The 68345-nt window shown below is 53.1% G+C and overlaps 4 protein-coding genes, 1 long non-coding RNA gene and 1 other non-coding gene across 7 annotated transcripts in view; 3 read left to right on the forward strand and 3 right to left on the reverse strand.

Moving 5' to 3' along the window:
- Nucleotides 1-370: 370 nt before the first annotated feature.
- PRCD (photoreceptor disc component) lies at nt 371-9233 on the forward strand. Its single transcript, XM_045986046.1, has 5 exons — nt 371-444; nt 756-824; nt 2994-3074; nt 3460-3552; nt 8011-9233. Exons 1-3 carry the CDS (start codon nt 371-373, stop codon nt 3013-3015), a joined length of 165 nt encoding a protein of 54 aa, XP_045842002.1. The 3' UTR covers nt 3016-3074; nt 3460-3552; nt 8011-9233.
- Nucleotides 9234-14986: 5753 nt separating this feature from the next.
- LOC123929914 lies at nt 14987-20414 on the forward strand. The gene is made up of 4 exons (XR_006815985.1): nt 14987-15084; nt 15586-15666; nt 18546-18644; nt 20011-20414. It is a non-coding gene; the product is annotated as an uncharacterized LOC123929914 (long non-coding RNA).
- Nucleotides 18354-18435, forward strand: LOC123930353. Its single transcript, XR_006816066.1, has one exon. It is a non-coding gene; the product is annotated as a small nucleolar RNA R38 (small nucleolar RNA).
- ST6GALNAC2 (ST6 N-acetylgalactosaminide alpha-2,6-sialyltransferase 2) lies at nt 20011-36852 on the reverse strand. The gene is made up of 9 exons (XM_045986065.1): nt 36436-36852; nt 31615-31675; nt 29035-29209; nt 28290-28458; nt 27749-27887; nt 26521-26624; nt 24720-24803; nt 23591-23690; nt 20011-22547 (listed from the first exon to the last, which is right to left on the reverse strand). The coding sequence occupies exons 1-9, from the start codon at nt 36558-36560 to the stop codon at nt 22380-22382; spliced, it is 1125 nt and encodes a 374-aa protein (XP_045842021.1). The 5' UTR covers nt 36561-36852; the 3' UTR covers nt 20011-22379.
- LOC123929912 (leucine-rich repeat extensin-like protein 5) lies at nt 24804-26507 on the reverse strand. The gene has a single exon (XM_045986066.1). It carries the CDS (start codon nt 25671-25673, stop codon nt 24804-24806), a length of 870 nt encoding a protein of 289 aa, XP_045842022.1. The 5' UTR covers nt 25674-26507.
- A 25052-nt stretch (nt 36853-61904) lies between the features above and the next one.
- ST6GALNAC1 (ST6 N-acetylgalactosaminide alpha-2,6-sialyltransferase 1) overlaps nt 61905-68345 on the reverse strand; it is a 20674-nt gene continuing 14233 nt past the window's right edge. For both annotated transcript variants that reach the window (XM_045983921.1, XM_045983922.1), the window contains 8 exons: nt 65606-66236; nt 64633-64801; nt 64294-64465; nt 63944-64082; nt 63592-63692; nt 63333-63422; nt 63138-63237; nt 61905-62878 (listed from right to left, as the gene is read on the reverse strand). In XM_045983921.1, the coding sequence (XP_045839877.1) occupies nt 62687-62878; nt 63138-63237; nt 63333-63422; nt 63592-63692; nt 63944-64082; nt 64294-64465; nt 64633-64801; nt 65606-66236 (1594 nt within the window). In that variant the 3' untranslated portion in view covers nt 61905-62686. The remainder of the gene's footprint in view (nt 62879-63137; nt 63238-63332; nt 63423-63591; nt 63693-63943; nt 64083-64293; nt 64466-64632; nt 64802-65605; nt 66237-68345) is intronic.

The following is a 68345-nucleotide window of genomic DNA, read 5'->3' on the forward strand; positions in this document are numbered from 1 at the left end:
CTGGGCGTTCCCTAAGGCTTGTAGCGCCCAAAGGGCTCTGCCCTCCATCACCTACATCTCTCTATTGTGGTCATTTATGTAACTGGCCAGGGCGTGTGTCTAAACTGGAAGTCCCTTGAGGGTCCGACCCAGGTCTGTCACATCGACATCCCGAAGGGACAGCTTGATTTACCCTGCCACCGTGGGCGACAACCTGGTCCCAGCGAGGTTAATCAGTCTGCACAAGGTCGGGTCTGCTGACCCCACTAAGCAGCTTGAGCCTCCTAATCCTGGAACCTCAGGACAGACGGCAGTGGCTCGCGGAAGGTGACAGGGCCATCTTGGCCTTCTTCTGCGGACCCTGTCGGGGAGGGGATGGGGCAGCTGAGTCATGTGCACCACTCTCTTCGTGCTCAGCACCTTGGCCATGCTCTGGCGCCGCCGATTCTCCAACCGGGTCCAACCGTGAGAAACTGCCTGGGCGATGGGCTTGGGTGGGTGGGGCGGGGAGAAACTACTGTGGGGGGCCAGAGCCAAGCTGAAGTTGGGTCCCAGGCTACCTGGACCTTCTGGGAGGGCGGTGGAGGGTGGGGTGCGGATTTGCAGGGAGTCCCGGAGAGGCTTCCTCTCAGAGCAGGGGGAGTTCGCAGCTCTTCAAAAACTCTGGCTGAAGCTCCCCAGGTTCCCCAGGCCAGGGTGGCTGGGTCCTGCAGGAGAGAGGGTTCTGGGCCTGGGTGCTGCCCACAGCTCCTCTTGCCTGGTCCTGCCACCCACAGAGAGCCCAGCGGAGCAGAGGGGGCAGTAATGGGCAGCAGATCAGAAACAGACCTCCAGTCCTCAGGCAGGTAAGGCAGAAGAGATTCAGGGGTGGAGGAGGGAGGGTGTGTCCAAGGAAGCTGCCGCTCTCCCTGTCCCTGTCCGTACCTGGGGGGCCGGGGTGGGGGGGGCGGTGTACGTGAGTGTGTGAGTGCGTGTGCGTGCACGCTGGAGGCTGGCCCCTCGCCCCAGCCACCCTGCTGCCTGTGTGCCCGGTGGGCAGGCTGAACGTTTTCTCCAGTTGGCAGTGGGAGCCCCAGCCTGTCCTCTGGACCACAGCTGCTCTGTCTTGTTTGTCCGAATGTGGGGTGGTCCCCAGGGTCCTATCGGAAGGCGCAGGGGGACTGGAGAGAGGGATGGGGCAGAAGCAGCTCCGCTGGCTGGGCTCGCCTTCCCTTCCCCCTCTCCGGCTGCCCCCGCTCAGCCTCGGCGGCTCCTCTGCCCGAGCCGGGAGCCCCATTCGCCGGCCGGTGCCCAATAGGAGGCGCAGGAGGAGCATGACATCATCATCACGGAGTGCCATTGGCTGGGCAGCTCCTGCGGGCAGGACGCTGTCTCCAGTGGCCAGAAAGTTAACTCTTCCCTAGGCTGAAACCATGTGGCCTTTACAAGGGGTGAAGTTTTGGGAACTTCTGGAATGTTCCTTCCCTGGAAGGAGCCCTTTGATGATCAGGGAAGAGCAGGGCCCTTTGATGATCAGGGCTCCTGTGCCCAACAAAACACGGAAAAATCGACAAATATTTATTAAGAACGTACTATTTGGCACGTTCTGTTGTGCCTGGGTCCACCTCGCGCAAGAGAGAGGACATTCTCTCCTGCAAATTCTTCTAGCCTTCCCTCGCTCCTAGTGAAACAAAGAACATGATGCCCTCAGGCTCCGGGGCCCCTGGCTGGAGGCTGGAGGGAGTCTCCCCAGAGGGCTCAGAAGGCGGAGCCAGGCAGCACACCTGCCTGCCGGCGCACCCCAGTGTCTCCTCCTTGGGGTGTGGGACCCGCCTGTGGTGGCCCTCAGCCACACGGATTCTGGCAACCCATGAGAACGGGAGTCTCTGTCCGTGTGCAGCGCCTAATTCCTCCTTGGTGCTGGGATTCCTCCAGGCTCTGAATGTCAGAAGACCCACTGGGCAGCCCTGGGCATGTGCCAGAAACAGGCATTTCTTCGATGCCCTTCCTTGGCATCTAGGCCAGCTGAGATGGCCACAGAGTGCCCAAGTAGTCCTCCTGGTGAAATCCGCTGACCTAGGTGAAATGGTGAGCCCCGGGCCTCACACAGCGGGCCTCACACAGAGCAGAACCCTGCTTACCCAGAGAAGGAACATTCCAGAAGTTCCCAAAACTTCATCCCTTGTAAAGGCCTCATGGTTTCAGCCTAGGGAAGAGTTAACTTTCTGGCCACTGGAGACTGGTCCTCCAGGCTGAGTTTGGGTCTGGAAGTGTGTAGCCAGAGTCCATGTCCTGACTCCTCTTACTGACTAAAACTCGGAGAAAGCGACCTTTTTATTTGTATATAAACTGAGATTAATAACAGTATAGCGTGGGGTGTTTGTGAGGTTCAAATACAGATCATCGTAAACCACTTGGCACAAAGCAGCTGTTTATAAATGCTGGTTGTTCTCCTGGGTCCCCTGGTTCTTGGTCAGTGTTTAGTCTTCCCCTGTATTAACTCACTTGGGGGTTGTAACAGTCCCAGACGGTTGGCAAGACAAGCGTTTCTATCTCTCATGAATGGTGGAGGAAACTGAGGGACTGGGAGGTGTAAGTTACTTGCTCAAGGTCATCCCTCTGATTTGTGGCCGACGGGGACAGACAGGTCCCTGACTTCAGGCAGTCCGTCTCTGCCACATGAAATGGGCCTGGACCCCTTCTCAGGAGGAGAGAGTGGAATCTGAACTATCAGGCCTGGTCTTGTGTGATCAAACCAGAAGGAAACATTTTCCTGTCAACTCCTCAGGACCTAACGCCCAACACCTCCAGCCTTCAAGGACCAGCCTGGGTGAAATTTCTGCTCGCCGATTACCGGGTCACAAATTCTAGCTGCTTTCCCAGCCGCTCCTACCCTTCCTCCATAGTGGGGTGACTCGCTAGGCCTGGGGCAGAAGGAAGTGAAAGTCTGGACGCATGGGAAGGACACCACCCTCAATCCTCTGACTCCCATCCTTACCCCCTCAATCCTCTGACTCCCATCCTTTTCTGTTTAGGGAGAAAGAGTCTCTGAAGTAAGTTCTCACGTCTTCAGGAGGAGTTCAGCCCCAGGGACTGAGATCAACCGGCAGAGACAGGTAGGGCCAGGCTGCGAGGCTTGGAGGTGAGAGGGTTAGGCTGGGGGCCAGGGAGGAAGACTGCACAAGGCCTGGCCATGTGGGAATAGGCCACCTGCAGCTCTGTGCTCCTCGGTCATAAGGGGGAGCGTGGACTCTTCTCAGCTCCTACCTTGAGCCTGTCATGGCTCAATGGCACAGGGCAAGGGCTAGTTTTAAGGGAATGATGTGTGATCTCAACGGCATTCTCTAAGCTCGGAGATGAGGCGGTGGTCATGTGGGGCCATGAGGGTAGTCCCGGTGGACTTCTAAGGGGGAGGAGGAGCTCTGGAATATCCGTTCTGGAATGCAAGCTTCTGCCTTGGCATGGGAGGAAGTGCTAGTTTGGTCTGGTTTTCTGTTTCAGCTCAAGTCCCTGCTTGCCCCCCACCTACAAAGGATGCTGTGGCAGAAGGAGCAGCAGCACGCTGGAGAGTGGGAAAAAGCAGCCATCGAAAAGGTAGACCCCTCCCCTTGAGGTCCTGGACCTGCTTGTCCTCATTTTGTCCCCTGGCGCTGGTGGCTGGCAGGAGGGGCAGAGACGCTCGTTGCCCTGGGACGGGCTCCCTTTGTCTGAGGTCTTGAGGATCGTCTGGGGCAGGCCCAGAGAGGGACTCGGTGGGGTCTGCTCTGGGGCACCCCAGCAGCCCAGGATAGAGGAGCAGCAGGTCAGGAGCTAAGGGACCGTGGATAGGGCTTCTCACTCATTCCTTAACTTCATCCTTGAAATAACCCAAGGAGCCTGGGCATATTATTATCCACATTTTGGAAATGAGGAAACACAGAGAGGCTAACAAATTTGTCTGGTGCCATGTAGCTCGTTAACGGGGGACCTCCGCCTCCCCGAGCCTCACACGGACACTGCAGAGCTGCCCCACGCTCTTAACCACCAGCACCTAGTCGTCTCTGGAACCCCACGGCAGTTGGCAGCTGCTCTGTGAAAAAAGGGGTTCCCTTGGCCCGGCAGCCCCCAAACTTTTGGACCAAGGCTGTGTGGCATCAGTGTCCCAGAGTGGCACGCACTTCCTGTGGCCCTTGCCTCTCCCGGGTCCCCAGCACTCTCCCCGCCACGGGCCGCTTGGCTCAAATCGTGAGCAAGAAGTGCCCGTTGGATCTGTGACATGTCTGCCTGCAGCTGGAGCAAAGCTTCTCTCAGCCTGGGCTCCGAGTGTGTCTTCTGGGCGCGCGCGTGTGCATGCGTGCACGGGCTCCAAAGGGGCAGTAGCGTGTGGGAAGGGAAAAAGCATGACACTTGGTTTTGTTAGTCCGCTGACTGCTCAGCACCGCAGCGGCCTCCTTTGCCCCCAGCGGCTCTGCCATTTCTCTCTTCGCCATCCTGCCCGACCCAGAGCAGAGATCAAAGCAGATTTCCGCTTCTGCTCCCTGGGATCCAGGCACAGACCTGCAGGCAGCTGCTCCTGACTGTCTGGAAGCCATTCATCTTGCAAAGCAGCACCCCCCCCCCCCCGCCGCCCCCTCCTGCACGTGCACCCCCCTCCCCCTTCCTCACCATCCAGCCCCCAGGCAGGCTGACAGGCGGGGAAGTCTCCGCCTGGCTGGCCCCTGCCATCGGGAGGCAGGAGATGGGGAGTTCTCTAGACAGCAGTCCCTTTGCCGCCGCCGCCGCGTGTGACTCCACAGATGAAGGAGGGGAGGAAAGGGTGAGATGCCATAGACTGTGGGGACCCACACGGAAGCCCTGGGGGAGGGGCTGTTGATCCTGCATGGAGCCTGGCAGGGCTGTGGAAGCCTCTAGAAGTAGGGCGGGGCAGAGACAGGGGAAGGGTCCCACCGGTGAAGGAGCTCTGGGCTGGAGTCCCGGCAGAGCCCCACTGCCCACCTGACCCAGGCCAAGAGTTCGTGACCCCCGTCTCAGCTCCTGCCAGCCTGTCTTTCCGCTGCGAGGCAGGCAGTGGCTTTCCTGGTGACAGGGCTGTCAGGCTGAGGGCCAGAGGACACCGTTCCTGGGGCCCCAGTCTGTGTCCCCGAGCCCGACCTGTGTATTCATTCTCTAATCTATTTGCCATGTTCCTGTCACTTCAGCCTCGGCTCTGCACTCTGCCGTTTCCAGGTGGCCTGTCTCCTTGCACGAGTCTGAGGAATTGTCAGGCCAAGGTCACCTGGCAGGACAGGGGCTGGCTGGAGGCCCAGACACACCTCCACAAAGCTTCGCCCCTTCGCAGCACTGTTCCAGGAGCCTTCTCAGGGGCTGGCGGCTCCTTCAGGCATCGGTCCCAGATGAAGGGAGGGAGGGCGAGGGGACGGGGGGTTTGGGGGAAAAGTGTGTTGGCTGGCCTTGGCGGCTGCCTGGACCCTGGCAGCTGGGGTGCCATGTGGGCTGGGCGGGAGGGGCCCCCTCCCCCAGGGAGCGGCTGGCTTCGGTGGGAGCAGATTGTGTTTACACCTTCCCCGCACACCCAGCCCACGCTCCCTCTTATTCCCCGGGGCTCTCCCACCCCTGGGCTCTCTGCACAACGTGCACATTTGCAGCCCCTCTCCTGCTGCAGGAAGTGGCCACCCTCAGCCGATGCTGGGCCCCAAGCGCTCCTGCCTCAGCCCACTGTCGCAGGGGGTGGACCCAGTGTCCCCGAGAGGCTGCCTCCGTTCCCCCGCCCCCTGCCCCAGCCCTATTTCCTTGGAAAGAGCTGCTGCTTGGGAATGAGAGCAGGAAAGCCCAGGGGCTTGGCAGACGGACCATAATAGGAGGGAAGGGATTAAGGGCAACCAGAGAGACAGCGCAGAGACTGAGAGCTGGGGCTCCCCTGGCCCCCGGGGGTGCTGGCTCATGAAATATCAATGCAGAATCTGAGAGTGAGGAGTCCGGGCTCAGAGCACCGGATACGAGTCCAGACTCCACCATCATTTCCCAGTTCTGTGGCCTTGGATGGGTTACTGAACGTCCCCACCTGGGGTTTCTCCTACGAGGAGGATCATGGTGAACCTGTCTCTGAGTGGTCGTCAGGGTTAAATTAGATAACGTGTCTAAAGTGCTCGGCTAACTCAGCAAGCCTTGGATATATCTGAGCCCAGGAGACAGTGTTAACTACTGAACAACAGGTCACTTTGCAACAACGGTAGGTTCAGAACAGCTAGTTCTTCGCCTCCTCGCCCTTCCTGCCCTGTCTTTCCATATACGCAACAGCAGGGCGATGGGCAGTTCTGAAACAAGTCAGAGCCCAGCCCAGCCCAGCCCTGGGGCACCTGGGAAGACCCAGCAACCAGGCAGACTGGACCAGGGCGCATCGCTGCTGCCTCTGTGTGCCTGGAGCCCTGTCCCAACCTCCGGCGGGAGGCCTGGCCCGGACACCCTCCCTCCCACGGGCTTTTCTTCCCTGCATGGATCTTAGCTCCTAAGGAAGACAGGAGGTGATGGCCTTGATGCTTTTCCATTCTCCGTCTGAATGCTAATCTCTCTGCCGGTTGGAGCCTGAGTGGCAGGGGAAAGGCTGCTCTGAGCTGTAAGGTGGCCCGGGCGGCAGCCTGGAGCAGGGAGGCGCTGTTGTCTGCTACTTTTGTGGCTGCTGCCAGTCTCTCCTGGAGATTGGAACACGACTGGAGAGCTAATGAGGTGGCGGAGGAGGGTGGGGAGCAGGGGAAGCAGACACAGCAGCTGTATGAGCCACTGATGTCCTGTGTCACCCTAGGGGACAGATGCTGCCACAGGGAGAACCCTGCCCTTCCCAAACCCAAACACGCGGTTGTGCAGGCGGGTCCTGGGCGAGGGCGCCCAGCAGAGGCCCTAGTTCAAGATGAAGCAGGCGCGATGGCACTGTCCCACAGTTTCCTAGGGATGCTTTACGGGACGCTCAGTTAGGAAGAAACCCAAGACCTTGAGCTAGAGGGAAGTCATGCTTCTTCGTGAGCCTCGAAAGAAGAGAAATGGCCAAGGTTTACAGTAAGATGATGATACTAATATTAATAATGGTTAATGTGTCTCAAACACTTCTGTGGCGCTGTGCCAAGCGCTTTATTTATATGCATTGTCTCATTTATGGGGCAGGGACTGTTGTCATCCTCATTGACCCATAAGGAAAGTGAAGTTCGTGGAGCTTGCTCAAGGTCACGGACAGCGAGTAGTGAAGCCAGGAAGTGCGCCCTGAGCAATGTGATGCCAAAGCCTGGGGAGGTGTTGGAGCACAGAGGACTCGAGTCTCCAGCTGGGGCTTGAGGACATCCTGGGTATGACCTGCCCACCAGGGCAAGGAGAATGAGAGCTGTGGACCCCGCCCCGTGACATTCCCACGCTTCCTCTGCAGGAATGCATCATTCGAGGCTGGATTTGACTCTGGGCCCCCGAAAGGGTGGTCCTGAGTTGCCGACTGAGGGGAGTGAGGAGAGCTGCCTTTCAAGGATCCGTCACGCCCCTCAGGGAGGAAGCAGTGGCCCCCAGCCGCGATGACAGCGGTCATGGAGCTTGTCACTCATTGTCACTGATGTTCTGCTAGCGGCCTCCTTCAACCAGGGGCGGAACCCTGGGGGTAAGAGGGCAGCCAGCAGTCCAGCCGGAGAGCAAGAGCAGGGAGACTGAGGAGGAAGGCTTTGTTGTGTTTTTACAGGGGGAGGGTGCAGGGTGTGAAGGAGCTGACTTCAAGAGGGACCCGGTGACTTCGGCTGGAAACCGATCCTGTATCTAGGGACATCGAACCCTCTCTGTGGGCTACACATGCCCCCTAGTGGGGACTAAGATGAGAGGGTGGCTGAGAAAATTAAAACCAAAAAAAAAAAAAAAAAAAAAAAGATTTCCTGATAGATTGGGGCACCTGAGGCTGGACAGGAATGGCCGGTCCTGTGTCCGTGCGAATGCACGCGCCTGCATGCACACACATGGGCACACACACGTGTAATACCATTTGCAGAAGCCGGGCCCACGGAACGTTCAAAGGAATGATTTCGCTTCTTCCTTGGTCATTTATTTAAGACGCTCATATCGCTGTGACATACACACCCTGTGGCAGGAGCCGGAGTGAGACGGCGACGAAAGGGACAGTGCCCGACGCGCCAGTGAGGACAACAGGAAGAGCCTGGCCGAGCCTAGTCACTTGACCTTTCCTTCTCTGGACCGCAGTCTCCCCTCTTAACAAGCAGTGTGGAACCCGGGTGGGCTGGTGCTGAGCATGAGAGGGACCCCCGACTCCCCTCAGAAGAACGGTCTGTTCAGATGAAGGGGATGGACCATTTCCCGGTTCTCCCAGTCCAGACAGGCCATGATGGACCGTGTTTGGAGGCGCTGACGATGACTGGCTCCTTCGGCAAGTGTGGATGGAGCCCGTGTGCCAGGTCCCACGGGTGCAGAAATGAGGTGAGACTTCCTGCCACAAAGAACCAGAAAACCGGGCAAAGTAGAAGCAACTAGTACTTGGCAGCAGGTGCCGCCCAGAATGGTGACCCCGTGGCTGCCTCAGCGTCTGCCTCACACAAGTCCCTGCCTGTAGCGTGGGGAGGGGAACCCCAGCAGCCAGCAATGGTCCCGTTCCAGTGAGGAGACAAGATCAGAGCTCAGGGCAGAGTGCTGTTCCTGAGGATATCCACACAGATCCACAGGATCCCCAAAGCAGACGCCATGAAAGTGATCCAAAGGAGAAAGAAAAGCGCTTTTGAGAGTATACAAAAAGCACTAACCATAAAAGAAAAACAGATAAATTGGACTTTATCAAAATTCTTGGAAAGCCTGGAAGAAAATATTTGCCAAGTAAAGGTCTGAGAAAGGACCTGTATCCAGCATATATAAAGAACTTTTACAACTCAATAAGAAGACAGCCCGACAAAAAAGGGGGAGGGTTTTAATAGATACTTTACAAGAAAGCATACATACGGCCAATAAACACATAAAAAGATACACAACATCATACTTAGGTATGTACTTATGTATAATTTGCATCAAGGAAATGCAAATTAAAACCACAACGATATACTACCGCACACTCAACGGAATGGCTCAAAGACGGACCACAACAGGTGCTGGTGAACAACCATGGCCCTGTACTAATGCATTGTTGGGAAACGAGTTTGGCAGTTTCTTAGGAAGTTATCCAAGAGGAATGAACCCGTAGGTCCACACGAAGACTTGTACAGAGAAGTTCACAGCAGTGTTATTAATAATATCTCCAAACTGGAAACAGATATTAATATCTCCAAACTGGAAATAGCCCAAATATACATCAATAGGTGAATGGATAGAAAAGGAGGCAGTGTTGGGGTGCCTGGGTGGCTCAGTGGGTTAAAGCCTCTGCCTTCAGCTCAGGTCATGATCTCAGGGTCCTGGGATGGAGCCCCGCATCAGGCTCTGCTCAGCAGGGAGCCTGCTTCCCCCTCTGTCTCTGCCTGCCTCTCTGCCTACTTGTGATCTCTGTCTGTCAAATAAATAAATAAAATCTTAAAAAAAAAAAAGAAAGAAAAGGAGGCAGTGCATCCACACGACGGAATACTACTCAGCAATAAAAAGGAAATGGGTCACTAAGTGAGTCACAGCACGGGGCACTGAGAGAAGCCAGACCCCAAAGAGCACCTACTGTGTGTGAGTCCATTTATAGGAGATTCTAGAACAGGAGGAACTAATCTGGAGTGGCAGAAAGCAGATCAGCCATTGCCTGGGGCCAGGGCTGGATAGGGACGCAGTGAAATAAGCAGGAAGGGGCCCTTCAGGGTGCTGGAGATGTTCTAAATCCTGACTGGGGTTGTGGTTTTATGGTGTATCACTGATGGGACTATTGAATCGTATATTTTAAATGCATGCGTTTTATCGTATGTATGTAAATTATACCTCAATAAAGCGACTTAAAGAGTTTAACACGACTTAAAGAGTTTTAAACAAAACAAAGTAAAAGCCAGATGTGAAAACAAATAATCGTAAGACGGTGAGTATCCTAAGAAGTGTGCTCAGATAACAAGGGTCGCTCACCCCTGGCCCAGGGAGGTGCTGTGCGTGCACTGTTCTAAACGTCCCGATGAGCAAAGAGGCTCAGACGGAGGGGCAGCGGTTCCCGCAGGGTGACTCAGCTGGAGTCCGCAGCCTGGGGCCACGCTCAGAGCCCGCCTGGGCGCGGAGCCTGTGTGATGCCAGCCTGCGGCAGACCACCCCGACGAGAGCTCGGGACCACTGCGGCTTCTCAGGTGAGACTTTGCAGAGGAGGGGTTGACACAGGAGTTGAAATTTGCTTAGCAGAGGAGAGGATGCCGGGAAGGAGTTTCAAGGCAAAGGGAACAAACAAAAATAAGGACAGGCTGGGCAGCCTTTGAGAAGGCAGGACTCCTGGGGAGGGAGAGCTGTGTCCCGAACGGAGCAGAAGAGGTCAACAGGATACTGCATGTCTTTCATATCCACTTATTTTTTAAAGAACCCATTAAGCAATAATTTTACGAGAGGCCACAGCTCTGCCAAGCAGGCAAGGGATGGGTGTGCTCTGGGCAAACACAGGAAACAACCCACTGCGGTGCCAGAGTTGCCTCTTCTCAGGGAATGGGGTACGCCTTGTCACCATTCTCCTCCTCCAGGAGGTTACAGCTGTGGTCCACGATCCCAGGTTTCCGCTGGACACCATTTGGGGCACTCTGTCATGGTCCTGAGAAATCCCAGGGTGAAAAAAAAAAAAAAACCCTCTGTGCTTTTATGCTGGGCTTTCTGGCTGGCTGAAGTCAGGTCACTGGCATGAAGCAAATTGTGTCCCATTGTCATCCTGTGTTCTTCCGGGAAACTCCGCACAGCCGCGGGGATCAGAAGCTTTGAGGCCGGACTGTCTGAGGTCCTACCTCAAGGCTCCCACTCACGGATCACTTTCACCTTCCTGCCCTTTGGCTTCTTTTGTTGCAGAAGGGGGAGGCGGTGATCGTAAGAGGGCACATGGGAGAACCGGACCCATCAAGTCTGAGGCATTAAGCACGTACAGTTTTTTGTATGCTAGTCTGGCCTCAATACGTTGTTTTTTTTTTTAAAAAGGAAGTGCTTCGAGCAGGGCCTGGCCCAGAGCAAACACTTAATAGACAGTAGCTTTTGTGTTTTCAGAAAGGGGATGTGCACATGTCTGCTCATTCCTTTTATTTTGCCAGGACCCGTTCTTGCAGAGAATTATAATGAAACGAAAAGGATGTGGGACATGTGGATCCTATCATTTGGGATGACTGTGACTCAACAGAAGCCCAACTTAGGGTGGCTCAAACAGTATGGAGATTTCTTTTTTAAATCTCACATTCTGGGGCACATGGGGGGTGCAGTTCGTTGAGCTCCCGACTCTTGGTTTCCGCTCAGATCACGCTCTCAGGATCGTGAGATTGAGCCCTGCATTGTGTGTGTGTTGGGGGGGGAACAGGGAGTCTGCTTGGGATTCTCTCTCCCTTTCCTTCTGCCCCTTCCCATCTCTCAAATAAATAAATGTTAAAAACTCTCATTCTGTGTTTCACTGAAACTAACATGCCATTGCTTGCAAGATGCTTCTCACATTCAGAAATATTAAGATGAGGGGCGCCTGGGTGGCTCAGTGGGTTGAAGCCTCTGCTTTCGGCTCGGGTCGTGATCTCGGGGTCCTGGGATCGAACCCCGTATCGGGCTCTCTGCTCAGCGGGGAGCCTGCTTCCCCCTTTCTCTCTCTGCCTGCCTCTCTGCCTGCTTGTGATCTCTGTCTATCAAATAAATAAATAAAATCTTTAAAAAAAAAAAGAAATATTAAGATAAAAAAAAAAAATGTGTCTGTGAGTCCAAACAAAAGGTCTGAAGGTACAGGGCTCCAGGGCTGGGATTTCGGCAGTTCATCATGAAAACTCTGTCCTTTGTTTCTACCCTGCCATGCCAGACCTTAGATTCTGGCTTTGGAACAAGCCTCACGGTCGGTCGGTCGCAAGAAGGCTGCCACAGCCTTAAGCAGACTATCTTCACAGCGTCCTGAAGCCAGAAGGGAGGCTGTTGTTTTTAAAAACAAGAAAACATTCCCAAACTTGGCATAATTGCATCACAAACCCTTTTCCGAATTCCCAGCAGAAGGAATAGATTTTTCATACGGGTCTGGTGCCGACTCAGCAAGATCGGCCCTCAGGGCTGGGGAGGAGCTTGCCTCCAGTGAAGCGGGAAGCCCACCAGTAGCTTCGTTCTGTTTGTGAGATGGAGGAGGAACAGCTGCGGGCCTCCGGTGAGTCGTGAATCACCGGTCAGCTGCTCCCGACCAAGCAGCCAGCCGCTTGGGATACACCAACCCACCTCCGTGTTCTCGTTAATGACAGAAGAGCTGCTTTTCCCGGTTGAGAAATTAACCTCAGATTCTAGATTCGGTTTCCTCTTACTGTGGATTTCAGATACCATATCTGAAATCCCATCAGCGAATGGAACCCGACGAGCTAACCACCGGAACACAGCAGACCAACCGACTAGATTTCACGTCTGTGCTGAGAGCCAAGGCCCTTCACCCGCACAGAGGACTTGGGCCCTGATCAGCCCGTGTTGGACTTCCGTCACTGACCTCTTGACTGTGTGACTCTCTCCGTATCAATAAACACAGATCCACACTAGCCGTGAACAACCGCTGCGCAGTACTTCCACCGCACAGAAAACTCAAGCATCCCAGACCTCAGGGCGCCTGGCTGGCTTAGTGGAGCACGCCACACTTAATCTCAGGGTGGTCGGTTCAAGCCCCATGCTGGGTGTGGATCCTACTTAAAAAAAAAAAAAAAAAAAAAATCACAACATTTAAGGCTTTGGTGTCGACAGCTCTGAACCCCCGCCTGCTCATTCAGGCATCTGGTGCATTTTTTGTTGTCTTTCCCACTGATTTCTTTTTAAGATTATTTATTTATTTGAGAGAAGGAGAGAGAGAGAGAGAGAGAAAGCAAAGGAGCAGGAACAGAGGGGCAGAGGGAAAAGCAGACTCGCCGCCAAGCAAGGAGCCCAATCTGGGGATCCATCCCAGAACTCTGTGATCATGATCTGAGCCGAAGGCAAATGCTTAGCCACCTGAGCTACCCAGACGCCCTGTCTTTCCCATGGATTTCTGGTCTACCCAGGCAGCGTGCCCAAAAGGCGTGCAGGCCCAAGCCTTCTCACTGCATTTTGCTCTGGCCTTTTGGCCGCTGCCAAAATCACAGGACAGGTGCCCATCATTCCGGCTAGTAATTTCACCCCTGATCACCCCTGCAAACGCACAAAACCCCTCTTTGCTCCTCTCCCCCACAACCAGAAGCCCTGTAATAAGGGTGTACAGACACACACGGTACAGTCCAACTTAGTGGTGAAGGCTAGGACTTTATAGGCCGGGCTCAAACCCGGACTCCAGCGATGGCCGGTTGTGTGAATTTGGGAAAGTTACCTCATCGCTCTACGCTTGCATTCCCTCCTCTGTGGGATGGGGGTAGTGATGGTGTCCTTCACAGGGCAGTGGTGCACGTTAAACAAATCAGTGCACGTCCAGGGCTCCAGGAGTGAACGGCACATACACATAGGAAGTGCTAAGAGGTATCCACTCTCGCTGTTTTCTCCTACAGCAGGTCGCTGGCCTGCATACCAGCCAGTTTGGGAACTTCCACCCTTAAAACTCCCTCTCCAGGGGCACCCGGATGCCTCAGTTGGTTAAGTGTCTGCTCCCTGCTCAGGTCGTGTTCCCGGGGTCCTGGGATTGGGCTCCCCGTTCAGTGGGGACCCTGCTTCTCCCTCTCCCTTGGTGCTCTCCCTCTCTCAAATAAATGAATAAAATCTTAAAAGAACAAAAACCTCCCTCTCCAAGTCTGAAATGAAAGGAACTTGGTGTACACGGAGAGAACCCATTCCCCCTTTTGGTATTATACAAAACAGTGTCTTCAAGGGTAAGCTAGAGAAGCTTCAGGGTCAATTTTACAAGTTACTGCGAGGTGAGCCCACGAGTGTCTGTTGGGTGTGTCCTGTGAGCAGGGCACCCAAATACCAGCCCCGTGAGGTGAGGACATTAGCGAGAAAACTAAAATAATCAAAAGAGATATTTCCTGGGGCGCCTGGGTGGCTCAGGTGGCTAAGTGAGGGCCTCTTGGTTTCCTCTGGGGTCATGATCTCAGGGTGGTGGGATGGAGCCCTGGGGCAGGCTCTGCAATGGAGTCTGCTTGAGATTCCCTCCTCCTGCTGCGTGTGCTCTCTCTCTCAAATCAATCAACCAACCCATCCATCCATCCATCTTTTTTTTAAAAGATTTTATTTATTTATTTGACAGAGAGAGATCACAAGTAGGCAGAGAGGCAGGCAGAGAGAGAGGAGGAAGCAGGCTCCCTGCTGAGCAGAGAGCCCGATTCGGGGCTTGATCCCAGGACCCTGAGACCATGACTTGAGCCGAAGGCAGAGGCTTTTTTTTTTTTTAAAGATTTTATTTATTTATTTGAAAGACAGAAATTACAAGTAGGCGGAGAGGCAGGCAGAGAGAGAGGAGGAAGCAGGCTCCCCGCTGAGCAGAGAGCCCCATGCGGGGCTCGATCCCAGGATTCTGGGATCATGACCTGAGCCGAAGGCAGAGGTTTTAACCCACTGAGCCACCCAGGTGCCCCTCCATCAATCCATCCTTAAAAAGAGAGACAGACGTCTCCTGTCTCCTGCCTTGGAGAACTTAGAAATTAAGGTAGGCAAACATAAGCAAATGTGGCAACCTCCCCTCGTAAGGTCCCCTTGAACTTCCTGCGCCACCCCAGTCTCGGCGAGGGACAATCTGTGGACCCAGCAGATAAATGACTGTAGCTGAAGCAACCGCCGGTCTTCGTTTTCTTCCGAGGTCAGAGCTCCCTCCCCGCGCTCCTTACTGTCCCCGGGGGCGGAAACCATCTTACCCCCAGCTCCACAGTCGCGCTGAGGATGCGACCGCCCCCGAGCGGCGGTTGCTTGGACTACATTTCCCATGAGCTGTTTCTCAACATCGCGAGAGCTCTCGCGAGATGGCCGAAAAGACGTTTGCGCAGGTGCGGCTCCACCTTCTTTTCCTGGGGCAGGCCGCGCGGCCAGGAGGCATGGCGGCTTCTGTCTGGAAAGAACGGGACGAGCAGTCTCGGGCCTTTGGCTGGGGTAAGGCTGTGGAGGTGGGAAAGCGAGGTCTTCGTTGAGCCGGCGCTAGTTCATTCGACTACCTTTCCTTAGAGGCGGAATGGGGACGATAACCGGTCTCCTTCCTAGGGCGGCTGGGAGGCTTGGGTCGAGTACTAGGCCGGAAGACGCTTCCCGAGCCGCGCGTGTGGACGGAGAGCGCTGAGGCCCTTCTCTGGAGCCAGAGGGCCCCTCCTGGGCCGGGCAGAGCTGCTTCCAGCCTGTGCAGCCCCGTGCGTCGCACAACCACCGTGTGCCCCGCGGGTCTCCGAGGCCGGCCCACGGGGCAGGCTGCGGGGGGCGGCGGTTCTTAATTCACGTCCAGGGTTAGCGGCCAAATCAGGCCCCTCGCGGAGCGCCTGGAGTACGCCCTAACCCGTAGTTTTGCTTAATCCTGTAGACAGTGGTGGATGGGACTGTGGGTTTTGGAAAGCCACGACTCTGCAGTCCCCCTAAAAAGCTCATTTTTTTCCTTCCCCACAGGCTTTTCTTGGGCGTCTGCGGAGACCGTGAGCGCCAGACCTGCAGGCTGAAGCTTAAAAGTAACATGGATCCCTGAAGTGGGTAAGTACGGGGCCCGGCAGGACCTGCGCGGTCACCGCACGCGAGGAAGTCCAGGTGGTGGGAGGGCCTGCCTCTCCCTTTCTTCCGCTTTTAAGTTCAGTTTTAGGAGCACGTGGACGCATGAGTCTAGTTAGGGTGAGGAAAAGGGACCCAGAATCCGGAAAGGAGCAGGGTCTGTGCCAGGGTGATTTGGGGCCACTAGGTGTCGCTGTGTGGAATCAGGAGGGTCACTGCACCCCGGGGGGGGGGGGGCGAATCGGGAAAGGGTTCTGGTTGGCCTGGGTTTAGAGCATTTGTGGATGATTTAAAGTTACCCTTGTCCGAAAGGACGTCTTTTGTGAGAAGTTCTGGTGCCTCGAGGCTCAGCTTTTTATTTTTATTTATTTATTTTTTTAACAAGTTTGGGTACCTCAATTTCTTTTTTTTTTCTTTTTTTTTTAAGATTTTGTTTATTTATTTGACAGACACAGGGAGAGAGGGAACACAAGCAGGGGGAGTGGAAGAGGGAGAAGCAGGCTTCCCATGGAGCAGGGAGCCCGATGCCGGGCTCGATCCCAAGACCCTGGGATCATGACCCAAGTCCAAGGTAGACACTTAACGACTGAGCCACCCAGGTGTCCCCAAAGCTCAGCTTTTTAAATACCGATCTTGAGAATGACACCTTCACATCACTTGTGTGAGAATGAAGTGTGTTACCCACATTTCCCTTAGAGATGAAAAGTGTTGACTGTAGACTTTGAAAAAAGTCACGTGAAAACCATCTTAAGATGTTGAGTGTAAGGATTTTTTTCACGAAGATTCTATAAATGGGAAGGTTTCTTGGTTTTGTTTTAAATAAGCTCTTTGGCAGAATTGCAGCGATTAGGGTGCGTTTAGTGTCTGTCAGATTTCAGGGATGTGAGCCTCCCAGAACGGTTCCTGCCCAGATAAGGGAAGGAGTGTGAACCCTGCTAGCCTCCTTGCCAGGCAGTCTCCCAAACAATATTTGTTACAACAGTCTTTTTTGTTTTAAGATTTTATTTATTTATTTGGATGTGAGGGCGATCTGGCTGCGACATCTGTCACCCCATTGATCGCCAGGGTTGATTCGGCTGATCTGGCTGGCTAGGCGGGTGTCTCCTTCCTCCCTCACCGCTCCATGTGCGTCCCTCCCGAAGCTGCGCGCTCGGTCGAAGAGGACGACCTTCCCCGAGAGGACCGTTCTTCGGTCAAGGGTATACGAGTAGCTGCGCTCCCCTGCTAGAACCTCCAAACAAGCTCTCAAGATTTTATTTATTTATTTGACAGAGATCACAAGTAGGCAGAGAGACAGATGGAGAGAGAAGGGGGGAAACAGGCTTTGTGCCTAGCAGGGAGCCCGACGAGGGCCTCGATCCCAGGACCTCAGGATGATGACCTGAGCTGAAGGCAGAGGCCCAACCCACTGAGCCACCCAGGCGCCCCTGTTACAACAATCTTAAGTGGAGTAGATATTTTCCTCCTTTGCTAGTGAGTAAACAAACTGAGGCTTAGAGTTCTACAGGTGTTTCTTGTTTTTTAAAGAACCATAAACATTTTGTGGGTGTGCTGTTGCATTTTTCAGTTTCATGGAGAAATGATTGATTGACGATTAGCCCAGGTGTTCTCCACTAGGGTGGAGTGTGCAGATGGGTGCCACTAAGTATCCTGCAATGCGTGACAGCCCCCACCACAAAGAACTATCCACCCAGAATGTCAGAGCTGAGGCCGAAACTTTGTATTAGATGAACTTGAGAGCTCTGGGCTCCAGTCCCAGCCTGTTACCAAATAACCCCACCGGAGCCTTATTTCCTTGTAGAATAGGGTTATTGTTTTCCAGATCTGGCTATACATCTAAGGCTGGAGAAGTACACCTCCAGCCATGGTTGAGAATGCCCCTGGAGCGAGGCCCAAGAATTGTGTGGCCGCCCCAAGAGCAGTCATACAGGAACAATTAGATGATCTGATCCACTTTTAGCTCGGGGAATTTTTATTACAGCGAGATTACAGCGCTGGCTATTTATAAGTAGCTCTTGGGGCAGATCTATAATCCTCTACTTAAAAAAAAAACTGATCTAGCTCTGTGGATCATGTTTATGCAGAGGAGAATGAAGGAGAAAATGACCTTGTGTGGCGGTGCCTCCTGGTAGCAGGTGCCTTTGTGCAGCTGGCCTTCAGAGGGATGTCCCGAAGGAGTGACTGCGCTTTTTTTTTTTTTAAGATTTTTACTTATTTGACAGAGATCACAAGTAGGCAGAGAGGCAGGCAGAGAAAGAGGGGGAAGCAGGCTCCCCGCTGAGCCGAGAGCCTGATGCTGGGCTCAATCCCAGGACCCTGAGATCATGACCTGAGCTGAAGGCTTAACCCAGTGAGCCACCCAGGCGCCCCAGTAACCGCACATTTTGTTGACAGTGGAATATACACCCCTCTGAGTATACACACTCTGCGGTCAGGCACTTCGTGTGGGTGGACTTTGTCTTTGAAAGGGCAGGAAGTGTCAGTGAGGTCCGGGATGCTGGGTACGTCTAGCCGCTGGGTATCAGCAGTTTTTACCTTTGAAGGAAAGTTCTTTTAATGAAGTAGACAAGATTGAGAATTCTTACGAGGGAAATAAAGCAGAATTTTGCAAGGACAAAGTGGCCTGCGTGTGCCAGAAGGGTCAGCCCTGTGGGCTGGTGGATTGGTGGGAGCTGAGTCCATGATGATCTGAAGTTATCCCTGTCTGAAGGCAAAGAAAGGCCTTCCTGTGGAATATGGATGTCTGAAACTCAGTTCCCAAGTTCACCTTATGGGAAATTTAGGCCAGATTTGAAAGTGAGCGGCTTGAGAATTACTTGTGTATATCTTGAGTAGATTTTTCTTTTGCAATTTCTCCTTGGCAGGTACAGCCCCAGCCTTGGTTTCCGAGGCTGAGAAGGATCCTGCAGAGGCAGATGGTGGCCGAGTCCACTGCCCTGGGCCGGAAGCCGAGACTTTTGTTTGTAAGTAGAGCCCTTCCAAATAGACTTGGATGGGAGGTTGGTTTGCTGCTCCTGCCCCGGGTTTAGGATTGTGCGGGGGGCAGGGAGATTTTAACATGGGTTTGCTCTTTGGCTGGATGTCTGCAGTGTGTGAAACAGAACGGAGCTGCTTTGCCTGAACTAAGTGAAAGGACCCCTCCCCTGTTGCCCGTAGTCTCCGTTTCCACCTTCCGTGTTCCTAGGAAGCCCCACGAGCCTGTGATGGTTAGTTATCCCTGTCCGAACATCTCGACTGAGGGGAAACTGTCTATTCTGAGGCGTCGGGGTTTGGCTCTTTGCTCTTAAAGGTTCAGGCTTGATCAGGAATCAGCCTGAATGGACTCCAGAGGGAATTGTTACCTCGCTGAGACCCCAGTGGCGTGCGTCATCCCTCTGCAACTTGAAAACCAATAGTGTGGCTGCCCTGTCAGGCTCTGGGCCCTTGATCAGTGGTCCTCAGGGAACAGGCTCTGAGAGGGGGCAGACATGGGCAAGTAGCCCAGTTTCGGGTCATGCTCTTACTGTGGAATCAAAGAGTGCTTGTCCCATATTTCAAGGAAATGAATGCACTTTTTGAAACCGACGGGAATGTCAGAAGTCTGCCAGCTGTAGCAGGACTGGGACCTCCCTTGGCACCACATTGTGACATTCGGGAAAGAAGGGCTGCCGTGGCACCAGCAGAGCTATTTGGTTTCCAGGGGCTTCGTTCACACCACCAGGAAGCTCTCCTAGGGTTAGCTTGGATCATTTCTGGACAACGTCGTGGCCATGGCGCTGCTCCTGGCGTGGCCCAGGGCTGAGTGGGCTGACGTGTGACCACGAAAGTAGCCCAGTGTACTGGGCGGGGTGGTTGTCTGGCTTTGTTCCCATTTAAGTGCCAGGCTTGGAGTGGGCAGATGGCCTTTTTTTGTTGAAATTGGGAGGTATGTATGGGCTTTTGTATTTAAGGTCAGATAATTGTTCAGTCACCAAGGAAGCTAGATTTGGCGTGGGGTTTAATAAGCCTGAAGACTGGCCCCAGCAGTTTACAGCCTGTAAGTAAAACAAGAGTAAAAGGACGTGGTAGGGAGTCGGGAAGTCAGCTTCTTGCATTATCGTTGATGCAGAGATTTGACTGCTCTGTGGGACTCATGTAGACCTTCAGGTTTGACTTGAAAAGTTTTACCTCCAGAAAAGGGTTGAATGAGACTCTCCAGTGTTTCTTGGTGGTTCTCCCCTCGCGCCTCAGCTGGTGAGGGCAGCCTGCTCCGAAGCGGTCTGTGCCCGATGTTTCATCTCTAAATCTGGCTTTTGGTTTTGAGGCCTGTACTTGGCTGGCCCGTCATGCGACTCTCCTTTGGTCTTGCAGGTTCTTTCCTCCGCGACGCCAGGTGGAGCCGTGCTGAATCTGTTGCGAACTGTACATGCCCATAAACAGGCCCCAGAGGGAGAACAATTGGATTCTTTGGATTTTCTCTTCAAAAAGGAACCACATAATGAGTGATAGTTTACCCTGAAAAATATCTGGCACATAATGCAAGTACCTAGTTCAAATTACAGAATGCCACATCTGAGCCGATCTGGGTGTGAGTGGCGTACTGGCAAGAAGGCAGCGATTGTGAACGGAGAATGAAGTGTACGTGCTGTGTTTTGGGGGAGTCTGAGGGGAAGCAGGTGTTTGGCCTAGAAAGGTTTCTCAGGGTGGATTTCTTGTGAAGTTAATGTATCTTGGGCTTAAGTTTTGAAGCATAAATAAAAGTTTTTAAAAATGTGTTTCACTTTTCATGTTGAGAACCTCATAAAGGGATTTTATTCTGTGACTCAGCAAACGCATTCTTACATAAATGAAGGTTTCTTTCACCGAATAGTTTTTTTTTTTTTTTTTTTTTTTAAGAGGGGCAGAGGGAGAGAAAGAAGCAGACTCCATGCTCACTGGGGGGTTCGATCTCCTAACCCTGAGATCACCAGCTGAACCTCCCATAGAGTCAGATGCTTCTGGGCTCTGGGCTCTGGGCTCAGCGGGAGTCTAATTCCTCTCCCTGACTGGGACACTTCCCCAACTGAGCCACCACGGTTCCCCAAGTTCCACAGGATGCAATCAGATGTTTTACAAGTTTCCCACTAAATTGGTTTTCTGCACCCACAAATGTAACATTAGCATTTCTCAAATCTAATGATTGACACAGATTCTGATAACTACAGATGTGAGTGGAATAGGGACAAATGAAATGTCCTGGATACAAGGAGTTCAGTCCTGACTTAGGGCAACTGGATTTCTTCACAGTAACGGTCACTATCAGATGGCAGAACGGACTCACAATACCATGTTTCCCACGTTTGACATTTTTCTTCCTGGACCAGTAATTCTATCCAGAGAAACATACTTGGGACACTGCTGTCCTTGAGACTAAGGGACGGTTCGATGTTGCCAAGCTAAAGAGGAGGTGGCCGCCTGCTTGCTACTCTCCTCCAGTCTAAGCTGCTCGGCAGCCCCAGGAAGCGGTTTCAAGTAGCTGCCTCGGTCACGAAAGCCTGGGTCTTTGATCACATACTTTGAATTTCTAAAGTAGAATTTTGATTCTGCTGACAGTTACCCTCTTGTGAACGCTGATAGGATCTACCTTCCAAAACCACGGAGCCAGAGGCCACGGAGTCCTAGGCCTTGGTGAATTAGCCAGTGGTGGTCAGTGCCACCTCGGGAAGGCTCTTGTCGGTGCAGCCAGTGCAGCGGGTCAGACTGGAGCTACTTAGTCATGAGGCCAGTAAATCCCAGGGCTTACGGGCTACATGGAAGTGACTTGGTTAGTTGAGACTTAACCCTTCCAAAGGAAACCCCCCGTGCTCTGTCTAAAATGAAACTGCCTGTCAGATGAGTCCGGATTTACCAAAGCCGCGATGTGAGGCAGAGGGTTCTTTACCTGATCTTCAGTGGCCAGTGGTAATTGATCCAGTGGGACTTCCTCAGGTGGGCAACCCTCTGTGCACTTGACCCCTGTCAAATTACCAGGGCTGGCCCACGGTTCTTGAATTTCCTGAGTGATCTGCCTGCTAAACACTCCGGTGTGCCACCCCAGCCCCCTCCCCAACACACAGAAAAGACGCAAGGCTCATCCTGTCATTTATGCAAGTACCTAGTTCAAATTACATTCTGCCTTTTGCGCTCCCGCTCCATCATGGGGCGGAAGGAAAGTGGTCATGTCCTCGGGTGGTGTAGGCATGTCTTGGAGTCGGACGTCTGGAGTTGCTGGGAGGCTGGACGAGCTCGTGGGAGGGTCTGGCTGGCAAAGCGTGTGAGCCTGCACTTGGTCGGTGAATGTCGAAGTCGCTGCGCCCGCATCGTCAAGCTCCTAGCGACGGCTGGCTTTGACAGCCTCTGCTCTGGTGTTTGCCCTTCGCTGCTGAGGGTCCCAGTCTCACATCACATTGCCTTCAGTTTTCAAACATCCAGCAGAGTGGTCTTCTCCCTTCGCCCAAGGTCGGGATATCTGTCTCCAACCTCGAGGGGAGTCTCCTTGGAGAAACCAAGAACAAGATGGGGTGTCCCGCAGTGAACAGGCTTCAAAGACAGTCACAGGTCCAGCTCTTATGTTCTCTAGAGATGAAGGGGTTGGTGGAGGGGAGCTGGAGCCCTTCTCAGAGGCTGAAAAAACTGGGGGCCGCCTAGGCCACCTGAGAGGCCGGTGAGGGGGCCCACGGGCCCACAGCTCTGCGAGAACAAAGGGCTTGGGTACTTCAGGGTCAGCGCTGGTACAGTCGAAGGATGCCGGCCTTGTGCAGTTTCTTCCACAGGGTGGCTTCCAGGGACAGGTCGTGGTTCACGTAGAATATGAGTGGCTTCTTCATTCGCTCGAAATAGTGGTCCGAAAATTTCCAGTAATTGCTCGTGATGAATCCATAGGCACTAACCTGGACAAGGATAGTCACTGAATCAGCATTAGCAGAGCTCTTGCAGACAGATTTGTGAAGTGACATGAATTGGGAAAGGCACATCCCCCCCCCCCCCCCTCAGATGCCGTGTGGAAGACACAGGCGAACAGCAGTCGGAGCTCGCGCTAACACAGGCCTCGTGCTCTTGCACACAACACGTTCTCTCGGCCTCGGGGTAACCTCAGGTGTTCTCCCCATTTCACAAATGGGGCAGCGCTCAGGGGTAACCAGCCATGTCCTCAGTCACGAGCTAGTGAGTGGCCAGGCTGGGCTTCAAAGTCAGGCCTGTGATTCGTGATCAAAGCCATGATCTCCATTGTTAAGTGTGAGGTGGAGACAAGTCCACGAGTACTCTTTCTAAAGGGAACGCAGTCGGGGGACTGCTGCTTTAAAAAAACAAAACAAAACTGGGAAAAGGAAGAGGACAGCGTCGTGGGGTGGCCCTTGGCCTCCGGCTTTTGTGCTGGCCTTAGTGGGGGTCACTGCCCTTCTTTGAAAACGGCTCCTCCGCCTCTGCTGGGCTCATGTGGGCGGCACTGGGAACGTCTCAGGCAGTGATTTCAGAGGCTGTGTGAAGGCTAAACCTGCTGCCCAGCTCAGTTCTAGAATGTTCTCCCAAAAGGACGTCCTTATCCACTCCTGTTGCAATTTTGCTTTCACAAGAACAGTTTGGTAACATGCGCCTTAAATACCACAGGGGTGAAGGACAGAGGTCCCCGGGCGGGCGGCTGCTGGAGGAAGGCGAGGCCCAGCACCTGTCCTGGGAAGGTCCCTGCCAAGCCCGCGTGGAGGCAGCTGGGGAGTGGCACTCCCTCCCGCCCCTTCCGGACACCCACTTTTGCTCCTGCCCTGGAGAATCCCTTCCCCACAGGGGCAAATCCCTTCCCCAAGGGGACAGGGGCGGGGCCAGTCCCAGGCCCCCTGGGGGTGACAGGCCTCCTGCAGGGCTTGTCAGGTCAGATTAGGTTCCAGCCACTCCTGCCCCCAGCTGCTGTGGGCTCCTCAAAGGGAAGGCCTCTTACCTGGTCACAGGTGTGCAAAGCCGTCAGCAGCATGAGGGCCCCAGTACTGGGCATATATAGGTCTCCAAAATTTGTGTTGATCAACTTTGATTTCAAAAACCTGGAGAGGAGAAGCGGCATCAAAACTTAAGAAAGAGGTGTAGGTTTCAGTGGATGGTTGTGCCCCTACGCTTTCCAGCTACCCGTTGAGATGGGCTGGAGAACCGTTCAGAATTTCCTGGCTCTTCCCCCTTTAGGAGAAAACCCAAACGAAGCAAATGCAAACGTCTGGGTAACAGAATCAGGTGAGAAGAGGAGCAGGCCTGGGCAGAACCACAGGTATAATCCTTCCCTCTCCCGCTCTGGAAGCGGGAACCCAGCCTGCATCCCCTTTCCTCTCCGCGACCCCTTGCCTTCACCCCTGGGCTAAGTAACCACAGTGGCTAGGGGACGGGCGGCCCGTTGATCTAGCCTGCAACCTGTGTTTCTTTCTCTCCCCAGACTTCAGCCCAGGAGGAGTCCCTTATGAGGCGCATGAGCAGGGCACCCGGGTCCTGGGCCCGGAGTCACTGGTGAGAGACGTGTGCACACACTCTCAGAATCCAAGTGAAGCCACACTATCGTGGCCACCCCACATTCGCATCTAAGCTTTGCCAGACAAACCACCTAGCCTCCTGGAGAGCCTGTTTCTTCCCCTCGAGTGCGGGCTCCCGTCGGCCTACCCAGAGCCACGCTCGCCACCCTCCCCCTGCTCTGGAGCGGGCCAGCAGGGGGCTACAGCAGGGCTTCTCAGCCCCGGCGCTATTGATGGCCCAGTAATTCTTGGTTACAAGGGCCTTAGGGGCCTTCTGTGTACGGTATCCCCGTCTCTGCTCGCCAGTGGCGCTTACCTAGTGACCACCAGAACGGCTCCAGAGAGGACCACGTGACACCGCCCCCCACCATTAGAGCCGCTGGTAGGGGAGAGGGCGGGAAGGAGGGGTGAGAGCAGGCTGTTATTCCCGGGTTCCTCCCTGTGGTCGCCTTGGAATGCCTGCGTTTGGGCCCAGAACACGTTGGCTGTCCCTGTAGGTTACTGTCCAGGGTTGGTGAGCAGGGGGATGGGAGGGGGAGCTGTTCTCCTGGTCCCCCCCACCCCCCCGACACCTACCTCTCCCTCAGGTAGCTGATGAAGTCTGGATGTAGAAGCTTGAATTTCCGGGCAGAGGCTTCCGGTCCGAAGTAGGTCTGAGGCCTAGGACCCACGAAAGAAGTGGACAGAGCGGCCCGGGCCGTCGTAGGGCAGGTTGGGGAGGGGGGGCAGGGGAAAGGCGCTGGGCCTGCGGCGGTGCGTGCGGTGCGGGCGGGGCTGGGCGTAGTAGCGGGAGAAGGGGGTGTAGAAGGTGGCAGGCAGCACCGTGGGCACCACGTGTGGCTTCCCGCTCACCAGCACCTCCGTGGGGGGGGTGTAGGTGAGCGAGGAGGGGGGCGTGAACAGGGATGGAGGGGTCGGGTAGGAGCAGTTGACCCGGGGGTGGTGGGGTGGGGGTGGGAGCAGGGGGAAGTAGAGAGAGTCAGGGAGAGGAGGGGGCTCCCTTGCTGGGCAGGGGAAGGAGCAGGGGAAGCACTGGTTCTGGGGCAGGGGTGCCGTGGGGGGCTGGAAGAAGGGGGGCTCCTTCAGGAAGCGGGGCACGTAGGGGGCGATGTAGGAGGGGATGCCCCGAATGGGCCCGATGTAGGAGGCTGAGGCGGCAGGGCTGCGGGCAGGGGACCGGGGGATCGGCACGGGGGGAGTTTGGGAAGAGTTTCGGGAGAGGGATTTCAAGCCCGACTGGGAAGGAGATTTGGAGGTGGGTGGGGTGGGGTTTTGGGAAGACCCTCGGGGCACATGTTGGATATGAGGGCTGGGGCTTAGGGATGAAGCCCGGGAGGAGGGCTGTGAGGCAGTTGGGGTGACAGGGTGAGAGGGGGGCCGGGAGGAAGACCCCCGGGTGGGGGACGGAGAAGGGGCTGAACCACCAGAGCTGGAGTAGGCCTGCTGGCTGGAAGGGACGATGTGGTTGGACCGGGACTGGGAGGGGGACTGGGTAGGGGACGGATTGGGGGTATGGGAGGGGGAGCTCATTGGTGTTGGGGAGGCTTACGACCACCCGATCGATGTCTCTGAGCCAGCCCCCCCAAGGGCCCAGTCCCCCCCGTGTCACAAAGCCCACCCTCATGACCAGATGCCGTGTCAGGAGTGATTGTTGGATCGTCATGTGGGGGGGTGGGTTGCAGGTGGGCCAGAGTAAGCGGGCCTGGCCTTTGAGGGCTTAATCCCTAAGGACCTCAGAATCTCCTCTTTCGGGGGTGGGCGGCCTGGTCCGGGAGCACTAGGATAGGAAGGCTGGTCTTTGTGGCCACAGAGGTGGCTTGGATACCTAAGGACTCGACTTTGGGACGAGAAATTGTCTCAGCACCACAGGGGGAAGGTCCAGCTGAGGCCAGGACAGGGTTCAAAGGATCTAGACACTGGCCTGCTGCCCAGGAAGGTGCGGGAGAAAAGACAGAGTGCCCTTTGTTCTCTCTTTGCTGGACTCTGGGCCCATGTCACCTGCTCTCCTGTTCATGGGCACAGTTCTGGGAGGGCGCCCATCAGGACGAGAGGCATGGATACCAGCCCCCCCACTTCACTTCCAGACACCGTGTGCTCAGCCGGCCAGCAATCAGGAGCGGACAGGCACGGCCCGTGCTGCCGGCGGGGGGGCTGTGTGTGTTAGGGGCAGCAGCCCTTCGGGGCTACAGCTGGCCTCCTTAGGTGGGCTCCTGAGGACCGGGAGGGCTACCTGGGCTCCTCTGAGGGGGGAGGGAAAAAAGCATAATTCCCCAATAGTCTGTTGAGTTCTTGGGGATTTTCTTGCTGTCCTCACCCACTTTCCCACCCTGACGGTGGGCCCAGCACTGCCACACCCCCCACGGGCTTGGCCGCTCACCTGTCGCCTTTATCAGGGCCCTCGGGGACATCCACACCCAGAATGGCCGATCTCAGCATCACATAGTCCCGGATGTCAGAGGGGATGAAGATGTAGTGCAGGTCCTGTCGGGGCGACAGAGACACCGATCTAGTCCCCCCAGCCCCCGAACAGGACCACGCCCTGCTCAACCCGCCACCCGGTCCTGCCACCCGTCCTGATGGGAGAATTTCTGCTCTCTGCCTGGAACCCCCACTCTCCCTGCTCCCTCTCCTGGTTTCAGTACATGCTCACAAATCTTGGGGCCTGCTGCAAATGGTGCAGCTTACTTGCCATCCCCTTGAGTGACTAATGGATAGAACGAAGCCGAAGGGATGGTGTGTGACCTTGGAGACGAGGCCATAAAAGGCACCGCAGCTTCCTTGTTCCCGCGACCCCTCACGCTGGGTAAAGTGAGCTGCCACGACCTGAGGACACTCTAGTGGCCTCGAGAGGCGCCACCTTGACTGTGGCCTCCGTCAAGCCTTCAAGTGCCCGTAGCCCCCGTGGATCCTGGCAAACACCCAGATCCTGAGCTAAGACCATCCTGCTGAGCTGTTCCCGAATTCCCGACCCCCTGAAACTGTAAGATAATAAATGTATGTTGTTTAAAGCTACTCCTAAGTCTGGGGTGATGTTAACACCATGGTAGCTCATGCAAGTAGTGTGGCCAGAAACGTGCTCTTTTTTGTTTTGTCATGAGCTTGGAGAGGTCCTGCTGTGGCTAGGACACTCCTGAATTTCGTCCTTAGAGGAGGAAGCTTCTCGAAACTCAGCTCGGTCCTATCTAGCACCAGAAGGCCCTTATCCTGGGATCTTCCCCCTTTATGTGGCACCCAGACGGCTCCTGAAAGGAAGAGCCGTGTTTCCGCAACTGCGTGTGCCCAGAAGCTGGAGGCGGTCGGCGGCCTCGGATTCCGGCTCCCCTGCTCCCTGGCTGGGCACGCAGCCCCGCGCCTTTGAACCTCAGCCTCCCTCACAGGCTGCTGTGGGATCAGGAAGGCCACTCGGGGAAATGGGAGACAAGCCCTAGAGCTCATGAGGTCAGGGGGGCCTGGAGGTAGCCGATTTTTTCAGTGGCCGCATCCCAGGCACCCAGGATCCTGGCACAGGCCAGGACTGGGGCCACTCTGGCTCGCCACACAGAGGGCGCTCTGGGAACAGTGGCACTGACCGCCCGCGACAGTGGCAGGCCCATCCGAAGCCTCACCTGGCCTTGTGGCACGGAGGTGAAGCCGAAATTCCAGTAGGAGATGAGGGAGTTCTTCATTGTGTTCACAGTGAAACCGTAGAAGGAGGTCTTGGTGCCCACATCCTTCTCGAAGCCTTTGATCACGGCACCATTGAGTCTGGTCCAGACAGAGGCCCATCAGCCTCCCAATGGTCACACCATGCTGTGCTCGGACTTCGGCACCTGTCCCCAGGCCTCTGTGCAGACCATGTCCCTTGCCCAGGGAGGCACCAGGGCTAGAGGCCCGACCCACCCAGCCCATCCCCATTCCACCCAGCCCATCCCCATTCCTCCAGACCTCAAGGAAATGGGCACATCTGGCCCTGGCGGCTCCCTCCCCACCGGCTCGCGGCACCCACACTCCCACCTCCAGGGTCTGTCCCCCTGTAAGCCTTTGTCCGGGCCCGCCTGCCCATTCCGGGGCTGCCCCGGCCCATGGCCCTCCCCGAGGAGGCTCCCCCAGGGGCCGGGTGGGGACTAGCTCCATTTCCCGCTCCTCCTCACCTCCTGCGCCCCATACCTGAACACGTAGTCATGGGCGTCGATGTTCAGCCCCTGGCGGGAGCCGTTCAAAATGCCTCCATTCCCCACCACAGCACACCGAATGCACTTGGAGAGCGGCTTCCCGGAGGCGGCGTACAGCCTGGAGCTCTCGGAGCCATTCAGGAGGCTCAGGGTGGAGTTGATGGCTGTGGGTGCCGGACAAAGCAGGGCGCCATGGGGCAGGGTGCTGTCCCATGGGGCGGGGCTGTCCCGAGACTATTTCTGGCGCCACCTGCCAGAGGCCTGATGCCAGCCCTAACCAAGGCCCGGAGGGCGGGCTGGGGTGGGGGGCGGAGAGCACAATGTCAGTGGGGCCTTTGGGCTGAACCCGGGGGGAGGCGGAGAGAGGACTCGTCTGTACCCTCGGTCACCTCAAGAACCTGAATCACTGGTCCTCTCAAGACTGAATGTTCCACAGTAAAATAATCAGGCACGTGGGGGTGGGGTCTCTGGGCGGTTTCCCACTGCGGATACCACCGGCGGCTGTTCTTGACCACCTGTGGACACTGGTCCCAGGAGCTGCACCCTCCCTGACCCCTGGTGCTTATGGGGGCTGGTGAGTATGGCAGGTGTCACACAGCGGGAGGGGGCGGGGGAGGGGTCCGAGCCCAGAGACCTCGCTGGGAGCAGAGGGGCAGGGTGGGGGTCCCTGTGAGGGCAGGGTCAGCACGTGGCCCCAAAGGAGGAGGAAGGGATTCTCTGGGGTCAGAGGGCTGGGTTACCTTGGCGGGAGAGCCCCTGCCAGCCATAGGGGGCTTTACGCTGGCTCAGCCTGTCCCAGAGCTCCTGAGTGAAGAGCGCCCCCGAGAGCAGTACTGGAATGGAGAGATCGAACAGGGTGCGGAAGCGGGGGTGCTTCTGGATGGCCCGATAAAGTGGGTGTTGGCAGTGCGGGCTCTGTGGGGCGGGGGGCAAGAGCTCCATTAGCTGGGGGCTGTGGCCGGTGGGAACCTTTCTAGGAGGCTGCAGACCCCTGCAGGATGGTTGGGGGGGGGGGGGAAGACCTGCTCTTCCCCTCCGGACTTGGTCCACCAAACCTGCCCGCTGAGCTGGCTTGGGGCACAGCAGCGTGGTGGGGGTCAGCTTTCTGGATTTACCCAAGCCCAGCTCTCTCTCTCTCTCCTGGATGCCACCCTATCCAGGGCCCGAAGGCTCTGGCCTCCTACTTCCTCAGTTCACACCATGAAAACTGGGGGGCATCTTCCCACCAAATGTGTAAGACCTGCCGGCCCTTTGATGGAGGAATTCCAGCCTGGGCTTTGGAATCCGTCAGTCTGGACCCAAATCCTAGCTCTGGCCATCCTCACCTGCCTGCAACCCCTAATGTCTGAATCCCTCACTGCCTCAGCCTGGCTGGGGCTCCCCTTCTGACTGAAGGGGGCTCTTTGCTAGGCCGCTGGTTTGACCAGGGCAGGAAAGAGCTGTACAGGAAGTTCTGCTATAACGTTACCTACGGATGACTAGAAACCAGCGCACTATGCAAAACGGGTGCCGTCAAAACCACAGGGCTTTGGGGCCAATGGGATCAGGGGCACAACACTCAAAGCTTGGTCCATGATGGTTGACTGGACAAACGAGGGGCCTATCAAAGCTGGAGGCCCAGGCTCACTCACCCCGTGGTTAAGATCTGCCACGTTCTACTGAACACGTGGCCCTTGGCCTTGGAGGAGACTTGATGTTTGCTTGTGCGAGTGGGCATCAGGAAGATGGGAGCTCGAGAGTTATTGGGGAGTAGTGGAAAGGGGGTTAGAACCCTGAAGTGCTTATCTGACGGGCACATGTGTGTGCACTTTGGTATTCTCCGTGGCTCCCTCGGGTTGGGCGTGAGTCTCTGCATTTACTCTTCGTGTTCGCAATGACAGAGTCACCCAGAGGCAAACACAAAGTTTGTGTTATGCTCAAATTGTTTCCTAAGATACCAATCTTGCTGGAACAAATTCATATTTTCAAAGCAGGCATTCTAACAGAACTGACTACTAATTTCACTACCTTTCAGTTCATCTCTGGGGTGTTTTCCAGGGCCTTCTTTATAAGAGAGGCCAGGAGAAAACTCTTCAGTCTTTGGATTGGGAAAGGCTGTGCTCCAGCTGGGCAGCTGGCTTGCTATTAGCTCATGGACACAGTGGCAGATTTCCTTCTTCCCCGTGGCCACCAGGAAGCTCAGAGCCAGATCTATGGCCTATCCCTTATACCTTGTGGCCCATTTTCCATGCAGTTATCTACATGACATTGTTTGATTCTTCTATCTTTATTCTGCCATTTCTTCATTTTATTCTATATTTTTGCCTTGTTATATGTATCCGAAAGCCACCTGGAATCCTTTTTTATCTTTTTTTTTCTAAACCCGGTTCAGATATGTACGCATCAAGCGGCTCAAGGTGCACAGGGCTTTAGGAAACTTAAAGACGACCCATAAGCTCCCATAAGATGCTTGAGGCTTCTCTTTGGCCTTGCACACCAAGGGTCCACCCCGCCTCTGTTCTCAAGACGGCGACCCCCCTCACCTGCCCAGGACAACTTACTCCGTCTCTGTACAGCTCAGCTGTCGCTATGTTCTATATGCAGTGAAATCTTTTCTCTCCCAAGGCCTCAGCTAACAAGTCCCAGGTTGGTGTCTTGGGCATGAACACAACTTTTAAACCTGAATGAGCTAGGACCTGACCTCTCTGCCTCACTGTGTCCATCCGTAAAAGCTACACGAGAGGGGTACCGTGTGGCTTTTGCGTGAGAATGTGGGTGAAGTGCTCGAGGCAACACGATTCATGATAGAGCAGGGCCTAGAAGGTTCTCAACCCCGTGGGCAAGCATGGAGCATCTTTCCAAGGTTTGCTTGTCTACCCCATGGAGAGCCGTTTAAAAACTGTGTGAATTTCATAGCAAGAAGGTATTTTATAGTAAGAAGGTGCCTGGCTGGCTCAGTCTGTAGAACATGTGACTCCTCTTATCCCAGGGTTGTGAGTTCAAGCCCTGCTGTGAGTGCAAAGAGTACTTAAAAATAAAATCTTTAAAAAAAAAAAAAAGGCATTTTGAGTAGAATGTCAAATTCACAGGCCTTTTAAAGATAAATTACGAGGCTTCCCAAGAGCTCCTCTCCTGGCTACACCCTTTCTCTGCTCCTGGGGTATAGGGAACCCTGGTGGCCAGGTCTGGCTGGCCACTCAGCTCAAAGCTTCATGTTTATGGGGTCCAGAGAGCTGCCCCCTCAGCAGTCTCACGAGAACATTCTCGTTTGCTCTTGTTTGTCCCCACCTCCCCCCTAACTTGAAGACGCTCGAAACTGCCAGGAGAGTCGGCCATTGTACCTTTCTCGGTCCAGTGTTTGATGCCTTGTGTCCAAAGAATGCTCGAGATGATGTGGCATTCCTGGGGGAGAAGCAGAAGTAAAGCAGGGCTCAGACCTGTCCCTCGGAACCTTCTGTCTGATTCTTAGCCCTGGGGGCTGGTAAAGCCTGTCAAAATCAAAGATGGCATTCCTTTGGTCTTGCCATGCCCTGACTTTTGCCCATGTCTCCCTCTTTAAGAACAAAAATATAGTCACATTAGGGGTGCCTGGGTGGCTCATTGGTTAAGCGTCTGCCTTTAGCTCAGGTCATGGTCCCAGGGTCTTGGGATCGAGCCCCACATCGGGCTGTCTCCTTCTCCCTCTGCCTGCTTCTCCTACTTGTGCTCTATGTCAAATAAATAAAATCTTTTAAAAATATATATATTGTCACATTAGTATATTTTGCTCAGCTCTCTAAACCCAGAAATCCAAGAAATCCCATGGCAAGTGGCAAAAATGTAGAGTTTACAGAACTGTGAGATCTGGTTCAAGGATGAAAACATACACTAGGCGAGCTTGCCAGACCCCTTCCACCATCTGAGGGAGCTCCCTGCCAAGGCCCCAGAGACAGACCATTGGTCTCAGATGATGTGTTCCCCCTTCTCCTTGGGATCGGTCATCCTGGCTCCTGCCCTGTGGCTCCCCGTAGAAGACACGGGTCTGAAGGCTCACTCCCTAGGTTTATACCCCACGGTCTAGGGAAGTTACTTCTCGCAGCCTCGGTGTCTACATCTGGGCAACAGATATAATCAAGTGATTCCTTATCATTATTAATTATATCACATCTCCAGGGAGCCTGGGTGGCTCAGTCGTTAAGCTCTGCCTTTGGCTCAGGTCATGATCCCGGGGTCCTGGGATCGAGCCCCACATCCCTGCCGAGCAGGGAGCCTGCTTCTTCCTCTCCCACCCCCACTTGTGTTCTCTCTCTCTCTCTCTCTCTCTCTCGGTCAAATAAATAAAATTAAAAAAAATCATATCACATCTCCAGTTGTTGGAAGGGTTCACACAGAGACTCGGTATTATCTCATACAAAAAGTGTCCTCTAAATGGCAGCTATTGTTACCTAAAGGAGGAAGGGAAAGGACCTTGTTATGACAACCTCTACGACTGACCGACCGTGTCCCTTCAGGAGGGAGGGAAGGGGCCAATGTTACCCAGGCGACCCCTGCATCGGGGGAGACGGCAAAGAGAGAAGAAGGAATAGGGGCCTTTGTCTACTCCAAAGGGTGTCGGGCTTCTTTGTACTCCTGTCTCCCCCGGCCCCCACAGCCACAAGGAAGCAGGTGGGGAGGGCTTTGGATCACCAGGCTGTTTGCAAGGAAACAGAGGCCTCTTGTTCCTTGCTTCGGACCTGCTGAGCCAGCTGGGCCACAAGGGAGCCCATGACCTGCCTCACTTCAGGTTTCCGTGGAACCCCACAGAGCAGACGGGGAAGGACAGGGATGGTCCCTTCCCCCATCTCTCCCTTTCCCTCTCCGATGGCCACCTGCCCCCCAACACCCCGTAGTTCCTCTCCTCAGTACAACAGAACCGCCTCTCAAGAGGAACCGGGACCCCAGGACACAGCCTCAGGGGAGGTGACGATTCCTAGGGAGCTTCTGAAAAACACCAGCGCACAGGGCCTCACCCCTGCAGTTCTGATCTGACGGGTCTAGGCCTCCTCGCCAGGTGATTGGTGATTCTCGTGGGAGCCGGGCTTGAGAACCAGAGGAGGGAGCTGCTGGCCAGGGCAGCTTGGAGACCCGAGGGATAGAGTTGCGGGGGAGGGGCTGGGGAGCCCCCCGAACCCAGTTCTGTTTTGCTGCCCTGAACACCCCAGTCTCAGGGAGGCCTGCTTATCTCCAGAACCCCGCTCCGTGCTCAGTGACTTCTCCCAGCCCTCCTTCTTAGGAATTCAAGGGCTTCTAGACACACCTTCTAGATGAGCCGGGAAGAAGAGGGCAAGGGAGCCAGGCCCCCCCTATGCGCCTCCCGCAGGTTTCACTGGCCCTGAGAACTAAGGACCTTGTACGGTTGTCCTCCCCTACCCTGGGGGTAAGCTCCAAGACCCCCAGTGGATGCTGCGACCGTGGACAGTACGGAACTCCACACACGCTATGTTTTTTCCTCTACGTGCAAAGGAATGCTGAAGTTTACTTTATCAATGAGGCACAGTAAGAGAAAAACAATTGATAAAATAGGACGATCATAACACTGTAACGTGAACGTGGTCTCTGTCAATATCTGACTCTGTGAATATCACCCTTCCTGCACCGGTGGGAGATGACAAAATCGGAGGGGGAGGGAAGTGATGGCCGCGCTGTGACTTCCCATTACTTCAGGCTCCTACTGACCTGTCTGTGGGGGTGGGGTGGGGGGGGAGGCTGATCTGCTCCCAGACCTGGCATGACGGGGGCGGGGGGGGGGGGGGAGTGACTGACACAGAGGAAAAGCCAAACTGCGTATAAGGAGGGAGCCCGGCGGTGCATTTCCCACAAAACAAAGTCTACTCAATTTGGATCGTACTCTTAGGAATTCTAGGCCCCTGGATGTCCTTTCTTTTACAAAATAATGTTGACAAGAGACACTGTCAGATAACTGGGGCGTCCTATATCTATCCTCACCACCACCACCCCACCCTTAAAAAGGATTTTTTTTTCTTTTTAAAAATTATTACTTTTTCCTCTTTTATTTATTTATTTGACAGACAGAGATCACAAGTAGGCAGAGAGGCAGGCAGAGTGAGAGAGGGACGGAAGCAGGCTCCCCGCTGAGCAGAGAGCCCAATGCTGGGCTCGATCCCAGGACCCTGAGGTCATGACCTGAGCCGAAGGCAGAGGCTTAACCCACTGAGCCACCCAGGTGCCCCAAAATTATTATTATGTTTTAAAGATTTTATTTATTCTGGCGCCTGGGTGGCTCAGTCGGTTGGGTGTCTGCCTTTGGCTTGGGTGGTGATCTCTGGGTCCTGGGATAGAGCCCCATGTTGGACTCCCTGCTCGGCGGGGAGTCTGTTTCTCCCTCTCCCTCTGCTCCTCCCCCTGCTTATACTCTCTGTCTCTGTGTCAAATATATAAATAAAATATGTAAGGGGGGAAAAAGATTTTACCTGTTTATTTGACAGAGAGAGACACAGTGAGAGAGGAACACAAGCCAAAGGGAGTGGGAGAAGCAGGCTTCCAGCCAAGCAGAGAGCCTGATACAGGGCTCGATCCCACAACCTTGGGATCATGACCTGATCCAAACACAGAAGCTTAACGACTGAGGCACCCAGGCACCCCTCTTTTTTTTTTTTTTTTTAAACACGAGTCTAGATATCCAAATGCCTGGAAACCCCTGACCCAGATTCTTCTGCCATGGGTAAATTCCTGGGCTGGCTTCTGCTGTCTGGCCTGCAATGAGAGCCCTCAGGTGTGGAAAGACCAGGTCCCAAGGCACCCCAGTCCCTTCCCAAGCTCTCCAGGTGGCCCGGCATCTGCTTTCCCACCCCAGGGCCGGGGTCACCCAGCCTGCTGCCTGCTGCTCCAGACCCAGCCGCTCCCCACCCACCCTCTGGGGTACTCAATACCCACCCCCTACAGCGGGACCCTCCTGGCCAGCCCCTGGGGTTCAGCCAAATCACAAACATTAGGGGAACAGCAAGAAAACGGACAAGTTCCTGGCTGGTATTAGCTTTTTAAAAGATAAAAGACCTTTCAAAACTTCGTGGAGGCATAGTGGGTGTCCCACACCCTCATATTTGAAGTTTATTAGATACTTTCAAAGGATGTTGAAATGGGTTTTAAAACATCTTTATGTAAAATTCACAAAGGATTCTTTCTTAAACCACACCTTCCACCTCCCAGGCCCTTGCCTTCTGCAACTCCTGACTACGCCCAGGTGTAGTGGCTGCCGGTCCCCGCGGCGGGAACCGCTCTGTTCCCGAGCCACTGGGCTCCTAAGGACTTGCAGGTGTTCTCGTTCTGCTTTGCAACTTCAGATGCCTTCGGACCGCGTTTCCTGGGAACAGATAACTAACTTGCCTTTCATCCCCTCGTTTTGGTGCGGAGCGCGCAGGTGGGGAGGCTCTTGGAAGGGAGAGCCCGGCCTCGCGGGTGGGCGAGCTTGTGGGGGGTCTTTGCCCCCCCCCCCCCCAATCCAGACTCCCGCACAGCTCGATTCACCTCCCGGACGGAAAACCAAATTCTTCCGGGGCTTCCTCAGTAACTGGACCATCACCTACCGACGCAGGCTCGGAGCTTCGTCCTCGCGGGGCACACACGCAAGGAAGGTGCGCGCTGGGCTAGCGGGAGGGAGGGGAGCCAGGAGGCGGGCGGGGGTGGGGGCTTGGACGGAGCCGGGATCGGCCCCCGGTTCTCCGGAGAGCGAGCAGACGGCGCTTTATCAAAATAAACGGAGCGAACGGCGCGCGGGCCAAAGCCGCGACCCCGCGCCGGGAGGGCGCAGACGGAACCGGGCGTCTTGGGTCCCTCCCCCAAAAGTAGAGTCAGAGAAATGTGACGTTAGCGAGGGACGGTTCTTCACAAAAACGGGGCTGTTTTGTCCGACCCCGACGACCCAGCCAGATCTGGACAAAGTGTTTGGAATCCCGGCCGGAGGGATGAACCCACGAGGCTCCGCGGAGCGAGTAGTCAGTGCGCAAAGGGGCGAGATTCCCCTCGGGCCCCGGCAGAGGCTGTGGGGCCCGGGAAGCGCAGGTTGGTGGCCCCGGTGGAGGCTTTGGGGACAAAGGGCCGCGGCCCGAGTCCCCGCCGCGAGCCACCCCAGGGCGTCCCCCGCGCCACCCCCCCACCCCCTGGTCGGACGGCGCCGCAGCCCCTACCTGGCTCCGGACCGGGGTCCCGGGTACGGCCCCACTGCCGAGGAGTACAGAGTGAAGAGGATCCCCGAGCAGGCAGCCGCGAGCAGGAGCAGCAGCCAGAAGAGCTGGCCGCGCCGGAGCCCCATGCAGCCCCGGCCCGCGGGCGCCCCGTCCGCCGCCGTCCCGGGCCGAGGGGAGAGGCCCGGGCGGGCCGGGCCGGCCTCCCGGAGGCGGCCGCCCAGCCCCACCGGCCCTGCCCTCCTCCAGCCCCCGCGGCGCCTCCCCGCCCAGCAGCTCTCCTCCTGCCCGGGCTCGCCGCACCCTCGGGGGGTGCGTTGGCGGGTCCCGGGGGCGGGCGTGTCGCCCCCTCCCCCACCGGCTGGCGGAGCTGCTCGCGCCGCTCCCGCGCTGTCCTCGTTCCCGGGCACTTGGGCTGCGGGCACCTGCGCGAGCCGGGGTTTGGCCCGGGCGTTGTCCGGCCGCGGTCAAGAGCAGGCGCGCGGGCCGGGGGGCCGGCGAGGGGGGCGGGGCGCGGGGAGACGCCGCCACCTGCCGGGTGGGCCGCGCACTGCTGGCTCCCGGCCTGCGCCCGCGGCTTCCGCACGCCTTACGCCCCGCAAGCCGCGGCGGGGGTGCTCCCCTCGGAGGGACCCTCGGGACCTGTCGGTCCCGCCCTGGCACCACGGCCCCGTCCAGAAGTGAGGGAGAAAGGAGGGGCCGGAGAGGATGGAGGAGCCGACCCTGGGTCGGAGGTGGAAGGGACAGGGGAGGCAGGGCTCCCGCAGGCGTAGTGACCGTCCCGGGCCGCCGGGACCCTCAGTCACGTGGCATTCCGTTTCCAAACCCCGGCCAGCCCGGAGCTCTCGGCGGCAGAGAGACGGCCTGAAACGTCCCGCAGGGCCTCTGGTGTCACCAGATGGGGCGTCACCTGGAAGGGCAGGGCAGCTCTGCCCCCCTCCCCCCGCCCCCCAAACCCGGCTCTCGAAGAGCCCTCCACGGGCGCGAGCGGCAGGTGGGACGGTGTATTCGCCAGCAGACAGCATCCAGGGTCTTCTTCGCCTTCCAAAGCCTGTGAGAGCCCCCAGCCCTCAGCTGTCTGGAATTCAAGGATGAGAGGCGCCCGTCCCTTCCAGGAACGTTCTGCCCTCACCTGTTCTCCACCTGTGCGAGCAAGTCTGGGCGAAGCAACAGGTTTCCGTCCTCTGCAAGACTTCCCGGGAAACTGGGGCCGGCGCCCGGGCTGTCATGGGTCATTCAGGCTCAGCTCTTTCACCTCGCCTTATGGGGGCCAAGTCAGGGTCACAGGCAGGCACCACAAGGGGACAGTTGTTCCCTTCATTGCTACCGCCTTGACAGGCACGACTCAGAATCAATGGTTTCATGTCTTTCATTTCCATCTTTGTGGTTTTTTTAAAAAATATTTTATTTATTTGACAGAGAGAAATCACATCTAGGCAGAGAGGCAGGCAGAGAGAGGGAGGAAGCAGGCTCCCCGCAGAGCAGAGAGCTCAATGTGGGGCTCGATCCCAGGACCCCGGGATCATGACCTGATCCCAGGACCCCGGGATCATGACCTGAGCCGAAGGCAGAGGCTTTAACCCACTGAGCCACCCAGGCGCCCCCCATCTTTGTGGGTTTTAGTCATCAAAATCCCTGTAGATGTTACTTATCCCTTGATCAGCACCTTATCCCCTTCAGTGGTTAATAAAACACGAGACCCTCTTTCTGAGCCTGCACATCCCATGCCCACTCTTGCTCTCTCTAAATGCCTCTCCTACCTCATGGAGAAAGGGAATCCTATTAATTTCTCCTTCTTCTCCCTCTCCTTCTGCTTCTGCTTCTTCTTTTCAGACTTACTGAGACTTGTTTTGTGGCCTAATGGGTGATCTTTCCTGGAGAATGTTCCATGTGCATTTGAAGAGAATGTGTATTCCACTGTTCTGGGTGGAATGTTCTGTATATATCCGGTAGGGCCATCAGGTCTAAAGTGTCATTCAATGCCAACTATTCATTTCCTCAACTTTGCATCATTAAACCTATACACTTGGCCACGGCCCAGCCCAGCCTCCACCCGTTTGGACTCCAGCTCAAGATGTGTGTGTGCTGGGGGGGCGGGGGGGGCTTCTGTCCTCCTGTGTGGGAGTTGGCCCCCCACCACCTGTGTTAATGACTCGAGTCTACTTTCATTGCCTTTAATACCCCACTCAGACCAAGGCCTCCCATCCGTTCCCCCTGCGTTCTCATTCTTCGTCTTCTACAGCCTTATCCAGCCTCCATCTCTCTGGCCCTGTGCGCCTCCCAGCGTGTCAGCCCCGAAGCTTTCTTTCGTGTCCAGGCAGGAGAAGCTTATGACCCCTGGGGGTCCTCCTCCGAGCTACCCTTTCATGATAACCCCGATTCCCCTGTTCCTGGCTTTCTGCCCAGCAAAACCCTCACCTGGATTCACGCTCTGAGATCTGCTGCCCACGCCCTGGCCTGGCTAACAGCTGCTGCGAGTATCATTCAGCTTCAGCCGGGCTTTCTACACCTGCTGTTTTCCAGATCTTGGTTAGCTCCAGCTGCCCTCCTGTACTTCTCCGGCTAGGGGAAGTCCGTGTGTCTCTGTGGTTACCTGCTGCACACCTGACAGTGTCCCCTCCTGGCCCCCCGTTGACGCCACCAAGGGGGAGAGCAGATGTTTTCCATTCTAACGCTGCTACATCTGCCTCTGAATTTGAACTTGACAGTGTCCTCGTGGTTACTTCAGGTCTTTGTCCGTTAAAGCCAGTATCTGGCCACAGTCACAGGCAGTTCCTGCTGCCGCCCGCCGCCTTTTTCCAGTGTGAGAGCGGAGTCCTGCTTTCCTGCTGCTTTGCTCGTCTCACATGTCTTTGTTGGAAACTGAACACTTTAAGTAATATATTGTAACAACTCTGGGTACTGGGCCCCTCACTCCCCATCTCAGGCCCGTTCTCTGCTTGTTTAATGACTGGCTGGCTTATTTTAGTGAAGCCTCCCACCCCCGAGTTCCGTGAAATGTTAAACCTTTGATGTTGCCCTGCAGGAAAGTGTGGTTTGGGATGTACGTCACCCTAGGTTGGCAGCGACTTGGCCTGGGCTCGCTATACCTCTTTCCCTGACCATATCCAGCTGTTCAGCTCCCTTAATTGCTAGCTGTTGCTCTATGGTTTATAATAATGTCCCGGGACAGAAATGGCTTGATAAGACTCCTGCTCCTCTGCAGGAATGGCACCTGAAGTTAGGGTCTCTACTAGCTGTCGCTTTCCCTGGTTCTCTCCTGCAAACAAGCTGGCTCACATTTGAACCTGTATCTCCATCAAATCTACCAATCCGCTCCCAGTTCCCTCTCACCACAACCACCACTGTTTTCGGGAGCACCCTTAGGCTTGAACTTCTCCACTCTCTTTGCAAATAAAGTCAATTCCTTTGGGAAGAGATTAGGACCTATGTAGGGTATAGCCCACTTCTGTCCCCCCGCCACATCTCTGAGCCGGGGCTCTGGAACTGGGGTGGGGACCATGGTGTGCTTCTCTCTGAGTGAGACATTTCGGTGTTGAGCACGTGAAGGATGGGAGGCAGCTTGCCTCTCCTGGCGTGAAACCACTGCCTTAACGAGCCAGGGCAGGGACGACCACGCTCAACGTGACATCACACTCCGCACAGAGTCTCCATTCCGTGAGTGGGAGCTGAACGGAAGAAGGGAGTCCCCACCTCTTGGCCACAATTGCCCAGGACTCAGTCTCAACAACAGGGATCTGGTGTAGGATGACAGATGCTGATGTCCTGTTCCTTCCTGGAGGAAACCCTCTGACACGGAGCTGAGGGGAGAGGGGGCCCTGTGTTCTCAGCTGCACCCATCTGGAGCAGGGGTAGGGAGAGAGGGAACAGTTTGGGCTCAAATACCACACTTCTTTTTTTTTTTTTTTAAAGATTTTATTTATTTATTTGACAGAGATGACAAGCAGGCAGAGAGGCAGGCAGAGAGAGAGGCGGGAAGCAGGCTCCCTGCTGAGCAGAGAGCCTGATGTGGGACTGGATCCCAGGACCCTGGGATCATGACCTGAGCGGAAGGCAGAGGCTTTAACCCACTGAGCCACCCGTGCGCCCCTCAAATACCACACTTCTAAAATTGTATGGATTTTCTTGCATAGATGTTTCTTCATTTGTGTATGCCCACAGGACCACTTCTAGATTGTTATAAATGGGTGTCTTTTTATATAGCTGAGTCCCTCATATTGTCATGTTGAAGTCCATCTTTTTCTCGAAATAAGCTCTAGGCCAAACGTGGGGCTTGAACTCATGACCCCAAGATCAAGAGTTGAATGCTCTATGGACTTAGCCAACCAGGCACCCTCAAAGTCAGGCTGTTGCAATGGTTTTTGCGATCATTACGTCCTCTTATTGGGTTGATCCCCTTTTTGTTATATAAGGTCCTTCTTTGTCTCTTGTTATAGTCTTTGCTATATATATATATATATACTTTAAAAGATTCATTTATCCATTTTAAATTTTTTTTTAAAAGATTATTTATTTATTTGACAGACAGAGATCACAAGCAGACAGAGAGGCAGGCAGAGAGAGAGAGGGAAGCAGGCCCCCACTGAGCAGAGAGCCCGATGCGGGACTCGATCCCAGGACCCCGAGATCATGACCTGAGCCGAAGGCAGCAGCTTAACCCACTGAGCCACCCAGGCGCCCTCATTTATCCATTTTAGAGAGAGAGAGAGAGTGAGCAGAGGGAGAAGCAGGAGAGGGAGAGAGACTCTCAAGCAGACTCCCTGCTGAGCACAGAGCCCGACCTGGGGCTTGATCCCAGGACTCTGAGATCATGACTTGAGTCAAAACCAAAAGTCGGCTGCCTAACAGACAGAGCCACTCAGACGCCCTGGCACAGTCTGTTTAAAGTCTATTTTGTCCAAGGGGCGCCTGGATGACTCAGTCAGTGAAGCGTCTGCCTTTGGCTCAGGTCATGATCCCAGGGTCCTGGGATCCAGTCCCACATCAGGCTCCTTGCTCAGTGGGGGAGCCTGCTTCTCCCTGTCCCTTTGCCTGCCACTCCCCCTGCTTGTGCGCTCTCTATCAAATAAATAAATCTTTTAAAAAAAAATGCCTGTTGTCTGATGTGAGTATTGCTAGCCTGAAGTCTTTTTTTGGTTTTCAAATGAAAACACGGCAAATACTTTTCCATCCCTCGCTTTCAGTCTGTATGTATCTTTAATCTTGCAATGATTTTTAAAAAAGATTTATTTATTTGAGAGAGAGAGAGAGCACGAGCTGAAGGGGAGAGGGAGAGACTGTGAGGCAGACTCCGCTCTGAGCACGGAGCTCGGCTTGGGGCTCCATCTCATGACCCTGAGATCACGCCCTGAGACTGGCCCTTCATGGATTGTGCCACCCAGGCACCCCTCTTGCGACGTTTTTTAGCTTAACGTTGGCTTCACTGTTGATCTATTATCTTAAAATTCAATTGTTGGATCAAGGAAATTTGAAATACAAACTGGATATTTGGTTAATCTAAGGAATTGTTCATTTGGTTTTTTTTTTAAATATTTTATTTATTTGACAGAGAGAAATCACAACTAGGCAGAGAGGCAGGCAGAGAGAGAAAGGAGGAAGCAGGCTCCCTGCTGAGCAGAGAGCCGGATATGGGGCTCCATCCCAGGACCCTGGGTTCATGACCTGAGCCAAATGGAGAGGATTTAACCCACTGAGCTACCCAGGCACCCCTGTTCGCTTTTTTAGATGCGATAATAGTATTGCGATTTTAAAAATTAATTAATTAAAATTTTAAAAGGTTTTATTTATTTGACAGACAGATCACAAGTAGGCAGAGAGGCAGAGAGAGGGGGGAAGCAGGCTCCCTGCTAAGCAGAGAGCCCGATGCAGGGCTGGATCCCAGGACTCTGGGATCATGACCTGAGCCAAAGGCGGAGGCTTTAACCCACTGAGCCACCCAGGTGCCCAAAGTGATTTTTCTGATCTCATTAGCCCCTAACTCTGACATACTGAAGTCACTGCCGTTTGGAGAGACCCCGAGACGACAAGCAGCCCTAGATCAGTCTGAGGCATCTGTGGGCGAGAAATTCTCTTAAAGAGTTCTCACCTGTTAGCAAAACACACTAAGTATTTATAGATACTGGGATCTACTTAAAATAATCCAGTCTGAGCTGTCAGTGAGGAGGGCATGGGAGCTACAGATGGAGGATCGGCTATGAGTTCATAATTGTATCAATAATTATATTTTGTCCATCTGAACTGTGCAGTGGGAATTCATCATATCTCCTACTTCTTTGTATGTTTGAAATTTTCTAAAATAAGTTATTTTTTTCTTATGTCTACATGTGAAATATCCTCAGTTTTTTTAGAAACATAGGCTCATCGGGGCTCTCCGCTCGGCAGGAAGCCTGCTTCCCCCTCCCCCCTCTCTGCCTGCCTCTCTGCCTCCTTGTGATCTCTGTCAAATAAATAAATATCTAAAAAAAAAAAGCTCATCATTAAGATGAATTAAAATCTTGAAAAGTATACATACCTAATTTTCACTGAAGATGTGGATGGATTATGACTTTATAAAACCAGGAACACTTCAAAACTTGAAGTCCTCTCTGTTCCGAAGCAATTTTGTGTAAGCATCTTTGTATAATAAATACATTTTTATGAAAATCAATTTTTATTTTTCAGTCTCTGAAGTGGCATGAATTTCAAGCAAGCTTCCAATCAAAATTTATTAGATATTCTAATTATGTATCAGAGGCTGGTTTTGTCATTTCAATCAAAACCACTTTTAGATGATTAACTGTTTTATGAAAAAAAAAAGCCATGATGAAAATTGTCCCAGTTGTACTTCAAGAATTTTTAAAAGCACAAATTGATGCACTGAATTGAAGCTGAGTAGCACTGAGCTTGGAAAAAGAAAACACAGTTGATGACCAAATTTGGAATATCAGCTGGGATTTCTGGATCAGTCAGAAGATGGATTAGCATTTGTGACTCAAACAATTAGAGCCTAATGCTTTTCAAGTGTTAAAAGATTTCTTTTTTTTAATATTTTTCTATAGGCCTATTAATGGGAAGGTACTTTTTTTAACCTCTTGAAAATGCCAATTTCTTGACAAAAATGTTATGAGAAACGAGGAACTAGTTTTGACCACAGCTCAGTCGCCCACTTGTATCACACAGGGCGACTGACAGGATTTTGTGTGGTTATAATGGGTCTTGGTAACAATAGGAAACAAAAATGTTAAAATTACGGAACTTAAAATGATTTTATTATTAATCTCTTTTTTTCAGATTTTATTTATTTATTTATTTGAGAGAGGGAGAGAGAGAGAGAGAGCACGAGAGAGGAGAAGGTCAGAGGGAGAAGCAGGCTCCCTGTGGAACTGGGAACCCCATGCAGGACTCGATCCTGGAACTCTGGGATCATGACCTGAGCCAAAGGCAGTCACTTAACTAACTGACCCACCCAGGTGCCCTTAATCTCGTTTTAAACATTAATTTTTTTTTTTTTTTTTAATTTGGAAGAGAGAGCAGAGCAAGCAAGAACATGAGTTGCAGGGGAAGGGACGGAGGGAGAGGGAGAAGCAGACTCCCCGCTGAGCAGGGACCCTGGTATGGGGCTCAGTCCCAGGACCCTGGGATCATGACCTGAACCGAAGGCAGAGGCTTCTCCCACTGAGCCAGCCAGGCGCCCCCACAGCGATTTTTTTTTTATTATTAGTTTGGAATCCAAATTGAACCCATTTGCCATCTTGATGCTAAGTATTTTGCAAATCTGTGCACATTTCTCCACTTCTACGGTAAGTGGCCAGTAGCCGTATGGATTATAACTGTCTTTTAACTCACTTCCCCGTGTCCCTTCTCGTCCTCCCAAAGTCACCTTGCACTAGCTACACTGCTGATGTGATTTAATACAAGTTCACTGCAACGTTGGAAATACCTGTTCTCTGAGGCGCAATTGTCCCTGAAGGACAATTCCAGGGGCGCCTGGGTGGCTCCATCGTTAAGTCTCTGCCTTCTGCTCAGGTCATGATCCCGGGGTCCTGGGATCGAGCCCCGCATCGGGCTCCCTGCTCTGCAGGAAGCCTGCTTCTCCCTCTCCCACTGCCCCTGCTTGTGTTCCTTCTCTCTCTGTGTCTCTCTGTCAAATAAATAAATAAAATCTTTAAAAAAAAGGACAGTTCCAGTGGCAAGATTTGGCCACGGTCTCAGCGGCCACAGGACCACCTGTCCGGACGTCACTGTATTTGTCATGAGGACGCTTTCTGATACCGGGTGTGGTACATGGTGAATTCCTCAACATTATGCACGCCCGCCCCATCCTCCTGTCTCCCCTGCCTGAGTCCGCTTGGGGAACCCCTGTGGACCTTCTTCCAGAGGACAAGATCAGGCACATTCTCTCTGCTGCTGGTCCCTGGTGACAGTGTGTCCCTCAGCCCTGGAACCAACACCCTGCTTAACTGCTTCCTTCCCCAGCGGACCCTGGGGTGTGGACGCCCCTTGCCGAGTCTCACCTGCTGGTCCATGACTTCAGAGTGGTAGCCAGGGAGGGAGAGAGGTAGGGAGGTGTGCTCCAGCCACTGTCCCCCTGAATTCCCGGGAGTAGAGGAGGAAGGAGGGAGGAGTGCCAAGGAAGAGGACACCTGCAGGTGCCTTGGAGGGCGACCTTCGGAAGGTGAAGCAGTAGAATGCTCCAGAAGGCGGCTTGCAAAGCCACGGTCCCACTTGTGCTGTGTGGACGGGGACAAGTTCCCTCAACTCCTTCCTTATGCCTCAGTGTCCTCATTTGTAACATGGGAATGACAACAGTCCCAGTAAAGATGGCTATGCTCACTCAGTGTGCCTGCAGCAGTTCCAGAAACGGAGGAACCCTCATCCAGACCTGGGCTGTTTTGCCCCCGTGCAGACTGCTGGGGACCCACACCAGACCGTGAGAAAGACCGGGCCCTTCTGGGTGGAGCTCTGTGTCTGCCCGTCCCGCCAGGCCCTGGACCGTGAGAGCGGTGTTAGGTGTGCGAACCCCGCGTCACCAGGCACCACAGGTCCTGCCACCCTAGAACGCACAACCTCCTCCCAACAAGAGCCAAGTCCATTTCCCCACACCTGACTCATGGACTGGCCTCTTGACATCCTTCGGCTAATGGAATGGGGCCCAGAGGTCATTGTGTGGCTTCTGACGGTCGGCCTCCAGTGACCTTGTGGCTTCTGTTCGTGTGCTTTTGGGTCCCCTGCCACCGCGTCCAGGAGCTCGCTCTAGCCTCCTCGAGGATGAGAGACTGCACAGCCGAGGATGGAGACGCCAGGAGCCAGGGCCGGCATGACCTCCCAGACGGGAGTGAAGCCACCATGGACAGCAGCCCCCATCCAGCCCCCCGATGCCCGCACCTGCATGGCTCAGCCCCGGCCAGAGCAGAGGGAAATTGACCCCAGCCCCGGTTGCTGGTCCATAAAATCATGAGCCTTTAAGCTTTCAGATTTTGGAAGGCCTGGAGGGCAGCCTCACAGGCAGCGGGTTATGCTCACTGGGGCTCTGCCTTTGGGGTACAGCTACCGGGAGCTGTGAGCATTTCCTGCCCAGGCTCCGAGACAGGGCTTGGGGTGAGCTGTTGGTTCATATCTCGCCCACAGATGTGGGAACTGTTACTCTTACTTCACATCTTGGAGCCTTGAATGCCCGGCCTGGTCGCCGAGAAAATACAGGCTCTGAGCAAGCCAAAGGAGAGTGGCTAATTTAGAGGAAGGATTGCACAACCCAGGAAGGAAGGTCAGGTCGAACCACCAACGACACCTACAGCCGTGGAGCGCGGGATGGGCTCGTGGGAGCTCGAACTCTAGGGCAATGAATCCTTTCCAGGAGGTTTTGTTAGAACAGCTTTAAACAACTTTAAACAACTTTAAAAAGAGGGGAAGAAAAGGGGGGAGGTGCTTTAAACAACTTAAAAAAAAGTTCTGGGATTAAAAACAAAATACAAGGGGCGCCTGAGTGGCTCAGTGGGTTAAGCCTCTGCCTTCGGCTCAGGTCATGATCTCAGGGTCCTGGGATCGAGCCCCGAGTCGGGCTCTCTGCCCAGCAGGGAGCCTGCTTCCCTCTTTCTCTCTGCCTGCCTCTCTGCCTACTTGTGATCTGTATTTGTCAAATAAATAAATAAAATCTTAAAAAAAAATAAAAACAAAACACAAAACCCATGGTTTTTTAATTTAAAAATTCACTAGACAATCTGAAAAAAGAAGATAGCCTTTGTGGAAGTCCCAGTGATTGACGGAGGGAAACAGCAACAACCCTGTTTGTAAGATGTGAATTATAAAGCAGAGAGGCGTGGGGAAGCGATTGGGGAGAAGCTGACACCCGGAAAAGGCAAAAGACCAAAAGACGGCAGAGAAAGGTACATCACGGGTAAATGATAAAGTTTCCTGGTCCGAGGGAGCTGGGTTCGCAGGTTAGACGGGCTCTTGCACACCCGGGTGGGCTCACCTCGGCAAAGCCAGACACGGAGACCTCTCCCGGCCACACTCTGGAACTCCAGGGACGAGAAGCTCCCGGGGGTGAGAATGGGTTAGAAAGAAGAGAGAGTTCCCCGAACGTGGACTCTCGAAGAGGTTCCTGAGAGCGGTGTGGGTGCATTTCTAAGTTCATTCAGGCCGCCAGCGGGAGCGGACACGCGTCTCTATACCCAGCCAGGCGCTGTGGTGGCGGGTGCTCGGCTGGTCGAAATGGTCTCCTCGAAGTCAGAAACCTGCCTGTTCCCTCGCCCCAAACACCTCTTCGCCAAGCCTCCCTGTGGACCCCAATCATGTCACTTAAAGTGATTTTTCTGATCTCATTAGCCCCTAACTCTGACATTCTGCAGTCACTGTCGTTTGGGGAGACCCCGAGACGACAAGCAGTCCTAGATCAGTCTGAGGCATCCGTGGGCGAGAAATTCTCCGTCTATGACATAGGTTTGACCCTGCCAAGTTTGTCTTTCATTCGGAAGGAGTGTGGCGCCCACACGGAATGAAAGGGCATGCTGGGCCGTGTTTTCCCTGCACTGTCAGCTAATGGTGGAAACTCTGTCACGTATCACCCTGTGTGTGCTGTGGGCGATCCCTGGACCCCTGGACCCCGACCTGAGCCGAAGGCAAACGCTTCACCAACTGACCACCCAGATGCCCCAAGAACGCCGTGTTTTAGTATCAACTGATTTGCAAACAATTCTGTGGCCAAGTGTAAATCTTTGACTGTGGTAAGGGGTACTTTTCTCCTGGGAAAGCAGTGTGGCACTTGAAACTTTCCTTTCCACAGCGGTCAACAGGGTGTGTGTGAGGACCAAAAAAAAAGCCCCCGCAGCCACCCTCCCCGCAGCAAACGGCACACCCTCCTTTCCTAGCAGGAACCTCCATCCTGTTGCTTAATCTCTCGTAATCTCTGTGGCAGCTCGGTGGGACAGGGATGGACAAAGCAGAAAATTGTGCACAGTATTAGAATTGTAACTTCATCTTCCAAATCCCCTAAATCTATTGATTTAAATAAATCTATTCTAAATCTAAATTTATTTCTAAATTTAAATCTAAATCTATTCCGGCAACAGGTGCCGGAGGAGAGATGAGAAAGGAGGAACGTGTTACCCACGGGCGGGGGTTGGGTGCCAAATAGGGTGAGTACTAGATCCACGGCTCCAGAAAGACCAGGGACGCTGGGAGACTGGGATTCCTGCAAGGCTGTGAGCCGCACCCTTGAAAGGACAAACTGTGGTTCCACCTGTCGGTAAACAGCTCCCTCCCTGGCCCCGGCTTTGAGTCCCAGCCCAGCTCACGCCTGGTGAGAAGAGGCCTCAGGGTTTGGAACTGGGAACTTGGAGCTGTTTAGCCGGACAACTTCTCTCATGAAACCGTAAGTTCCCGTCAGCATTTTATTTCAAATCTGCGAGAGAGCTAGGCTGTCGAGAAAGCCAGTTTGAGGGGCACCTGGGTGGCTCAGCTGGTGCGATGTGCAAGTCTTGATTTCAGCTCAGGTCGTGACCTCAGGGTCATGAACTTGAGGCTGGGGTGGGGCTCCCCACTCAGCAGGTAGTTTGCTGAGATTCTTTCCCTTTCCCTGTGCCCTTTCCCGTGCTCTTAAACGCACATGTGCACGCTCTCGCTCTTTCTCTCAAATAAATAAATTAAATATTTTTAAAAAAGGAATATGTACATAATACATATAACATACAAAATATGTGTCGACTTGTTTATGCTCTTGGTAAGGATTCCGGTCCACAGCAGGCTGTATTCGTAGTTACGTTCTGGGGGACTCAAGAGTTATGCGGGCATCATTATAGCAAGAAAGAGCGACTGGATAACATTGTGAGACCAGATATAACAAAGTAACCTGTTCTTGAAGCTGTTAGACCTCTCCCCAGAATGAGAGTCAGCTGTGTGGGTTCAGGACTGCTCAGAAAGGGCTCTGTCTCAGGATGGCATCCCAGAAGCAGAGCCTGAGGCAGGGATTTTGTCAACAGAGGCTCTCCGGGAAATACCTGGAAGGGGGAGAGGAAAGGGCAATCAAGATGGGGTCCCAGGTAAAGTTTAGACATGGGTACCCAAGCAGAGATGACACCACACAATTGTCCTGACCTAGGCATGGGGACAGGCCTTTACACTCCTTCAGTGAGGCACTGGATTCCAGGAAGGGGGCGCAGGGTGGAGGGTCCCAAAATTGTCAGAGCAAAGGGTCCCATCTGCCAAGGGCCATCCTCCAGGGAAGGGCACAGGTGTCTGCCACCAACAGCCTGGGTGCTGCCACACTAGCCCTGGGCTGGGGATTTGGGTGGGTCTTTAAAATAGTCTATTATCCTCACCAGGCGGGAGTTTTGCTGTCCATCAGAAATGCCCGATAAAGAGACTTCACCTTTTTTTCAGGCTCAAGACTGTTCCTTCTTAGAAGCTTGTACCTTGTTCCTCGGGCTTGTGTGTTCCTCGGGCGCTCAGGTCAAACAGAGGACTGTAGCTGGTGAATGGTAAATGATCGTGGTTTTTTTTCCCCTTCCTACCTGAAATGTAGGATAATCTTTTTTTTTTTTAGTTTTTTTTTTGGTTTGTTTTTGTTTTTGATTTAACAAGGTTCCATGTCCAGTGCAGAGCCCAACACGGGGCCTGAACTCATGACCCTGAGATCAAGACCTGAGCTGAAATCAAGAGTCAGATGCTTAACCAACTGAGCCACCCAGGTGACCCAAAGATTTTTTTTTAAGTTTATTTATTTAAGTAATCGCTATACCCTGTGTGGGGCTGGAGCTCACAACCCTGAGATCAAGAGTCCCATGTTCTACCGACCGAGCCAGCCAGCTCCCCCCAGGACGAGCTTTTAGATATGTTCAGTGGCCTGTGACCATGGTGGAGAAATCCCATCCTTTCGTCTTTCTCGGAGTGGGTCTTCTGGACTCAAGCATCTTTAAAGGTTCTCCTTACTTCCTGGGAAGATAGATAGCATCTCACTGCATGTTTTAGGGAGTACTGTTCAGGGGATTTTACTGTGGGGCTTAGTGTACTCATGAGGTTGTTTAGGTTTTCCTTCATTTCACTCTATCAGAAGAACTCAGTCTGTCCCCGTGTCTTTATTTTTACACAAAACACTTCACTTCTGACACTTGCAGGCAACTTTACCTGGAGACAGCGTCAGATTCCACAGGTTAAGGGCTCCATCCTGATGAGGGAGCAGAAGGAAAGCATTAGCTGAAGACAAAGCATTAGCTGACACCCTGCCACTGACGCCCCTCACACTCCTGGGTGGGACAGGTGGTATTCCTCCAGGAAGCTCCAAGCTATCTTCACGGTAAGGCCTTGCTAGGAGGAAAACCAACCTTAACTTTGATAACAACAAGGCCTCCCCTGTCTTGTAGGTCCTCTTTAGCAGATGAAAGTTCTTTTGAAAACCTCCCATTTTCCCTACCCCCAACTCCTAAGTACATAGTCAGCTGCTCCTCACAACCCCAGGGCAGCAGCTCTTTCTGACCTGGGGTCCTAACCTCTTGTTTTAATAAAACCGCCATTTTCACCAAAGACGTCTCAAGAATTCTTTCTTAGTCGTCTGCCCCAGGCCTCACCCATATTCCAAAACTGCATTAGTCCCTATGAAGCTCCATCAGGAGGAGCTTCCATCCCTATGGAGGTGGGATTCCAGTGCATGGCCGTGTTGGTCCACCAGCAGATTCTCCAAACCCCATATACTAGGGGCTTCATCACGTAGGCGTGATCATCAATCCATTTAAAGCCCCTCTCCCCTCTCTGGAGGACAGCGGGTAGGGCTAAACATTCCAAGCTTCTGATCTTGGCTTGGTCTCTCTGGCGACCAGCCCCTATCCTGGAGTCCTCCTGGAGTCACTGCCTGAGAACAAAAGCCATTCCTTTCACCCAGGGAATTCCAAGGGTTCTATCTAGGAGCTGGGTGTCAGGAGTGGGATGAATTTGGGGGAGGGGCAGGGGAGGAGGCAGAGACCAACATATATTTACATTTTTTCTCTTATCTTACATTCAACAATTTTTTTCTTGTTTGTCTCAGCTTCCTTCTCCCATTTCAGACTTTTGTAGGACCATTTCCTTTCCTCTAGAAATACATTCTCTAGAGGTCCCTATAGTGCTTTTCCGTTCGCAGTAAACTCAGTTTTTAGACATCTTGAAAAGGCCATTGGTTCACCCTGTTGTTGCTACTTTTACAGAGGTGGGGGCTGACTTTCTCTCAGCACTTTGAAGATACAATTCTGTTGCTTTCTGGCATCTGTTATGGCTGTTGAGAAAAGCCGGCTACTGACTGAATTATAGGTCCTTCGTAACTGTTCTAGATTTTTCTCTCTGGTTGCTTGAAAGATCTTTGCCTGGGTGTTGTGCAGTTCACCACAGGGTGCCGTGTGCAGATTTCTTATTTATCCCTCTTAGTATACGTTATGCTTCCTGGGCTGTAGATTCCTATCTCGGGGTGCCCGGCTGGCTCAGTGAGTAGAGCATGTGACTCTTAACCTCAGGGTTGTCAGTTCAAGCCCTATAATGGGCATGGAGTGTACTTAAAGAAATAATAATAGATAAATCAAAAAGATTCATACCTTAATCACATGTTGAAAATTGTCCACCTTTAACTCTTCTAATATTATCTCAATTCCATTCTCTTTATTTTTTTGGTGTGGGGGAGGGAGGACTGTTTAGGCTTACATTAGATATTTTTATTTCATCTTCTATATTTTTTAAAAGATTTTTTAAAAATTTATTTGTCAGAGAGATAGAGAGCACAAGCAGGCAGAGTGGCAGATGGAGGCAGAGAGAGAAGCAGGCTCCCTGCCAAGCAAGGAGCCCAGTGCAAGACTCGATCCCAGGACCCTGGGATCATGACCTGAGCTGAAGGCAGAGGCTTAACTGACTGAGCCACCCAGGCGTCCCTCATCTTCTATCTTTTAAAAACTCCCTTAATTAAATATTTTTATACCTCTGCTAGAAAATTTCTTTAGATCTATCAGTTTACTAATTTTTCTCTTTTTAAAAAATATTTTACTATTGTTTCCTTCAGTAAGCTCTTCGTCTAACAATGGGGCTTGAACTCATGACCTGGAGATCAAAAGTCGCCTGTTCTTCCAACTGAGCCAGTCAGGCACCCCTTCACTTTGTAATTTGTAGCTTTTTTTTTTTTTAAGATTTTATTTATTTATTTGACAGAGAGACAGAGATCACAAGTAGGCAGAGAGGCAGGCAGAGAGAGAGGAGGAAGCAGGCTCCCTGCCGAGCAGAGAGCCCGGCTCGGGGCTCGATCCCAGGACCCTGAGATCATGACCTGAGCCGAAGGCAGCGGCTCTAACCCACTGAGCCACCCAGGCGCCCCCCCTATTGTGGCATTCTTTAATGATTCTTGTTTAAACCTACAAATATGATGTTTGTCCAAAGGTGATTTTCTAAATTCTTCATCCCAGCTACAGTGACTGGATAGCATTGTTTTGCTTTTAAATGAGGTATGCCTGTAATTACTTTTCAGATTCCTCTGGAGGATGAAAAAGAATTTTTCCCCCCATTTGCATTGCCGTGCTCCCCGCTCTTGGTCCTCTACTCTCTGTACTGAATCTTTACGCATTTTCTCATCGCTCAGTGATGATCACTGCGATGACCAGAACACTGCAGCATGCTCTTGCTGTCTCATGGCCACACCGGGAGGGCTGAAGCGACCGTGACCAGCAAAGATTCCCCGTCCAAAGGCTGGCTGCGGGTGGTGAAGTCTCCCACACCGTCCGCAGCTGAACCTGCTGAGCTTGGCCATTGCCTACTCGGGTAGGATTCTACTGCAAGAGAAAGCATTTCCTCCCGCGCCGTGATTTGTTTATCTGTGTCCCTACAGACCCATTGATTCCAGTTTTATTGAATGTGTTGAAATTCTTTACTATCATTATTTGTTTTGGGGTCCTTGGCTGACTCAGTAGAGGATGTGACTTTGAATCTCAGAGTTGTGAGTTCAAGCCTGAGTTGGGCATAGAGCTTACTTAGGAAAAAAAAAAAAAAAAAAAAGAACCCCTTATCCTAATTTTTTTCAGTCTCTGATTGTCCTGTGTGTAGCCAGCGGGAACTCCAAACTCCTTTCGTTGATCTTTTGACGTGTTCGCCACGGTTTAAGCACTTCCTTCCTTCCTGGGATCGTAAGAGGTCCTGGGTTCATTCTGTGCCTTCCTTACCCCAGCTGTGGACCCAGCCACTTGTCCAAAAGGCCCTGGTTCCTTCTCGTGGAGAACAGTGTTTAGGGACCCACGATCCGGTCCCTGCATGTGGTTGTCATTACTGGGGTGTCATCGCTTCTAAGCCCTCACAGCTGAGAGAGGGAGGAAAGCGTGTGTGCGTGCGTACACGCGTGTGCGCGTGCGGGTGCGTACATAAGTCCCCTTACAATAATGCTGTGTCTCACATCACAAGTGTGCGCTAACGCGTCCCATTCCAGTCCAACCTACAAGGTTCACTGTTCACTATCGTCTTGCCCCTTTCCGTATTTATAACTTTCTTTACCTTCTTAACGAACAAAACAAGAAAAGTACAATTTTCCAAGAAGGGAGCGGTGCTAACAATTCTCAGCCCCGCTCTGAGCTGCAACAGAATACGTAAACGTTTTTACATTAACTCTCATGTTCCTACTTGTCCATACACACGTTCGCATCCTCTGCCCCGTCTCACCACGGGGATGTGGAGAACAAAGGCAAAAGAAGTGGATAAAAGTGAATCTTACAACTCACAGCCGGGTGACACACTCTGGAGGCAGACAGTGACCTTCCTCCAGGCTCACACGCCTTCAGGTTAATACTACGCCGGAGGCAGGGTGCAACCTCGGTGTAAGTTAGGGTGACCTCCAGGACCCCATAAGTCTTCTTTAAAAATCCATTTGAGGGCGCCTGGCGGGCTCAGTGGGTTAAGCCTCTGCCTTCAGCTCAAGTCGTGATCTCAGGGTCCTGGGATCGAGCCCCACATCAGGCTCTCTGCTCAGCAGGGAGCCTGCTTCCTCCTCTCTCTCTGCCTGCCTCGCTGCCTACTTGTGATCTCTGTCTGTGTCAAATAAATAAATAAATAAAATCTTAAAAAAATAAATAAAAATCCCTTTGAGGGTGCCTCGCAGGCTCAGTCAGTAGAGCATGTGACTCTTGATCTTAGGGTCCTGAGTTTGAGCCCCACGCTGGGTATGGACTCTACTTAAAAAAAACAAAAACAATAAAAATCCCTTTGAAACTTCCTTTATCTCTACTCCCTTCCCACCTCCCAAGATAAATGTTGACAATCATCCTCCAAACATATGGCTCACTGATACACATCTGAAGGGTCTCGTTGATGTGGGAAACAAAGGCAGAAGAAAAATTATTACGTGTCCTTACTACCTACAGCCCATTGACAAGTCCTTGAACCAGGCAGAGTGACCTTCCTTTAGGGACTCAACTGCCTCCATGTTAATACTTTGCTGAGGGCAAAAGGCAGTCCTAACCTGACCTCTTCCCCCCACAATCCTGTAAGTCTATTTTGACATATAAAAATTCCTTTGGAAATTTCTTTTATCTCTAAACCCCCCAAGCATATGGCCTACCGATATACATCTGAAGAGTCTCATGACTGAGGTTTTATTAGGCAGTAATAAAGGACCTTTCCCCAACAACAGCCAGCCCCCTCAAGGTCCTGGAAACTTGCTTCCAGAATTCCTTTGAAACTTAAGCAATCCCTCACCCTCTCCCAGCTTGGAAGTATAGAATAGGCCACTCCTCATGACCCCACTGCCGGTCTCTCCGCCCACGGGTCCTGTCTCAATGCTTTAATAAAATCACCGTTTTGCACCAAAGGTGTCTCAAGAATTCTTTCTTGGCCTTTGGCTTCGAACCCTAATGTTCTTTCCTACATCATCATGAACATTATCTTAACAGCAGCTAGGCCCTCGAGGTCCTGGAAACCTTGCTCTAAATTCCTTAAAGATATACACTATCCCCAACCCCCACTAACTAAAAAGTATATAATCAGTCCTTCCTCACAATCCCAGTGCTGTTCTCTCTGCCCATGGGTCCTGTGCCCCTGCTTAAGAAAGACACCTTTTTTTTTTTTTTGCAACAAAGACATCTCAAGAATTCTTTCTTTCTTTTTTTTAAAAGATTTCACTTATTTATTTGACACAGAGAGAGCACAAGCAGTAGGAGCAGCAGACAGAGGGAGATGCAGGCTCCCCGCCACAGAGGGCCTCCTCTGTGGGGCTCGATCCCAGGACCCTGGGGTCATGACCCGAGCCGAAGGCAGATGCTTAACCCACTGAGCCACCCAGGTGCCCCTCTTTTCTCTCTCTTTCTTTCTTTCCCTCTCTCTCACTCTCTAGCTCTCCTTCCTTCCTCCCTTCCTTCCTCTCTTTCTCTCTTTCTCCCTTCCTTCTTTTCTTCCTTCCCGAGAGAAAGAGAGAGCACAAGAGCACATGTGCAGGGGTGCGGCGAGGGAGAGACAATCCTCAGCAGGCTCCACGCCCAGCACAGAACCGAATGTGGGGCTCCATCTCAGGAATCTGAGGATCATGACCTGAGCCAAAATCAAGAGTTGGATGCTTATGGGGCGCCTGGGTGGCTCAGCCATTAAGCATCTGCCTTCAGCTCAGGCCATGATCCCAGGGTGCTGGGATCCAGCCCCACATCTGTCCCCCTGCTCAGTGGGAAGTCTGCTTCTCCTTCTCCCACTCCCCCGGTTTGTGTTTCTTCTCTCTCTCGCTGTGTCTCTCTCTGTCAAATAAATAAATCCTTAAAAAAAAAAAAAAAAAGGAAGAGAGTTGGATGCTTATCTAACTGAGCCACCCAGGTACTCCCAAGATCTTAGAATCCTTTAAAACTGTCAGGTGATCATCCCAGAAGACCAGGAGAGGTCTGTTGTGGGTGGTACAGAGCAGCTGACATGTAACGTTGAGATAAGTAAAGTGTTGTTGCATTTCATTTTGGACATAACTTTCTTTTCTGATAATGAGAAAATTGGTTTTCCATTATCCTTAATATATTTACTTATTTGCTTAATCCTATAATACATTGAAAGTGCTTTCAGAATTACTAAGCCACAGCACTGTGTACAACAAACCTAGCGATCAGAATTCAATATTTACTGGCAATTCTTTTTGTCCTTGTTCTGAGGACATATGGTTGAAATATAGTCCTGTGTCCCCCACTGCGTCTGTGTGGTTATAAAAAAAAAAGTTTTAATACAATTAGGTTCCATTTTTTTCTTTCCATTTTTTTTCCAGAGTTTACCACTTTGTCTTTTTTTTTTTTTTTTTTTCAGTTGCTTTGTAGGGGCCTACTTAGCCAGAGCGACTCCATCTCAGTTAAACAGCCATTTTGTTGTTTATGCAGTAAAACTTAAACGGACCCTGCCCGCCCCCCTTCCCCCTGCACCAGGGGAACTTACTTAAAAGCAAGTCTGGGAAACCAGTAAAATATGGCCGACCAGTCCCTGATAACAGAGCCCAAATACAAGGACGGTCAGGTCAGGTGGAGATAAGAGAGCCCAGAATGCAAGGACGAGTCAGGCCAGGTGGAAACATCTAATCAGTAAAGCACACACACGATCTCCCTAACCACCAAAGAATGTCAACCCACCCCGCCTTTTCGGTGCCAAAGTCGGGCGCCAATTCTGACCAGAGGGATAGGCTAGTTCAAACAGCTACTACAGGGTAAATTGTAATTCAATTGGCCACCTGCGTGTGACCTAACATGACGGCGCAGCTTTCTCTGCGTGTTACAATCTCATTGGCCAGGCTCGACCACAGGGCCTTTGCTCTATAAAAGCTAGTCTGTGAGGCTGGGGGTGGTCGCTCTCTCCGTAAGAGACGGCCCCGGCCGCTCGGTTTGATTCTCGGTGCTGGTGCAAAATAAGGCTTTGCTTGACCTTCACTTTGTATCAGTCTCGCTCCTTTGATCACGGACCCCATCAGCTTCTCTTTGTATTCCGTGTTGGGATTTCCCCCCATCCTGGCTGATTGTAATGTTTTTTGAGGATTAGGTTTCCATTAAAGAAAAAAAGAGACAACAGACTCAAAATAGTCACTCATGCTGGGCCATATGTCAGCAAACCAAGACTTCTTAGCTAATGTAATTGCAGTTTTAGCCTTTCCCCAGACGGTGACCTTTTCCCGGTCAATCTGGAATCACCCGATCAGCACCCCTCAGGTGATCTGCAGGTGACCCGCGTGACAGACCCCAACCCTTCCCCCAAAGGAAGGTGACTTTTCCTGAAACAATCCACTCTTTTGTTAGAAACTGTCCCTCCCCCGACCATTTTCCGCCTATGAAAGCTTTTTATTTTGTATGGCGCTTTGGAGCTCCTTTCTGTTGGTTAGATGACATGCTTCCCGGTTCACGGTTTTGCTAAATAAGGCCAACTGGATCTTCATATTGACAGTTGGATTTTGTGTGTGTGTGTGTGTGTGTGTGTGTGTGTGTGAACAGTACAAAGGCAAAGCTATGCCAAAAGGTACACTTGGAGAAATGTCACTCCCTCCCCACACCCTGTTCTACACTCTCATCCTTTCTGTCCTGCTCTGATTCACCCCTGAAGGGTTTCAGAACAAGTCTGTCCAAAATGTGCCCCTTGGGTTGTGGACTACTTGGAACTGAAGTCAATCATGACCTGTGGGCTCAAGAGAAAGTTTTGACTTTCTCTTAACTACGAAGAAGAATCTACATTACAGTTCTTTTCCAGAACAAGCCTTACTGCCAGAGATAAATTTTATTTGAGTGACCCATCTGTATGGTAGGGCAACATATTGTTAGGAAAGATCCGCTTTTCTCATTGCCCCATGGATTGCCCTCCTTCCCTCTGAAGCCTGAGCTTCCATTCCCTTCCTTGGCTCAGAATGGGGATTTGGGAAACAAAGGCAAAAGAAAAAATTAAATTTCCTTATAACCTGCAGCCCATTGACAAATACTTGAGACAGGCAGGGTATTGATGAAGTTCTAGAACATAAGTGAGGTTTGGTGGGGTGAGGTCTGGAGCCTATGACCAAGAAAGAATTCTTGAGATGTCTTTGGTAAAAATGGTGGTTTATTAAAGCACAGAGACAGGACCCGTGGGCAGGAAGAGCTGCTGCCCCGGGGATGTGAGGGGTGGTCTATTTTATACTTGTAAGCTGGGGAGGGGATTAGGGATGGCGTAAGTCTCTAAGGAATTTTGGAAGCAAGGTTTCTAGGACTTTGAGGGGCTAGCTGTTGTCTGGGGAAAGGGTTATTCATTACCAGTAATAAAACCTTCTTGTGAGACCCTTTAGATGTCTATCAGTGGGCCATCTGCTTGAGAACGATTGTCGACACTTGGAGGTTTAGAGATAAAGTTTCCAAAGGAATTGTTAAAGTAGACTTACAGGATCCTGGCTGGGGGTAGGCATCCTAGACAGTCTAGGATTGTCCTTTGCCCTGAGCAAAGCCTTAAGGTGGGGGTAGTTGAGTCCCTAGAGGAGAGTCACTCCGCCTGTTTCAAGGGCTTGTCAGTAGGTAAGGAAATTTAATAATTTTTCTTCTGCCTCTGGGTCCCACATCAGTATAACACTGCTCCAGGAAAATCTCAACTGTCTTAAAGTTGATGCTTTGCTAGAGGAAAAACAGGCTCAGCTCGACAATATACTGCAAGGCCTCCAGTGTCCTATGAGTCTTCTTTCACAGATGAAAGTCTTTTTGGAAGCATCCTTTTTCCCTTACGTCCCTCAGCTCACAGGTGTGTAGTCAGCCATCCCTCACAACCCCAGTGCGGCAGCTCTGTCTGCCCATGGGTCCTGTTCTTGTACTTCAATAAAATCACCTTTTTTGCACCAAAGATGTCCCAAAAATTCTTCCTTGACTGTTGACTCCAGAACCCAACAACACGTCTCCGAAATTACATCAAGGGCATATACACCTCATTTTACCTTTCTGTCTTTGAACCTCTCATGTATGTGGGGTTCCTGTACATATGAAATTAAATTAGATTTTCGCCTATTCTCTGTGTCACGTCAATTTCATTCTTAGACCAGCCAGAAGAACTGTTAAAGGGTAAAGAAAAAATTTTCCTTCCCAACACCCCACTTAGGTAACCAGTCTCACTGGTTTCTGGTATCTTTTCCTCGTGTTTCCTTTTTACAAAAATAAGCAGGTACATGTATAGTTGATTTCTTCTTTCCTATGTAAAATGTATAAATGCTATACTCTTTTCTCTTTACTTTAAAAAAAAGAGACTGTTTATTTGTTTTTGATAGAGTGAACAGAGTGAGGAGCAGAGGGAGAGGGGCGAGCAGACCCCACTCTGAGCACAGAGCCCCGTGTGGGGCTCATCTCATGACCCTGAGATCACAACCTGAGCAGAAAACAAGAGTCAGATGCTTAACTGACTGAGCCGCCCAGGCGCCCCGCTTGTCTTTACTTTTTGAAAACAATTAACAATAAACTGTAACAACCACACCATGTCGGTTCACAGAGATCTTCAGTCCTCTCTCGTGGGGCTGGACCATTCTGCACGTTTACGTCTCTTATGTTGAAGTAGCGCAGCAGTTCCCAACAGTTTGCAGTTTGGAACAACGCTGCAGGGAACAGCCTTGTGCCTATTTATTTTTGTATTGTTGGAGATAAAGCTTCAGGGTAAATTCCTGAAGAGAGGATTTTTTGGTCAAGAGGCTGTTGATTTCTGTGTTAATTTTATATCCTACTGATGTAAGAGAGACTTTAGGGTTCAAAGCCAGTGGCCAAGAAAGAATTCCTGAGACGTCTCTGGTGCAAGAAGGTGGTTTTTATTAAAGCAGGGAGACAGGACCCGTGGGCAGGAAGGGCTGCACCGGGGTCACGAGGAGCAGCCCATTATAAACTTTCAAGTTGGGAGGGGGTGAGGCACAGCATAAGACTCCCAGGTATTTTGACAACAAGGTTTCCAGGATCCTGAGGGGCTTGGCTAATTTTAAGAAAAGGTCATTTATGGGGCGCCTGGGTAGCTCAGTGGGTTAAAGCCTCTGCCTTCGGCTCAGGTCGTGATCCCAGGGTCCTGGGATCGAGCCCCTGAGCAGAGAGCCTGCTCCCCCCCCCCACCTGCCTCTCTGCCTGCTTGTGATCTCTGTCTGTCAAATAAATAAATAAAGTCTTAAAAAAAAAAAAAGAGGGGAGCCTGGGTGGCTCAGTGGATTGAGCCACTGCCTTCAGCTCAGGTCATGATCTCAGGGTCCTGGGATCAAGCCCCATGTCAGGCTCTCTGCTTGGCAGAGAGCCTGCTTCCCCTTCTCTCTCTGCCTGCCTCTCTGCCTACTTGTGATCTCTCTTTGTCAAATAAATAAAATCTTAAAAAAAAAAAGACAAAACGTCATTTATTAGTGTTTAGTAAAAACTCAGTCATGAGACTCCTCAGATGTTTATCAGTGGGTCATATGCTTGGGGGATGATTACCAACACGCATCTTGTGGGGTAGAGATAAAGGAAGTTCCCAAAGTTATTATTTTTTTAAAAGATTTATCTATTCATTTATTTGACAGAGACAGAGAGATCACAAGTAGGCAGGCAGAGAGAGAGGGGGAAGCAGGCTCCCCGCCGAGCAGAGAGCCCGACGCGGGGCTCAATCCCAGGACCCTGAGTTCATAACCTGAGCCGAAGGCAGAGGCTTAACCCACTGAGCCACCCAGGCGCCTCCCAAAGTTATTTTTATAAGTTAAAGTAGACTTACAGGTTCCTGGGAGTTGGGCTAAGATTGCCTTTACCCTTAGCAAAGTATTAACATCGAGGCAGCGGCGTTCCTAAAGGAAAGTCAGTCTGTTTCAAGGATTTGTCGGTGGGCTGTAAGTCGTAAGGAAACTTAATTTTTCTTTTGTCTTTGTTTCCCACGTCACTGCTGCCTAACTCTATCAACACCATATAGCGTACTGTATCATAGGCTATCAGCAGACGACCTCTGAACGAACCTCCTCAGATTTAAATTCAGGCTACCCAAACATAAAGGTTGAGCCTCATTTATTTGGATCCAAAGTGAAGTCAACTGTTGTGTTAGCTCACTCCGGATGTCCCAGTCAAAAGATGCAGAAAAGCGATCATCAGAGGCATAAAGAATTAGAACATGATCTAGATGCCGATGATAGGATAACACACCACACCCTCCACCAACAGTCAGCAGGGAGAGGATTTAATGTAAAAGAAAATCCACTTAGAACAGCAACAAAAAGATAAAATACTGAGCAGTGCATTCAACAAGGAATGTTTGAAATCTGTATGAGGAAATACTAAAACACTGAAAGACACAAATTTGGAGAAGTGGAGAACCATCTCTTGCTCTCGGAAAAGAGGACTCAATGTAATACATCCATTCATTCTTCCCGGGGAAATGTAGAAATCGAATGCAATTCCAATTAAAATACCAAAATTTTTTCCCCCTAGATCCTAAACAGATACTAAAATTCACACGGAGGGATAAACATGTAAGAACAGCTGGGAAAACGTGAAAAAGAGAAGCTGAGCATTCCAGAAACGGGGCGGAGAGAGGTGGTGGGGTGGAGTGGGGTGGAGGGGGTGTGGAAGATATTGCCACCTGCTGCCCAGAGCTGGTACTGCAGCCTTTCTGAACAAAGCAAATCCTGTCCTATCTGTATTAAATTAGCTTTTGATCCTTGAGCATGAAGTCTACAAGACAGCTTACTTTTCTTTCTTTCTTTTTTTTTTTTTCCTTCCATGCCCTCCATCCCCTTCATCAGGGGCCTTTATTCAGTTTGGGATCTTTAGTTCTTCTGGGCTTCAGAGTCCAAATTCTGTAGCTAGAGCTTGAGGGGATAAGATGAGCGGAAAAAACTTTGGCTTCTTCCAGGTTCTCAGCATGAGGTCTGAGGAAGTGCAGGTGGGTGGGAGGATGGAGAATGAAGGGGAGGAAACTGGGTGCTTGTTGCCTCAGGTTTTTACAGAGAGTAATTTTTAAGTCATTGTGGAATGGGTACCCCCAAAATCGTGCTACGGATTATAAGACCGTGGCCTCAGGACATGATAGAAGATATTTTTCAAGGTTAGAATGGTAACTCTCATACAAATATGAAATGAACGCATGTCAAGGATTTTATTAACTGGTTAACTAATGAAGGAACCAGTAAGACGCATAAACTGGTTCAAAGGAGAACCTCGAGTACAGACAGACACACAGGCAGTCAGGAACACGAACATGAATTTGCTCGTTTGTACAGAACAGGTCACTGCCCCCAGGGGAGTCATCACTTGCCTCTTGACTGTACAAGATTTATTTGCATCTTCACAGGCAAAAATTATTTTTATTACTATCCGTTGTCTGCAACCCAGAGAGTTGTCAAAAAGCTCAAAGACAAGGAAAGGTGCAGATCCTTCTAGAATCAGATAAGCCCCAGGAGGAAGGGTCCTGTAGACAATCCCTGGTGAAATTAAGTAAGGCCTTCAAGATTTCACAGATGCTAAGTACAAGATTTGGAATTCGAAACCAAATCTCCATGTCTCGTCTCCTAGGTTGGGGCTTTTCCCTGCTGGTGTCGGGTAGCTTTTGGACGGTGAAGGGTGAGATTCAGTGGGCAGTACTGGGCCGTCATCATTCCATTGAGTTCAAATTCTTCGGTCTCAAGACGGGAGTCCTCCCTCCTTTGAGCATCCATGTTCCAAGGTCTCCAAGGCCTCAATTGGTCATTTGCCATCTTGAACGTGTCTCCCGCTCCGTGCCAGAGCTCCCCAGGGGAACAGGGTCGGGAGGGGCCAGGAGGCTGGCCTGAGCTCCCGGAGAACGGTGGTTAGCGGCTCAAGGCTCCCACCTTGCCCGTGCCTTGGAACGGCCCACGAGACCGCAGCGGCCCAGGCCCCAGTCACATCTTCGGTTTGGAAATTACGGGCCGCTGGTACAGCCGGATGATACCTTCATCATGCAGCCGCTTCCAGAGCGTTCTCTCTAACGGGAAGTCATGGTTGATGTAAAAGACGGTTTGTTTCCAGGACTTGTCATAGTAGTGGTCAGAAAAGCGCTCGTGGCCCTCGGTGATGAAGCCATAGGCGCTCACCTGCATGAAGGTTGGAGGAGAAATGAGGTCAGAGGTCACTCCCTCCCAGGCTTGTGCTCATGGGCTACGTGTTATTGGGGGGGCTGGGAAGCCCTTTGACATAGGGGGCCGGGCGCAGGCTCCCTGGTGTACACTTGCACACGTGTGTGCATGCACACTCACACCCCTCCCCCACCCCAGCTGTGGTTCCCCCGCAGGACCAGTCCAGGGACACCCCCCCCCAGCTGCTTCTCCAGCTGCTCCTGCCGTAGAGCCTCACCTGGTCACAGAGCTGAAGGGCCGTGAGCAGCAGGAGGGCTCCCGTGGTGGGACGGTAGATTCTCCAGTGTGTAGTGTCCAGGGTCTTCGACCTCAGAAACCTGAGAAATAGCCCAGCCCCCCTCCCAGCCGTCAGGAGGCGCAGGGATGCGAGGCACCCGGTGCCTTCCACACACGCCGGCCGCTCTGCTCTCACCTGTTCTTCATGTAGCGCATCAAGTCTGGGTGCATCAGCAGGTACCTGTCCATCCGCAAGCTTTCCCGGAAAGCCTCCTGGGGCCGGCGCCTGTGGGTGGCGGTGGGTGGTTCACCTCCCCAACGCGGCGGAGTCAGGGCCAGGGGCATGGCAGGGGGGCCCCTCTCGGGTGATCGCTAAGGTGGTCCCCACCGGCCCAGCCCTTCACAGCCTGCCCAGGACGCAGCTCGGCCGGGGGGCAGGGAGGGGCGGTGGGTACCTGAACCACAGAAGGCTCTTCACCAGCGTCTGATTCAGAAGCAGCGCTTCCAGCCACTCGTAGTCTCGGGTGCCCTCCAGGAAGTGCAGGTAGCGGACATCCTGAGCACCAAGGACAGCGTCTGGCTCCGGAAGTCCTGCCTTCAGGACCCCGGGCTGGGGGGCTCCTGGTTCCAGTACCAGCCTGCCCGCTTGCTCTCCGCAGGCCTGTCTGCCCATCCTCCCTGCCCGCGCCCCTCGGATGAACAGAGCCTGCGCCAGCCAGACTCCGGACACGGGATGGGGGCTCCCTTTCTCCGCTCATGCTCCCCATTCAGATTCTGTGTGTGGCCAGGCCCGTCCTCTTTGCTCACCTTCCCCAGAGGCACGTGCAGGAAACCCCGACCGCCCAAGGCAAGCAGGGACTGCGTTATGGAGAAGGCGGTGAAGCCGTAGAAGGACGTCCGGGTACCCACATCCTGTTCATAGCCCTTAGTGATGGCTCCACTCAGTCTACGGGAAGACAGAGCCACACAGGACAGGCCCCGTGAGTGCACGAGGGAAAGGCGTGAGGCGGGTGGGGAAGGCGAGGAGAGATGGGGAGGCAGCAGGTATAAAGGGAAACTCTCTGGACAGCCCAGGCCTCCCACCTTCTGGATCGGGGCACAGAACACCCCCCTGGATCTCGCAGTCCGGATGGGGCGCTTGGGGTGGGGCCGTTTACCGGAACACGTAATCGTGGCTGTCTATCTCCTGGCCCACGTGGGAGTTGTTCAGGATGCCCCCGTTGCCCACCACGGCGCAGGTGATGCACTGGGAGCTCCCGGGGGGCAGGGCGGCCAGGAGCAGCTGCTGCTGGGGCACCGGAGGGAAGCCCGTCACCACCTTCTGCACCACTGCAAGGTGGGGGGGGACGCTCAGAGCCCTGGGGGGGGGGACGGGGCGGGGGGCGGCCCACCATCTCTCCCAGCGCCAGGTGGGGGGTCCCCCCAGGGAAGAGGCCGGACCAGAGCCAGAGGCTCAGAGGCTCAGGTTCCACGGGGGCCGGTGGGCGCAGACTCACGGGAGCGGTTGAGCTCCATGAAGCCAAAGGGCGGCGGGAAGTGCTCCAGGCGCTCCCACTCTCTCGGGTTGAAGCGGCTGGAGTCCAGGAAGAGGGTGAGGTTGGCCAGAAAGAGCTTCCTGAGCCAGGGTGACTTGGAGGCCTTGACCTTCACCGAGTCGGGGCAGCTCTACATGCAGGAGGGTGGGTCAGGCAGGGAAAGGCCCAGGAAGGCCATGGCCAGGGGCTGGGCTGGGGGTAGGGGCAGAAAGCGGGCCTCAACGTCTGGAAGGCGCCATCTGGGCTGCCTCTCCAGTCATCTTCCGAGGGCCTACTGACCCTCCTCGCCCTCGTCCTGGCTGCTGGAGCCCCGACAGTCCCAGAGAACGGGCCCTTCTTGGGGCTGTAGGGGATGCACCCTGGTGGGTGGGAGGGGGACGGGGCTGTGGGAGAGCCTGGAGCGCTGGCCGGGGCCTGGCGGCAGGTCTTTGTGCAAACACACATATTCTGAAGGTTTCCCTCCCGAGGCCGTGGGCCCAGGCTGCTTTTCTTAGGGATGCAAGAGAGGGAAGGTGGGCGAAGCCAAGGCATTCCCACCAATCAGGGTCGGCATCAGGCTGGGGGGTCCTCAGCTGTTAGTCCTGCCCCTCCTTGCCCCCTCTCAACCCTTGCCCCTTCCCCTGCCCGAGGAGGGCCCCAGAGCAGGTAGAAGTCTCTCCCCCTGCTCAGTGACCTTCCAGACCTTCTGGGGGGCTCCCGGGCAGGGCTCCTCTCCGTCACCCCTTCGCTCGTTGCCTAGGCTAGGATCTGGGACCTGTCTTCCCCGCCCACTTCGACCACTTAAGGAAAGAAGGTGGGGGTCAAAGCAGGGTAGGGTAGGGCACTGGGGGCAGGGGGGATAAGGCAGAGCCTGAGGGCAGAGCCTGGGAGGTCAGGGAGGTGGTGGGGCTGTCTGCAGGGGGCTTCAGAGCAGAGAGGCCGTGGCCAGACTCACCGACTGTAGGGCCCCCGTGTCAAAGCTATATTGTTCCTCAAAATCCCACTGGGGCTCAGACTTGAAGTTGGTGGCCCGTAGACTTAGCCTTCTCTCTGTGGTGCGGTTCCAGAAGGGAGTGGAGGGTGGCGTGGCCCGGGCTGTCTCCCGGTGGGGGACAACCACTGTGGTCACTCCTTTCACTGTCCTCCCCCTGGACCCTGCTCCTGGCATGGTCAACACCTTGGTCTGACTTTTTGGCCTGGGTGTCCTTGCTGTGGTCTGCGCTTTGCCCTGAGGCTTTGGGGGCTCTGTCCTGGTGGCTGTGGGTTCCTTGTTCTGGTCCTGCCTGACTTTGATGGTCCTGGGGTCCTGACTCCTCAGCGACAGTGTCTCTGCCCTGTCAGAGGCCACTGCCCTGTCCTGTGTCTTCGGAGGCAGCGTGTCCTGCATGGTGTCCTTCTCACTGGCCTCTGCTCTGGTGTCCTTCTGGGTGGGGTGGGCTGTGGCCTGGGCCAGGGGGGCCTCTGTGCCGTTCTCCTGCGCTGACCGTGCCCCCGGGGCCATTGTCCTTCCTCCTGCGGTGGTGACCTGCCATGCAGCCTTGTGGAACAACCCTGGAGACCTCTTCTTGTCCAGCATGTGCTGAACCCTAGGGACAGACGGAAATCTGGATGAAGGCCAAGGATCGTATCCATGGGTTGTCAGTATTTTTGCTGGCACCTTGGGTAGACTTCAAACCCGTTTCCATAAGACACGAAGGCAAGGAGTGTCACCGTCCGTACCCCCAGATGAAGCTGCACCCGTTGGTGATGGGTCTAGAAACTTACCTCTGACCCCTAGAGACCGTGGTGGGCTCGCCCTGGGGAGCAAGTGAACTCGGTGGGCACAAGGGAAGGGGCTCCGCCTGGGCAGGGCACGGTCCCAAACAGGTAGGCAGAACTCGATTAGTATCTGCCTTGTAAGTCAGACTGAGGAGTTTGGACTTTATCATTCGTCTTCTTGTCCAGGAGAAGCTTCTAGAGCATTTCAGGTGGGAGACAGGGACTGGGACTAGGGTCTGGGGGCGCAGGAGCTGAATTCCGCCCGGCCAGGCTTTCTCCTAGCAGTGGCAAAAGACTGGTGCAGGGCGCCTGGTCTGGCTTCTGGCACCCCCGGTTTTTGGCTCCAAGGATTAGATTTCTTTTCTCTTCATTTCCCCCTTTTGCCTGAGGCGCTGAAAGTACCCCTTCATTTATGCAAATCAGCATCAGGTGTTCTGCTGAGGAAAGCGTGGGTCCTCCACTGGGCGGGTTTCCCCAGCTGGACTTCAAGGTGGGTTCCCTGTGCTACACAGGTTTTCGGGGGTTCCTGGGAACCGTGGGAAAAAGAACCATCCTTTTTAGGGACCCATAGCCATCACCCTTGTGGATTTCCAGGTGTCCTTAACTCCTGCTCCTTTCCCTGACATCCTTGGCCTCCCTGGCTCACCGTGACCCCTCTTGTCCCAAGTAACTCTCCTTTGTCTGCTTCTACCATTCTTCCCAGCCTTATATCTCAGACTTACTGAGACCACAGAAAGAGAAGGAGAGAGAACATGAATTGTGTAGCCAGAAAAACCTGAGTGAGAATCCCTAGAACTTTCCATGTCTTAGCTGGTGTGGCTGGAAGAAATCTTAACCCACCTGTCCCTGGGTTTTTGTATCTGTAAAATGGGTTGCTGCCTTTTGCTTCTGCAAGAAGTCTCTGTGAGCATTAACATGGGTTTAGCCTCTGGCACAAAATACGTGCTCAGCCAAACCAGTTCCCGGCTTCTCAGCACTGCCTTGGTGCTCTGCTCCTAGTCACTTGTGGTTTGTCCCATGCAAGGTGGGGGACTGCTGAGTCTGGTCTCCTCCTTCTCTGGTTGTAGCTTTGAATTCCCACCTCCCAACTCCGTGGCCACTAATTTGTTCTTTTATGCGGCACATATTTATTGAGCGCCTCCTATGTATGGAGGTGTATGAGTTACTGGGGTATCTTCCTTCCCCTGACGGAGCCCAGGATGCAAAGGGGACGACAGATCATCACACAGATAGACGTCAGGTTGTCCCCCCGGACACGTGCTGGGGAATGGGCGAGCATGAAGGAGCCATGGGAGGTAGCCAGACCCAAAGCTCCATCTCCTGGGACAAATGAGAGGACTAGAAACCTGCGCTGCCAAACTGGGCGTGTCTGGGGATTGTGTTCATTCAAGGGCAAGGTCAAACTCCTCCCTAAATCGCAAACTTGGAGGTGGCAGCAATAACCCCCAGCAGCCCTTCCCGCGAAGCCTGCCACCATAAGCCACATCATCACATAGAAGCTTTCGGAAGGCTTTCGGGACCCACCAGGAAATGGATTTAAACCAGCGGAATAGAATAGACTCTGAAACATGTAAGACGTGGAACGTCTCATTCAACAGATGTCTGGTGCAACGTGCTGTGTGGGTCCCGGGAACACAGACTTGAATAAGGCACAGACTTTCACCTGCGGAGGACACTGTAGGCATTGTTATTCCAGGTGGAAGATGGAGGAGACGTTCATCACTAGAGAAATTCAGGGCAGGCCCTGGTGTTATGTGCACTAGGCCGATGACCTCCGTTAATCCTTCCTCATTTAGGGCCTCCCTCCCGCATCGCCGCCAGCCCTCATGGCGGTACCGTATTTCCTGCTTTCTGGGACTCAGGGAAGCACATTCATTCTGGTTTTGCAAGAAGGGCGCTCTCTGGCCTGACCTTGAAACAGAGAAGACCTTACTCCT

Source organism: Meles meles, chromosome 18, assembly GCF_922984935.1.
Source record: "Meles meles chromosome 18, mMelMel3.1 paternal haplotype, whole genome shotgun sequence".
In the NCBI taxonomy this organism is placed as follows: Eukaryota; Metazoa; Chordata; class Mammalia; order Carnivora; family Mustelidae; genus Meles; species Meles meles.

Excerpts from the sequence above, each read along its gene's own strand:
- PRCD (XM_045986046.1), top strand. The coding sequence starts at position 371 with ATGTGCACCACTCTCTTCGTGCTCAGCACCTTGGCCATGCTCTGGCGC. Across the intron at positions 445-755 it reads TTCTCCAACCGGGTCCAACC|AGAGCCCAGCGGAGCAGAGG; the intron begins GTGAGAAACTGC and ends TGCCACCCACAG. Across the intron at positions 825-2,993 it reads GACCTCCAGTCCTCAGGCAG|GGAGAAAGAGTCTCTGAAGT; the intron begins GTAAGGCAGAAG and ends TTTTCTGTTTAG.
- LOC123929912 (XM_045986066.1), bottom strand. The coding sequence starts at position 25,673 with ATGAGCTCCCCCTCCCATACCCCCAATCCGTCCCCTACCCAGTCCCCC.
- ST6GALNAC2 (XM_045986065.1), bottom strand. The coding sequence starts at position 36,560 with ATGGGGCTCCGGCGCGGCCAGCTCTTCTGGCTGCTGCTCCTGCTCGCG. Across the intron at positions 27,888-28,289 it reads GCCCATGACTACGTGTTCAG|ACTCAATGGTGCCGTGATCA; the intron begins GTATGGGGCGCA and ends TGTCTGGACCAG. Across the intron at positions 26,625-27,748 it reads CCTCCGTGCCACAAGGCCAG|GACCTGCACTACATCTTCAT; the intron begins GTGAGGCTTCGG and ends TCGCCCCGACAG.